Here is a 71,568-nt window from a genome sequence, read left to right as displayed (position 1 = left end):
TAAACGCATATACATCCATACACATGCATGTGGCTTTTTTCCTTTCTGGAAGGATTCCTTTTAAGAGGCGACACACAGGGGCCCTGGGTGGTTGGGCGGCGGCCTTTGGCTTGGGTCATGATTCCGGGGTCCTGGGATTGAGTCACGCATCGGGATCCTTGCTTGGCAGAGAGCCTGCTTCTCCCTTTGCCTCCTACTTTCCCTGTCGGCGCTTTTCCTCTCTCTGAAAAATAAATAACATATTAAAAAAAAAAAAAAGAGTAAACACACATCCGTGGCCTTGCAGATAAAGAAGGCTCAAGGTTTCTTGCAAGCATCCATATTGTCGAGTGGGTTTAGGGGCACACTGGAGGGCTTGGGGACAACCATTTGCCCAGTGAGTCCCTCCCCCCTTCTCTCACCTGCCTTAATGAGGGAGCCATGACCTCAGTAAATATGTGTCTTTCCCCTGCTTCTGAAGACAGAAATGGGATCATCACTAACCCTCGGCTAAACCCTCATAGTTCACAGAGGACTCTCACATTCCTTCTTTGATGCAACCCTTGACCAGCCCTGGAAGGTAGGAATCACATGCCCATTTCTCAGATGGGGAATCTAAGACTCTGAAACAGAATATGCGGCCAGAGCTTGTCCCAGAGGAGCCTCAGCTGGACCTCGTGCCTGTCTGACTCATGAGCTGTCCCCTCCCCAGGGATGGCGCCATAGGCGCTCCAGGAATGGGGCCTCAGTCCAGCCTTGGGCCTGCAGCACTGGGAAAACCTGTGTCACTGAAGCCATTACGTCAGAGGCCACTCCGTTCCTTCACCTAAGGTCATGTCCAGCAGCTTCCTGGCAACTGGAAATTCACAACCAGGCTCTGGGTGAGTCAGTCAGCTGGAGACAACTACCAGCACTGTCTGCTGAGGGGCTCACTGGCCCTGCCCTCCTGGGGGCTAATGCCTGCCCCAGCACCTCCCACAGTAAAAACAACTGGAGGTAGTGAACCTGCTCAGCCCAACTTCTAGCTCCTTCTTTAGCATGCTCCTGGGGTCTTGCCCTTTTGTGTCACAGACCCCAGAGCCTAAACCTCTCATTTGTTAAATGCATAAAATAAAAGACATCAAATTACAGAGGAAATTAATTAAAATACAGTTGCAAAAATAGCTTATTTGCAATAAATTAATATATGTGCTTTTTTTATTATTACACTAAATAATGAGATCTAAATAACAAGCTCTAATGTCGGACATAATTTGCAGGAGTGATGCGCATAAGTGATATTATATTTGCAAATGTCTCACGATAGGAAAATATCTTGGATTCTGTGGGTATCACAGTTGTCAAACCTATTGGTTTGGGGCCTACATTCATCATAGAAGGAAATACTAAATTTCAGTTAGAAGTTAGTGAAAATAAAGATTTTACTTTTTCCCCAACCAAGTTCATGAACCCCTGGGTGAGGGGATGGGGGCTCAATAGAGTCAAGGTTAAAAAGCCCTGTATGCCCATTTTACACTTGTATAGTGATTTAATCCCCTGCTGATAAGCAGGATATAGTAGTGGTTGGGAGCTCCAGTCTGACAGGGAGACAACTTGCATCCAAATCCCCACTCCGTCCCCTTCGTAGTTGCGTGACCCAGAGAAGTTACACAACATCTCTGGGGATCTCAATACTTCATCCCTAACAGAGGGTGGTGATAGTAATCACTACCTCGGGACACTAGTGCTTAGCCCAGTGCCTGAGACACAGTAAGGGCTCTATTAATTTTTATTTTGACTGATTGTTTTCATGTGACCTTCCAAGAAAGCCCTAAAGCCGGTAATTAACTCCATTTTTCCTTCCGAAGAAACTGAGACTCAGAGAGGAGAGAGTTATGTGTCCAGCATAACATAGGCTTTTTTAATCATGATACAGCCAGAGGAAAATTCCAGAAAGGTAATCTGAAAGAAACACAAGTCTGGACAGTGAGGAGACCTAAGAAGAAAGGCAAAATTATCTAACTACTTGCCAATTAGGTGATGTGTTTAAATTTAAAACACTGTTTTAGAGTTTTTTCCTGAATAGTAAAACTATGCTATTGCTGAATACATATCAGAGCCAGTCATTCTAAGCAAAGCTGGCTCTCTCTATTCTCCAAAGTAGGGTTCCACGAACTGTGAGCTGCCACACCAACACCCGTGCCTCTTGGGGAAAGCCCCCCATCTCTCTCTCTCAGGCCGTGGGGTACTGTGGGGCAGCTTTCCCGTACCTACCCCCACCCCCACTGTGATCTAGATGAGCCACCATTCAAAGGCTCGCACAAGACCCATACTAAACAAAACCAGGGTCAACCTGGTGGTTTCAGTTAGAACATTAAGAAAAGGGCCCTTTCTTTCTCTGAGGTTTACTGAGAGCCATTGTCAGCCATCTTTTTGAGCACATGAGGAGAGCCTGTGTGATGAAGAGGACAAAGCTCAGGGGAGCAGGACTGATCATTGGAGAAATAACATCCTAAGGTCAAGACCTAAGGACCTGGATCAAACCATACCTGATGGCCATTTCTACTGTATACATTTTGCTTCTGTTTAATGTGAGTTAGGTGTCTGCCATTTGCATACAAAATCATCGTACCTAACCAAATCTCCTCCTTATTTTCCTGCCTCCAGCCTCCCTAGTTCAGCTCAGTGGTTTCCACTGGGCCCCAAACCCTTATAGACCTAAATCTACTGCAGTTTCTTATCCTTCTGGTGGAAGGAGGATGTCTTCAGCCCCTCACCATCCACTGTCTGCCACCACCACTCAGGGGAGCCATTTGCAGACTTAGGGTTCCCAAGAAGTCCCTGAGGCTGCATTGTCCTGGAGTTCGGTTCTGGGCTCTCTGCTGTGGCCACGGGATGTCTGGTCTTGAGCCCGGTTCTACATGGTATCTGCAGGCGCTGATACCAGGACCTTCACTCTGTTAGTCCAGTGTCTGAGTACACAAGATGGCTGCTTCCTGAGCCAATCACTTTCCTCCCTGCTATTCACTCCAAGGCAGATTGTCAACAGACCAGCATCTTTCTGCTTAGTCCTAGGCTGACCCGTAGCAAATTTTTGACACTGTTTCTATAACTGGCAAAGAAATGGCTTGGAAAGTCAGACATGGGGTAGACTACTAAAGTGAAAATAAATGCCTTATGGAGATCATTTAAACCTAAGCCATTACAAATCCCAACTATAAGGAGGAGGGCTGAGACTTGCTAATGCCCTGACAGTTAAAATAGTCATTAAAATCTAGCCTCATTCTCTAAGCCATGATTTTAAAGTCCTATCGGGAAAACTCGAGAGGACAGAGTGGGTTTGTTTGGCGGTGGGAACAATTATGAGGGTGGCGAGAGGAAAGAAAGTGAGTTTTCTCCTCCTAGCTTCAGGGCAGCCCCTTTGTGCAGCCTGCACAGTCTCAGGACCTCTCACAGAGAACTAACTGGCTGTTTCTGAAAGCTTCCTTAAAGACGGATTTCCAGGTGAGACCAGGTGGCTCAGAATAGCTTGAGGGTGGGGAACATTTCCCCCTTTGGGCACCAGAGAAAGGGACAGAGCTCAGAGGGTGATGGCCACAGGACCATGACTATGTGTGGCCCTTCTGGGCCAGGAGTTTAGCCCTGGGCACTGCCTTGGGTGAGGCACACCTGAGGCAAAGTCATGGATCTGAAATTCGATGGCCATAGCCCTCATGGGCTGAGCACGTCCTCTGTGTGGGGCACTGTTCTGAAACTTGGTGTGCCCTACCTCGGTTTCACCTCAGAGTAGACCCACGGAGTCACAGGGCTTATACAAGGAAGCTCAGGCTTTAGAAGGTCAAATTTCCATGTCCATTATTTGTTGCTGTGTTCAGAGTTACCTCAGAACTTAGTAGCTTAAACCACTTTTATTTATCATCTCAGATTTTCTGTGCGTCAGGAATTTAGAAACATCCTGGTGAGGTGGTATTGGCCTGGGGGCTCCAAAAAGGTTGTAGCGTAGATATTGATCAGGGCTGTCGTTGGCAAAAAGCTGGTCTGCAGCTCGGGGATCCCCTGACAGGATGGCTTCTCACGCGGCTGGCGGCAGGATGCTTCAGTCCCTTGTCTTGTAGGCTTCTCCACAGCGCTGCTGGGAGGCACCAGCAACATGGTGGCTGGCCATGCCCAACGTGGGTGATCAAAGAGAGAGACAAAGGAGGAATCCACCATGCTTGTACATCCTAACCTCAAATGTTGTTCCAGAAGCTTCTGCCACACTGTGTACCCTCCAAAGTCAGTCACCTAGAACAGCTCAGCTCACACTTAAGGGTACAGGATTTGGGCTCTACTTCATGAGAGAAGAAGTATCAAAGAGTTTGTGGACATCTGATATAACTACCACAGTACATTATACAAGATCACAACATGGCTGCACCAGAGGAGAAGGCCTGGCTTCAAGGCAGGACACTATTTTGCCCCTCAGCGAACAAGAGGAAAGCCTTCCCCCTATGTGTCCATGACACAAACGTCAGTTACGCCATTGGAACAGAGAAGACCTGCACATGGTACAACATTCAAAATTATCCAAAAAGGGTGTATAGTAGAAAGAAGTCCCTCCTTCCCACCCCAAGGCCCCTAATTTCTTCTTCTCACATGCAACTGCTGCTGACAGTTTTGCCCAAATCCTTCCAGACCTCATTTAAGCCAGTGGTTCTCAGTGTGACTTCAGCCAGCAGAAACAGCGTCACCTGGAAACTTGCAGGAAATAGAAGTTCTCCGGCCCCACCTCAGACCTAATGAATCAAAAACTCTGGGGCTGGAGCCCAGCCCTCCGTTAAAAGCCTTCCAGTTAAGCCTGGTGAGCATCAAGGGTTAAGAACACTCCTCTGGGTAGGAGAAGAGTAAATGAAACAAGATGGGATTGGGAGGGAGACAAACCATAAGTGACTCTTAATCTCACAAAACAAACTGAGGGTTGATGGGGGGAAGGGGGTTGGGGGGGTGGGGTTATGGACACTGGGGAGGGTATGTGCTATGGTGAGTGCTGTGAAGTGTGTAAACGTGGCGATTCACAGACCTGTACCCCTGGGGATAAAAATATATTATATCGTTATAAAAAAGAAAAATTAAAAAAAAAAAAAAGAACACTCCTCTGGGGACGCCTGGGTGGCTCAGTTGGTTAGACGGCTGCCTTCGGCTCAGGTCATGATCCCAGCGTCCTGGGATCGAGTCCCACATCGGGCACCTTGCTCAGCGGGGAGCCTGCTTCTCCCTCTGCTTCTGCCTGCCTCTTGGCCTACTTGTGATCTCTCTCTCTGACAAATAAATAAAATCTTAAAAAAAAAAAAAAAAAGAACACGCCTCTGTGCATGTATAAGCAAGGCAGCGAGCAATCCACTCCCAGCCCCTTACACGTTCCCCCTGTCTAGAGTGTGTCTTCAGTGAACTTTCATACATCCTAAAATTATCTCATCCATAGCACGATTTCAGATACATTGTATTATCCCTGAGTAAAAACTATGAGACCTTGATATCATTTGTCCTGCTCCCTTCGAAAACAGCCAGCATGCGCCTTGATCTCTGGGAGATCCTGGGCCTTGCCTGCAGTTGAAGAAGTCCGTTCAAGAAGGTTCCACAAGTCGTCTCTTATGTCCAGATTCCATAGTATTTCTTTTTTTTTTTTAAGATTTTATTTATATATTTGACAGAGAGAGACAGCGAGAGAGGGAACCCAAGCAGGGGGAGTGGGAGAAGGAGAAGCAGGCTCCCCACTGAGCAGGAAGCCCAATGTGGGGCTTGATCCCAGGACCCTGGGATTGTGACCTGAGCCGAAGACAGACGCTTAATGACTGAGCCACCCAGGCGCCCCTCCATAGTATTTCACCTGCTGATATCCTGCACTTTTCTTCTGCGTGCAGACGAGGTATGATGGCCGGATGTCACCGGGAGATCTCGTTTCTGCCGAAGCCTTTTTGACTATTGTTAGAACTCCCTGTTCATACGAATATGATTGAGGCCTGTGATTTTGCTTCCAATAGTCATACTAATGATAATAATAATGGCAATAGGAATAAGGCGGTTGTACCCTAAAGAAAACAAAACACACCCAAGAAAACAAAATACTCTAAATTCTAATCCCGACAAATCAGGAAATGCCTCTTTATTTTACCAAATGTATTCCAACTACAAAAGAGCCCACTAGAGGCTTCCTTCAGCTAGCAGCTCTAGTTAATTTTAAGCATGATTCGGTTTACAAAAAGCCATTATTCCCTTATGCAATGGTCTGGGAACGCATCCATGGGATAAAGTGACGTCTGCTGGACAGCCAGGCTGTGATGACAGGGCTGATGTCCTCAAATTGTGTTCATAACAAGCAGCACATCTTACCTTTTTATATTCCACGTATTCAAAAAGCAGTAACTAAAGTTAAACATCACATTTCGTTCTTTTCTAGGCATTATATCAACAAGCAAGCATCTGGGACTTCTGGCCATGGGTCAGAATAGAGATACTACGAGTATTCATGTGTTTCTAGAGCATGTTATCTGTAGCAAGTTTGTTCATGTTATCTTGGGCGTATGAGTTCTCTATTATGGCATAACAAATTACCCCCAGACTTAGCACCTTAGGCAACAAATATCTATTATCTCATACAGCTTCTGAGGGTCAAGAATCAAGAGTGGCCTGGTCCAGAGTTTCTGGTCGGGTTGCAGTCAGGCTGTTGCCCAGGACTGTGGACTCTCCAGTCCTGGGTTCGTGCTACGGGGTTTCCTTCCGAGGTCACTCTCATGGCTGCAAGTAGAAGGCTTCAGTTCCTTGACACATGAACCTCTCCATAAGGCTGCTACTGATACGGGTTTCCTCAGAGCAGGGGACGTACAAGAAAGAAACAGAAAGACAATGATGTCACCCTGCATTTTATGACCTGCTCCCCTGTTCCCGCCTTATTCTGTTCATTAGAAATAACGTTAGATCCAGTATGCATTCAAAGCAAGGGACCGAATGTGTGTGTGTGTGCGTGTGTGTGTGCACGCGTGCGCACGTGTAATATATGTGAATCTGTGCATGTAAGATGTTCCAAGTATTTGAAAAAATGCTGTCTTCTCATCAAAAATGACTATTATATGTTTAAAATCATTAGTCAGCTATTCCGGTTATGTCATTAACCCAGCCTGGCATCCAGCTGGGATAAAAAAAGGAAACAGCATTGGTAACCTGACAAAAATCAAAGGATTTAATTGGGGGTGGGGGAAATTAGTCTAAACACCCACCAATAAGGGGTTATTTAAATAAAGCATGACTGCTGGGCCATTGTTAAAAATAACCATACTGTCAAAGAATTCATGGTGTTATGAGAAGATGCTCATTATATAATCTTAATCAAAAAACTACAAAAAAATGGGGCACCTGGGTAGCTCAGTCGGTTAAGGGGCTGCTTTCGGCTTAGGTCATGATCCCAGGGTCCTAGGATCAAGCCCCACGTCAGGCTCCTTGCTCAATGGGGAGCCTGCTTCTCCCTCTCCCTCTGCCTGCCACTCTGCCTACTTGTACACGGTCTCTCTCTATCTGACAAATAAATAAATAAAATTGTAAAAAAGAAAAAACCTACAAAAAAAAAAAAGACTATGAGCCCAACTTATGTAAGAATGATGCCTATGAGTTCACAAGTAACATTTCTTGACTATGTACTGTACACCAGGCATAATACTGATGTTTTAAATCAATCCTTTCATTTAACCCTCACAATTGTCCTGTGATGTTCGTATTACTGTCTTTTAGATGAGGACATTGAAGCACAGCAAAGTTAAGAACTTGCCCAAGAATGGAACAAAATATTTGCAAATCACATACCTGATATGGGTCTAGTGTCCAGAATATACAAAAAACTCTTACAAATAAACAGCAATGAAAACCACCCAAATGTAAAATGGATAAAGAACTTAGACAGAAGGGGCCTGGGTGGCTCAGTGGGTTAAAGCCTCTGCCTTTGGCTCAGGTCACGATCCCAGGGTCATGGGATCGAGCCCCACATTGGGCTTTTTTCTCAGCAGGGAGCCTGCTTCCTCCTCTCTCTGCCTGCCTCTTTGCCTACTTGTGATCTCTCTCTGTCAAATAAATAAATAAAATATTTTTTAAAAAAAAGAACTTAGACATTTCTCCAAAGAAGATGTACAAATGGTCAATAAGCATACAAAAAGATGCTCAATATTGTTAGTTACTAGAGAAATGCTGTTCAAAATGACCATGAGACAACACTTTATACTTACTAGGATGGTAATAATAATAATAACAATAATAAATTCATTCTTAAAAATAAAATTCAGAAGAACATAACAAGTGTTGGTGAAGAGGTGGAAAAATTGGAACCCCCTCCCCGTGCATTGTTGGTATGATGATAATATGATGCAGCCGCTTTGGAAAAGAGTTCAGTGGTTTCTCAGAAAGTTAAATATAGAATGCCCATAAGACTCAGCAATCCCTCTCTGAAGTATATACATCCGAGAGAATTAAAATCAGGCGTCCAAACAAAACTGTGTACAACAATGTTTATTTGTGCAAAAATCTGTGCAGTAGGGGTGCCTGGGTGGCTCAGTGGGTTAAAGCCTCTGCCTTCATCTCACGTCATGATCCCAGGGTCCTGGGATGGAGCCCTGCGTCGTGGGCCTCTCTGCTCAGCGGGGAGCCTGCTTCTCACTCTCCCTCTGCCTGCCACTCTGCCTACTTGTGATCTCTGTCAGTTGCATAAATAAATAAAATCTTAAAAAAAAAAATCTGTGCAGTGCTATTCACAATAGCCAACAGATGGAAACAACCGAATGTCCATCAGCTGGTGAATGGATAAGCAAAATATTGTATAGCCTTACAACAAAATATTATCCAGCCAGAAAAAGCAATGAAGCTCTGGGACATACTATACTACAGACGAGCCTTAAAAACATTATACTAAGTGAAAGAAGCCAGACACAAAGATCACATATTATATGTTCCATGTATAGGAAATGTCCAGAATATGAACTCTATAGAAACAGAAAACAGACTAGTGCTTGCCAGGGCCCGGGGGGTGAGGAACGGACAGTGTGCTTCATGCACACAGTGTTTCCTTTTTCAGGTGATGAAATGTTTTGGAACTATATACAGGTGAAGGTTGTACAACATTATAAATGCACTACCTGCCACTGAATTGTACACTTTAAAATGGTTCATTTTATCCTTGTATCTTTTGTTAATTTCAACTCAATTTTTAAAATAAAATAAAGGGACGCCTGGTGGGGCTCAGTCGGTTAGGCGTCTGCCTTCGGCCAGAATCATGATCCTGGGGTCCTGGGATCAAGTCCCACATCTAACTCCTTGCTCAGCAGGAAGCCTGCTTTTCCCCCTGCCTGCTGCTCCCTCTGCTTGTGCTTGCCCTCTCTCTGACAAATAAGCAAATAAAATCTTAAAAATAAAATAAGATAAAATACTCCCCAAAGTCACACAGCTAATATATGCAAGTATTTGGACCCAGGTGGTCTGGGTCCCAGATCCTACACTCTTCACTAGATCAAGAGGAAAATTAACAGAAGTTTCCTGGATGACAGGACTGAAAGTAATTTGTATTCTTTTAAAAAATATTCTTCCCCAATATTTCCTAATAATGATAATAAATATACATGTAATTTAAGGATGGGGATCTCTGGGTGTCCCGTGTGTCACCACATGACCAGAGGCTAGTCCAGGGGAATTAAGAAGGCAGATTAGCACAGGTTTGTCCGTGAGTTCCCAGAACTCACAGCTCTTCGTACTCAGCTGCCCAGACACACCACACCACTCCCATCCGGCTACAGAAGACGCCAGAGATCTGGCCAAATCTACAAGCTGCACGGAGATCTGCACAAACCTGGGCACTGGGGCAATGCGTAGCCACGTCCTCCCAGAAGGGCCTTTTTCCTAGGTTACTTACTGGGGGTTCCAAAGAGGGATCCTTGAAAGAGTCCTCCAGAAACCATAGACGTCTCACAGTTTTCTTTCGCTTCCGTGGAGAAGTGCCTCGGAAACTTGGGGATTTATTCTATGCATGGCTGGTATTTGCAACTTGGGCAAAAATGCATAAATGAGGATGTTTACTGCAGTATTGTCTCCTAACAGCACAAATCTGGGAACAGTGTAAACATCTATTAGTGGAGAACAAGAAAATCCATCAGGGCACCTCTGCACAGCCTTTATCAAAAACTAGAGTTCCCCCAAGGCCAGCTATGGAAAGACCTCAACGCCTCCTGGGCTGAAAAATGATGACAACAGTGGGCACAAAAATTTGAAATGAAGATCATTCTTGGGTTATTTAAAAAGGTTATGTCCAATATTCTTAGAGAAGTACTATACTGTTTTGATCTTCTTTTGTGAGATGTGTACATTTGACTTGTGTAATAAAAATCAAGTTTTAATAAAATAATTGTGATACCTAATTGCAATGAAGCAGGAGAATAAACCAGTACGTACAAACATGCTGCTATATACTTTAGGAGAAAAAACACAACTAGCAAGAGAACTAAATTTGCATTTGAAAAATGAGTCCTCTGTTGTTTGTTGTTACTGAGTCTGCAGAGAGAATTCCTGGCCCTTCCCAAATTTTTAGGAATGGGGCCAGGATTCCATATTAAAAAGAAGTCCCCTACTGATTCTAAGGGACCACCTCCTGTCTGCCTCCACTCTCCCTACACACACACAGCAAAGAGCACTGGCTTTGGCTCTGCCACTACTAGATGCCATGAAGCTGGGGAATTAAAATCTGGGGCCCTCAGTTTCTTTATCTGTTAAACGGTGAGAAGAAAAAGTGCATGCAAGGTCCAGCTCTACTGGTAGAGGATAAAGAGGAGGCCACGGGCATTACCAGAAGAAAGAACTTGAGAATCATTCCCACTAGGGTTCAGATGCCCCCATTTATTAACCAACCATGATTCTTACCTCCTTCAGGCCTAATATAGTATGTGCCTCCTGGGGGTTTTGTGATGATTAAGCTGAGCACATAGCTGGTCTGCAACAAAAAATAGCAGATGTATTTGATCAATCTTTGCTCCTTCCTGTTCCAAGGAGAGGGATGGATAGTGAGTAGGGGCCACTGTGAATGGGAGCACTTTGCCCCCAGACTTTCAAAAATCAAACTATAAATGGTGTGTTCCATTCTCTCCAGGTATAACGGAAAGTCATGCCCTGACCTGGCTCCAGGGTCATCCTATTCCGTGCCCTGCTTTACCAACTAAAAGGGAGGCAGGAGAGGAATGAGGGGGAAATGCATCACTCTGGAGGCAGCCAGGCGCCTGCTAAGGTCCTGTCCGTGTTGGGACTTAAGAATCGGAGTGGCTCTAGAGAATGTCTGAGCCTCTGTGCTACAGGTGCGGTCGGGAAGGTATTTGTCCCAAGATTCAATTTACCATTGAGGTACTCTCCGCAAATGAGGTTATACGATCAGTTGCAGAAATACTTGGTCCCATTTGCGAATAAATAGGTATTTTCCCCCTAAATCCTGTAATCACCTTATGATTCATATACATTGTGCTTGTATTTTAAAAAGCACATTTAAAAAAAAAAGCACATTAAAAAATAAATCAAGTCGCCAACGCCAGTGTTTTACATATAGCGTAATATATTTTACTTGGTTTTGGTATTTCTTCTTCTCTTCTTGTTTTAATTACTGCAGGGAGCCTCACAATCCGGGTGCGGCCAGGCCCCCTGGAGATGCCCAGATAGCTCCTCCCGGGGCCCCGCAGTCCCGAGAAGGGACCCAGCCCGCCGCCGGAACGGATCTCACGGCGGGCAGAAGGGACCACGGGCCTCCGCACCTGACAGGCCCGACACCCTGGCCAGGGCGAGCCCAACAAAAGGCGCCGTGAAATGCAGCAGGAGAAAGGGGCTGCAGCCCCCGTCGGATGGGAAACACTACTGCCAACCAGCCCCGGGGCCGTGCCGCCCTTGTCCCCGGAGTGAACTCTCCCTCTCTGCGCCCAGCTAATGGCGGGGCGCGCGGCCGCGGCCCCTCTTCTCCCTCCCTTTAAAGAGAAGGGCGCGATTGTGTGGATTTCACAGTCTGAGCACAGCTGAAAGGGAGAGAATTAAGTCTCCCTCACGGCTCTTTTCAAGGAGGCCGAGGCTGCGATTCGCCTTCATTCAGAATATATGAAGCTTTTGTGCGTCGGGGCCGGGCAGCCGCCGTGGCCCCGCTCCCCGGCTGACTCTCTTTACAGTGGAAACGTACAGTAATTAACACGGGTTCCGCTCCCGCCCGCGCCGCGAGTTGAAGGGGGCCGCCGCCTCCGCGCGCCTGGGAACCGGAGCCGCGGGGCCCGCGTTTGTCCACCTGAGAACGCCGCGGCGCATTTGTAACCGTGGCCTTGCTGCCCGAGAGCCATCCATTCTGGCTCGGGGCTGCCCGGCTGTCAGGGTGCGCCGCGGGCCCCGCATGTGTTGCTAATAAAAACCCAGCCCCGCCGCTCCACCTAGCAAGCTCACGACAGGGGCACTGCCTGGGCAGGGGGGAGGAAACCCTGGGGCCAGCCGGGGTGACCTCGGGGGGCTTCTCCTTCTCTGATTGCGGGGAGTCTGTGATTCCGAGGTGGGCAGGAGGGATGTAGACAAAATACTTAAGCTTTCCTCCATGGGAATTGTTACCATGAGATTAAAATTTAATTTAATTTAATAGGTTGGGGGTTTTGGGGGGGAGTTGTGGTTTTTTTTTTTTTTTTCTTTCTTTCTTTCTTTTTTTTTTTTTTTTGGTCTGAAGGAGATGAAATCTGAAATCTGGCCCGAGTGGCGGAGGCCTGCCAATATTTTGGCGGTGCTTAGTTTTCAAGCTTCTTTTTTGTCACTCTACTCAGATGATTCATGCTGGAAAGCATGTTGTATCATTTATCCAGTATCGCAACCTAATAAAACCCCCCCTCCAAATATGTTCCTTAAAGAGCCAGAAGAATTTGTTCCTGTAGACTCAAACCTATGTTCTTAATAAAGCCTGATTCAAGAAATGGAGCTCTCAAAAAAAAAAAAAAAAAGTTGGGGGCTGGAGAGAGGAGCTAATCTGATGCTTGCTGATGAAACTGGAACATTGCTCCCTTGTCCCCTTCCTGCTCTCTCTCTCTCTCTCTCTCTCTCTCTCTCGTGGTGGGGTTAAGATGCATAGCTTGACCCAAAATTTTGAAAGCAAAGTTAATATTTAAAGACCATCTTTCTCCCAGTGTGAGCAGGAGAGTGATGCCCATGATCTAATTTGAGTTCTGTAGGAAGGAAGGCAATATGTTATAAAACAAGTAATTACTGAAGTAATTCAGCACCCGCCCATGGTTCGGTGTCATGGTAAAGGAGGCTTCTACCCTGGGCTGCTGAGCTTTCTAGAATGGTGTTCAATAGGCTCTTTGAAAGGTGGGTCACATGCGTCGAACAGCAGTAGGCCTCTCAAAGCAGGTACCTCCATCTCTAGGCAAAATTCCCCTCCCTTTCAGTGAGATGGGTTCAAGTGCCAAGGTCCCAAGGCTAAAATGGCAGGCCCCTACCGGACAAGACTCCCCAGGAAGGCAGTCGAGCATGGTGCTTAATAAGGTCCAAAGGCTCTCTTTGGGTTCAAATGCTGGTGCTTCCATTTACTCTGTGCCATCTTAGACAAGGGAACTCCCCTTACTGTGTCTTAGTTTCATCCTCTATAAAATATAGAGAATATACCTACTGTTCCAGGTGTAATGGCCACCAAATGACATAACACATGTCAGCTTTTGGTTCATTATTTTTAAAAACGGTGACCATTGGGGCACCTGGGTAACTCAGTCGTTAAGCAACTGCCTTTAGCTCAGGTCATGATCCTGGGGTCCTGGGATCTAGTCCTGTATGGGGCTCCCTGCTCAGCAGGAAGCTGCTTCTCCCTCTGCCACTCCCCCTGTTTGTGTTCCTTCTCTGGCTGGGTCTCTCTGTCAGATAAATAAATAAAATCTTAAAAAAATAGAAATTAAAAATTTTAAAAATTATAAAATTAAAAATTAAAAACAAACAAACAAAAAACCAGGGACCATTTATTTAGCATTCATCCTGTTCTTTCCCTATATCATTTCATCGCATCCTCAATGGAGAGTATTACCCCCATTTCGCTGATAAGGAAAATGAAGCTCAGAGAAACAAAAGTGAAGGAACTGGATCTATGTCACACCATGACTTTAAGGGCCATCGTGCAATTTCAAGTTGTCCTGGGAGGAGGGGACAAGGGAACAACCTGGTCAAGGGTGAGATAAGATGGTAAGATTCAGGCTCTCAGCTGGTTGAGAAATAAGTGCTTTTTTAACCCTTTAATGAGGAGCCTTAAAACCCGTATATGCTCTCTCCCCTTTCTGCTGTCATGGCGTGTGCGGTCGACAGTTCCTTGCCATGTCTTCTTGCAACTTTCCAGATCCAGTGATCCCTGCTCAAGAAACAAAAATAGAACCGTTGCATTCCCATTGGATTTGGATGAAAATGATGATAAAATCAGGTACAGCGCCAGGAAGAGACACTGAAGAAGAGCCAGACTGGGTCTACAAAGAATCACAATGACATGGCAAGCATAGGCATGCCCTATCAAGGTCATGTGAGATGGCAGATCAAGCTCACAATCAGACGGTACAGGTATTCATGCTCTAGTAAGCTCACTTGCTCACAACGTATCACTCTGTAAACATCACTACTATTTGAGCAATTGGGCATGTCTTGTTGGAAAAATGACTTTCCTCTGTTTTTGTGCTTTCATGCTAATAGATTGGTTCAGTAATATATGACACATTTTTTGGAGGAAAAAAAAAGCACTTGTATGTGAATACACTTTGGGTGTTAGGGCGCAGCAGAGTGGTTAAGAGGCTTATCTGTGGCATCAGAAAGTCCTGCATTCAAATCCTGTTTCCACCAATTACTATCAGTCACCTTCAGCAAATTCTTTAATTTTACATAAACTACAGACTTGTCATCTCTTACATGGGAATAACAATAGTACTTTGCTCAAGGGGTTCCTGGGAAGCAAACCCTTCCCCATAGGCTGAGTGTTTTGAATGCCACCACTAGAGGTTCATTGCCTAGGATGTTAACATTTACATGTCAGTGTCATGACCTACTCATTTAATCCTCCCTCTGAGGATTCAACATCTAGTTACAGGCTGAGCAAGAAGTATTTCTTCTATAGTCCCACCCCTACTCCCCATCTTTGCCTCCTTTTGCTCCTGAACCCTCATCTTGGACCAGGCCTGCCATAGTACTGACATGACCCCATAGACTTACTCTTCCTAACACTTTACACCCCTCTACCATGTGCTCTACTCCTGTCTTCCAAGTCTGGTTAGAGAGCCATGACAAGAGGCACCATATCAGTCCTCTTCATGCCTTGCTAAGCTCTGAGCTAGCAACGAGCACCTCTGTTACCCAGACTGTGGCCTTGAATACTGCTCCTCAGCAAAAGGTACCAGCACTCCTTTAGAGAAATGACTGATTCCATGCATGAAACAGGAAATGTCCAAGTTGAGCTTGGATCATCTTTTACCGGAAAACAAGGAAGCTTTCAAAGATGACTAAAGTTACATCAAAAAGAAGCCAACTTTAAAAAGCTCACATTGGCCAAAGAGGGACCATTTGTTAATCAAAAAATGCTGGAATAGACTGAGATACATAAAATACTTTGAAAGCCATAAGCCTGTTGACCTTGAAGAAGGCTATAAAACTAACCCATTCTTCTGAAAAATGGCAACTAAAGAGAAAGGATCAAACATTACTCCTGTCTTTCAATACTGGCTGTGCCATGGGCAACCAAATAGTTGATGGAGAGAAGCTTCTTTTTATATAATTATTATGGCTAATAAATGAATAGAGAATGATAGGATTAGTATGTTACTTCACCACCTCTAAAGAAGTAATGAATCTAGGAACTGATCATCACTGAGAGATAACCAGCTGCTGGCCTGTGATGGAAGAATATAATGTCATCCATAAAATAGCCTTTCCAAAAATAGAACTTGAACCTGACCAAGCCTCTATATCTAACTAACAATTTATAGGAATTACAGGGGATGGAGGAACCTATTGTATGACACCACGGGGATGCAGATGGGTGGGAAAACATATAAACAGGAGCCCTGGTGTTGGACAAACAAATGCATTGGAAGAAAAACAAAGAGAAGGGGAAGGAAACCTAGGCACTAAAAGAAATTTTGAGAGACATAACAACAGATTGCAATGTATGGACCTTATATTCATATTAATTTCAATAAATTGTCATTTTTAAAATAAATGAGGCAATACATTTTAACACTGCCTGATATTTAATGATATTAAGAAATTAATGTTAATTTTTTACTTGGGATAGTGACATTGTGCTTATTTTTTAAAATAATTTTTTATCTGGGGGCGCCTGGCTGGCTCAGTTGGTTAAGTGGCTGTCATTGGCTCAGGTCATGATCCTGGAGTCTCAGGATCAAGTCCCACATCGGGCTCCCTGCTTGGCAGGGAGTCTGCTTCTCTTTCTGACTTCTCCCCTCTCATGCCCGCGTTCTCTCTCTCTCGTAAATTAAAAAAAAACAAAAAAACAAAAACAAAACTAATAATAATCTATCTTTAGAGATAGATGGTAAAATGTTTATGGGATAAATGATATTATGTCTGAGATTTGTTTCAAAATAGTCCTGGGAAAGAGGAGAAGTGGGTGGGAACAGTTTAGACAGAACAGTTTTTGGGGATGCATTGATAACTGGTAAAGCAGGGTGATGGGAAGTTCTTTATGCCATTCTTTCTCTTTTGTATATGTTTGAAAATTTCCATAATAAAAAGGGAAAAGAAAAAAAAAGGCATCGCAGGTATCAGCTTCTATCAGAAGAGACATTTGGTTGTCAGGCCCTCTGATGTCAGTGGATGACCACACTCTTTGCACCAACTGGGGCTGATTTCACATAATGAAGGAATGTGTCCATTTATTTGTTTGTGTTAATTCTATTTTCTATTTTCTCTGCTAGAATGTGAGCTCTGAAAGGCCACTCGTCAGCCTGAGGGTCCATTATTGTGACACTGAGGAAGTCCTCTGTAAATCCTTACTAATGGAGTTCTCCTCACACAAAAGGCCAGGACCAATATTTCCATTTTACAGAGGAGAACACTGAGGCAGAGGGAGCTGACCTTCTTGTCCAGGGTGGCCTAGCGGATTAGTGGCGGAACTGGGACTCGTACTGCAGTGTCTGCAAGGCTCCCATGCAATATGTTTTGGTCAGTCAGGACATCTCAACCCAGTGCAGGAGGCTGAAATGAGGTCTACAGGTCCTGGAATTTTCAAGTACATACTATCTGTCCTTCTTAGGTGTCCTGCATGAGAGAGATGGGGAGTGGGAGAAGTGGGAATAATAGTAACAGCTCATATTTCTTAGGGCTAGACACCATTTTGAGCACTCTACCACAGTGAACTCACTTAATGCTCACAACAACCTGAGAGGGGAGTTCTACTGGCTACCATAGGAGATCAAGGCCCAGAGAGCACACACAGTCTGACCCCAGAGCCTCAGACCTTAATCCTGACATTAGGACTTTAACCCCTTCAAAAGGCCATTGAAAACTGTACTGTAGGGGACTGGGGCTTCTGCTGGCCTGAAGGTTGGACTCTGAGGACAGGCAGATGGAATGCTTACCTGACAGTAACGGTCCGATAACAGGTTAAGAGGTTAACAGCAGATAACTACAGGGTCACATTGTCCTCAATTATCTAGCCCTCTTAGGATAGGGGGTCACAAATCCTCCAGTAAATTCTAACCCAGCCACTAATTCTCTCTGTGGGTCCCAGGCAGGTCCCTATCCCCTCTCTGGACCTCAGTTTCTCCTATTTCAAACCAAGAGAGTTGGACTAGACAGATGTTCCCAAAGGACACCGTGCGGTCTGACATCCTTTCATTCAACACTGAAATTCTATGATCCCACCAAGGGAACCATGGTGTGTCTGGGACATCTCCACATCAAGCAGTTGGAGGCTCATTTTTAACCTCTCATAGATGTCTCTTACAAATTATCCAGGGTCATGGATTAGTTTAAATACAAAAGCTTAATTTCCTCTGCTTGGCTACTGTTATAAGCAATGATCAAAAGGAGTCAAGGAACAAACACAGTTGGCTGGAGAGAGAATGCCCGGGATGAACTGAGGGACGTCCTCTCCCCGGACTCCTCCGGGTTTGGAAATCTCTGGGGCTTGTAATTCACTGCTGCATTAGGCAGTGCTGAGATGAATCATAACATTTGGAGCCGTCAAAGAAAGGGAGAAGAAAGGAGACAGAGGCCAGGGAGAGTGAAGGCTCAGTGTTTTCTCAGTTAAATACATGTTTTCACTGCAGTGTGATGGGCTGAGAGCAATGAATGGCCATGATTTAGTTATCTTTTGGATGGATGATTTTAAATGCATGCTGGAAAGGCTTTCATGAGACTGACTTTTAAAGCCGAGGCACAGAGTGGAAGTCTTTGGTGGGGGAGCCGCTGCTTGTCTTTCAGAGGTTGTGAAAGCCCAGGGCCTGGAGAATCCTGGTGCGGGCATTTTGTTTCTAGATTTTCCACTGGCACAGGATCACTTCCACCCCGGAATCCTTCAGACTGTGGTGAGACACCTTGACAGAAGCCAAAGGAGAGGAGTGAGATGACTTTGAGAGGAGATGGAGGAAGGACCTGAAGGCAAAAGGTGTGGCCGTAGAATTCTTTGAATCCGGGTGATGTTTGTTTAGAGCTTCTATGTGCCCATTGCTCCGGTGGGCAGCGTGACGTTTTGGAGGAGACAATGAGGGATGACCAGTGCTAGATAAATTGTTAAAATGACGGTTCTGCCCGACCATTCATGAGCAAAAGGGGTCACGACCACCTGCCTCGACACTGAGAGGTTTGGTTTTATCCCCCCTACTAACCAAAAGAACACCGGGGAAGATGGCTAAGTTAGCCTTTTGTCGGTACCCCCACTCTACTCCTGCAGTAAGACCCCACCAGGCCTTGTCATTACCTGCTTGAAAAGCTTTGGCAGCTCCTCAGTGCCCAGGGAAAGGACCAGAATCCTTACCATGAGGTATAAGCTCACCACCAAGGCCCGAGGATGATCTCCAGGTCACGCGTCGTGAGTAGCATTTTGTATCTGTTGTCTCATTCTATCCTCACGATACCATCCAGGATAAATACTAGTGTCCTCCACATGTTACACATCAAGAAATCAAGTTCCAGAGAGGTTACGTTAGGGGAGTGAGGATTTGAACCCAGGAGTCTGACCTAGAGTCTGAACACTTGTTAAGCCCCTTTGCTCCTCCTGGGCCTCTGTCCACCTGCACAATTCTGTTCCCCCCTCTTCCATCTGTCTGTGCTCTTCCTCCTTCCCTCTCTCTGCCTGCCTGGAAAGAGATGTTCATGCTTCAAGACATGGTTAGAAGTTTACCTTCTCCACAAAGCCACTGCACCAGCCCTGGCGACTTGGTTTCTCCTTTCTGCCAACTCCCAGGGCTCTGAAGCTTCCCTCGATGGCTGTACCGAGCCCCTCTGGGTAGCAATTGTAGCTCCCTGGTTCATTCCTCACCAAACTGGAAGCTTCTTAAAGACAAGACCCCAAGGGCTGACGCAGCCTAGAGGAGGAGACAGACATAAATCCTTACAGAAAGCATCTACTTTAAAAGGGCATCGGTGGGGGTGGCGGTGTGAAATAGGTGAAGGAGGCAAAAATTGGAAAACCAAAGCTCACACAGATATTCACATAGTCATGTTCATAGCAGCGTTATCCACAGTAGCCAAAGATGAAAACAACCCACATGTCCAATGACGGGTGAATGGACAAAGCGAACGTGGTATGCATACAATGGACTATCATTCAGCCTTAAAAAAGGAAGAAAATTCGGCGACATGCTACAACAGGAATGAATCTTGAAAACATGCTTAGTGAAATAAGCCAGACACAAAAGGACACATAGTGTCTGTTTGCATTTACACGAGGTATGTAGGGTAGGCAAAGGCATAGAGACAGAGAATAGAGAGGTGGTTACCAGGGGCTGGGGGGCAGGGGATGGGGAGTTAGTGTTCAACTGAGCACAGAGTTTCAGTTTGGGAGGAAGAAAAATTTCTGGAGATGGATGGTGGTGATGGTTGCCCAGCACTGAGAAGGTACTTAATGCTGTTGAATTGTACACTTAATGGTTAGAATGATAGATTTTATGTTATGGTATTTTACCACTAAAGGAAGGAAGAGGGGGAGGGATGGAGGGAGGGAGGAAGAAGTACCTGTTAGGAAAAGAACTAATTTCTACGACAAGCACTTATTGTAAATAACACTGTTTTCTATACCATTCCTCTCAGTTTTATTTTTGTTTATTTTTCAATTTTTTTTTTAGATTTTATTTATTTGACAGAGAGAGATCACAGGTAGGCAGAGAGAAAAGAAGAAGCAGGCTCCCTGCAGAGCAGAGAGCCCGATGCAGGGACTCGTTCCCACGACCCTGAGATCATGACCTGAGCCAAAGGCAGAGGCTTAACCCACTGAGCCACCCAGGCGCCCCTCCTCTCAATTTTAAAATAGTGAAACTAAAATGAAATCCTGAGAGAGCAGTTGGCAGCCCCCGAAAGTCAAGGTATGTGTTCCTACTTTGTCCGATTTCCTTGCCTGGGGAGTCTGTAAATTAACTAGGCACGTAGATGCCTGCCGTAGATGCTGATCTTACTGGAAGGGATATAATTGCTGTGAGCGGCCACCTGCCAGGATCAGCCTCTAAAGGCTGCACGAATATTCATACATTATCCCCCACACCACCCATCTCCTAAGCTATAGGACTGACTTAGCCCCTAACTCCTTTGAAAAATAAACCAGGTGTCCTTTGGCTTGGATTTTCTGTTTGCAGCAGAAGGCTCAACTCTTCTGAGAACTTGGGGACCCTCCCCCCACATATGAGCCTCTCTTTCCTCCTCCACAGAATGTTCTTTGCCTCGAAGACGGAATGTATGTGACGGAACTTTTCATCGTAAGGTGGCGCTTACTCGTTTGTTTCGTAGGGGGTCTGGACCAAGCCCTGCAGCCAGAGTCCCGCACACCTACCATCACGTCTACCATCTATTTCGAGTAGTGGGGTTATCCGGGTTACCTAGCTTCTTGAAATCCTCTAAATACCCAAATAAATGAACCGACACAATCAAACTAGAGCCCTCGACGTCACAAAGTGCTCTTTGTCCATTTATTTTATGTGAGCCATTTAGTTTTAATTTACGATCATATTTCATAACCTACCAGCAAATGGCCTGCAGTATATTTGCGAAAAGTGATGAAGTCCCAGTAATGTGAGACCTTACTCTGGCCCGGAGTTTAGAAATCTGGGCTCTGATAAGTGTAGGGCAATTGTCAAACTTGGGGGAGATTTTTACAATCTCCGAAATAACAATACGAGAAAGGTCAGGTTTTTTACAATCACCTCAAAAATCAAGATAAATTTCACGAAGTCTTACTGCACCCCCAGATCTGGGCTCTGTGAGCTGTATGATGATGTCCTCGAGAAAGTCATTGTCTCCCGATCCCTGAACAGACTTCCAGTTGAAGACAGTTCCATTGTCCAAGGGATGACCCTTTTTAACCTGAAACTAGTATTTTTTTTTTTTTAATTTTCCACCTGATTCCCAGAAGCTTTTTGCTTTAAATGTTATCATTGGTCTCGCGGTCTCTAGAAAGTTAATTATGCCTACATTAGGCCTCTGGAAAAAACACATCTGGGGGCACCTGGGTGGCTCAGCGGCTTAAAGCCTCTGCCTTCGGCTTGGGTCATGATCCCAGGACCCTGGGATTGAGCCTGGGATCGAGCCCGCATCAGGCTCTCTGCTCCGCAGGGAGTCTGATTCTTCCTCTCTCTCTACCTGCCTCTCTGCCTACTTGTGATTTTTGTCAGTCAAATAAATAAACAAAATCTTTAAAAAAAAAAAAAAAAGAAAGAAAGAAAAGAAAAAACACATCTGAAGGCTATCGAAGCAAGGACCATTAAGTCCCATATTACAGAAGAGACCACTGAGGCTCTCAAGACAATAGAAGAAAGTTTTCTGGGGATTCTCCTCTCCTTCCAAACTCTCTGCCATTCAGAGCCAGAACCCCGCCTCCTGAACTCCTATCGACGAGTGCATTCATTAACCTCTGGACCACACTGTAAAACAAACTCTAGAGAAGTGTCCTACGTCCACTTAGACAATTTTATAACTCAGGAGGGTTTCATTTAATGCAATGTCTTAAACATGTTTTCGCCCATGAAATATAAGGACAAGTAGAACCAAGTCTGTGGAGTCTGGCTAACACACCAGTCGGGGTCGTGAAAGTTTCTTTAATTTTCTTCTGTGACTAGTCATCAGGGACCTCGAACCGATCCAGAATTTTTCATAACTGCCTTGATAGCACTACCTGACCCATCTTGGCAAATGAAAATCATTTTTTATTGTCTTGTGAACCGAACCAATTATTTAAAAGTTTGAACTCGTGACATTTTCTAAAACATTCAAAGTCAGTTCAACCCAGAGCCCCCAAATGTTGCCAGAACTGTTAGGTCCTTTGGTCAGACGTTCACCTCTTAAAATCAACGTTGATTGTTATTCAGTCAACAATGGTTATTGGGTAACTACTTGGGCCATGCCCTGTTCCAAGCACCAGATAGAGGGCTGAGGGCAGACAGAGCGCAAACGTTTTCCCTCATGGGCTTCCTCTCTTCCCCCACTGCTAACTCCTGCCTCAGTTTACAGGACTTAAATCCAGATCCAGAGAGCCACTGGTGGCTCATTTGGACTTGAACTAGGTAACTCGGTTATCTCATTTGTTGGTAACTTTGGTGGAAGCGCCAAAAATCTCAGTTAAAGGAGGACAGAACCAGAGCATCAGAAGGGAGTACGATGGGGTTGGAGACATGTGTTGTTGCCCAGCAAGAGTGCTATTTTTACCAGCATGGCATGTTACAAGATGAATAAAAATAGCAAAGTCTTCTTTAAAAAAAAAAATGCTTTTACTCACACTTTCTCTAAGCTTGGGAAAATATGATTTGATCAGATCAAATAATACACACATGCTTTTAATTTGGAGTGGCTGTGAGAGATAGATATTATTGGGGACAAAAACCCATCCCCCCATCCCGGTGTCCTTGATCCAGGCTGCCTCTCATAGTGGGTTACAAACATTTAAGGTATCATAGATCTGGGTTTCAGGTTGCTAAGAAATCAAAGTTTCTAAGACACATTTGAGCTCAGATCTGCTGAGCTGAACTAGAAATGTAACTCTTCCTCTTTTTTTCTCCTTTTTTTTTTTTTTTTGTTGGTTTGTTTCAATATTGCTCTCCATACAGCTGCTGCTATGTAACATGGGGCAACTCACTTGCCCTCTGAAGTTCTTATACAATATCCTCACACCACTCCCTTCTACCTTGAGATTCGACAGCGTTCTCCTTCAGTGTTACTCGACCCCAGTTCAAGGTATTAACCTGAAATGTCCTTTGGCTTCCGTTGGCAACTTATTTTAAATCAATTCAGAACACAGTGGGCCCAAGGACAAGCTCTTTCACCCTGGTTTCTGCTCCTGGAGGCGATACCCAAAATTTTTGATGAAACCGTGAACGCTCTGCAAAGAGGACTCTTGAGAACATGTTCCTTGGAGGTCAACAATTCAAATCCAGCTCTGCCATTCACCCGTGGTGAGACCACAGGCAAGTAACATAATCTCTCAGGGTCTCAGTTTCCTTATCTACAAAATGGGGATGACACATTACTGTGTTGCTATGTGGATTAAAATGAAATTAGGTAAAGGACTTGATCTTGCCTTGGCACACAGGAAGTGCTCATTTAATCCAGGAATTATCCAAAGAGATGAACAACATCATCTTTTTCTTCTTCACTGTAGTGAATCTGAGTAATTCTGTTTGGAGAAGTTCAGGAAAGTCCTGGGGTGGGATAGGATCAATGTTCAGGTGTGTCTTGAGTCCTGCGGGAAAATATGCTTCACTTGCTGCTGATTTAGGGAGAAAGAAAGTTTAGTTTGTGTAGTAACAATGTTGCAGTTTTGAAGCCCAGAGACGCATCACATACTCGTTTTCTTTATCATGTTCTGAAAAGCACATGATTTCCACTTCCTAGCCCCAGACTTAGCCAGAGATCATGTGTGAAGGGAAATCTGGGCATTACTGCCCCTGAAAAAGACATTTGAGGCTGCTCAGCTTTCATCAGTCCCCGACTTGGGAGATCTTCTGCCTTCTCTAATTGTGTCTTTCTTTCTGAGACCTAATTTCCTTGGCACTTGCCTGTTATTCTCTTCTCATCAAAATGGCTGTGACTTAGAGATATGTACAAAGGGCAGAGATGGCCCTAACCCTAGGAATCACTTAGATCTGGAGGTCCAGTCCCAAAAGCAGGGCCCCGTCATACTGCCCTGTGCCAGCACAGGGGGCAGGCACTGACGCGGCAGGAGCATTGGCCCGTCCCCACCCCACATCCGTTAGGGATGACTTCACTGCCCAGTTGCTTTCCTGGAATGCTCAAGTCTGAGATCTTATTCCCCACACCCACCCCTGGGACTTTTTATGTTGTCTTCTTGGCTCTTCTCTGTTCCCATTGCTCAACAAAGAGAAATCCAACTGGAAAGACTAGACGGGGTGAATGGCTGATGTGGTGGGAGGGAGGAGAAATGAACATTTTGCAGCCCTCAGACTTTCCCTAAATTGGCCAATTTCACATCAATAAGTGCCTCATCCATCACCACCACCTTTCAGGTGATTTTCTGCGATGGGATTTCAGGAGGCACTTAGCGTCTTATATACAATTTCTTTACAAAGTCAGTTTTTCCATCATCAAGCATTCTCAGCATTGAAATAAAAATAGGCAGAGCTTTGCTATTTAAAAAGCTCTTTTTATATCAGGTCCTGCAACCCAGAAACCTCTTTCAGGGACCTGTACACTTTCTTGAGTTCACAAAAAAACAAGAGAGAGAGAGCATGAGACTGAGACAGAAGGGGAGGGGCAGAGAGAGAAAGAAGAAGAAAGAAAGAAAGAAAGAAAGAAAGAAAGAAAGAAAGAAAGAAAGAAAGAAAGAAAGAAAATAGACAGATCTCTAGTCCACGGAGAACTTAATCTTACTCAGATGGGAAGAAACTACATAATGAATTTTCAAGCCTGGCTCTGTTTCTTTGCTGGGTGATCTCAGGGAAGTCACCTTACCTCTCTGGGTGCCCTTCTTATCTTCTAAGACATGGGGATAATAATAATATTTCATCTATTACCTTGAGGGCCAAATGAGGATGTGAGTGTTTTGGGCACTGGAATATATTTTATAAATATAGTAATGGATCAAGGAAGGGTATAAAGGGAATAAAGAAAGTCAAAGATTGACTTTGGATGACTCTTGCCCTTTTCACGTTTTTTTTTTTTTTAATTTAGAAAAGCTCTTAATAATAAGACCTATTAAAATAAGTAAAAAATAAAATTCTGGGTAATTAAACATTACATCATAGTTTGCAATTGTTTTCATTTTAGCAAAATATAAATGCATATTTTAATTGATGGTATCTTTGATTAGATGAAATACATAGTATATATTTAAAGTGATATATATACGTGTGTATATATATGTATATGTGTGTATATACATGTATGTATGTGTATATATGCATATATGTGTATATATGTATATGTATATACGTGTATGTGTACATACACGTATATACATGTACGTGGTGTGTATATACATATATGTGTATATGTATATATACACACCATGTACATGTATATACATACATATACATATATACACACACATGTATATATGTTCCTTTTATATATTCCTGCTTTTTTTCACTGAGCATCTTACATCACCGTTATTACAAACTGACCTAAGCTAATCTGGCCATTTGGCCTCATTTGGTAAATCAGTGGCCCCGTATTCATTTTTGTTTAAATGTGCAGTTATTGCTTCCCCATGAATGATAAACTGCGTAAAATATAGACACAGGTGCTTTTTTTTTTTTTTTTTTTTTTTTAAAGTAAAGGCTCTTGATAGAAGCAGGGCAGTATCATGGAGAGAGTTAAGACTGACATGGATTTAGGGGCTCGGAGCTCACCAGCTGAGTAATCTCAGCATCATGGTGTCCCCTTTCTGGGCACTCTGCTGTCAGAGGTGTACAGTCCTGCTCTATGGAAATGGGAAATGGGTCTTGAATTTCAAGATTTCTAGAGAGAAAACAGGGAGTGAAGGATGGCATTCAGGCAGAAGGCATGTCAGGGCCTCAGTTACAGGACAAACTCCCTTCAAGCTCACATGGGGGTCAGGCCCCGGTGTCCTCACCTAGGAAATGTTGACAAGAAAATGGGGATCCTTCACAAAGTTGTAGGGAGAAATAAATAAGATTCCATAGGAAACACCTGGCTTAAGGTGCCTGCGGACACACCTTAGCTCGGGGGCCCCAGGTAAATCTCCGGCCTCTGGGAGGCACTATTGCCTCGTGCTTTCGCTCGCTCAAGGCCGACGGAATTGCTGGGTCGGTAGGTCTGGTCCCAGTGGGGCCACTGCTTACCTTTGCCACCTCGGGCACGTTGATGAAAGAACCTACGTTCCCTCAACTCAGATGGAGATGGTGACTCCATCTCGGGACGGTGCCGGGACTCCACCGAGCTGATGCGTGTAATTCGCTGGGCACCCGTGTCCCGCACTTGGGAAGCGCTCAGTAAGAGGGGACTGTTATCTGCTTAGCTTGCTCCTCCTGCGTCGAGGTGTAAGTTTAATGATGGGGGATGGGGTGCGGGGGTGGGGAGATGCGGGCGCCTGGTCGGCTGAGGTCTCCTGGGCCAGCAGAGCCGGCCGGGCCGCTGTCAGCGCGCATTTATTGATGGCAGGTATTTGGGGAGTAATTGAGCGCGGCGGCCGGCCCGGGGCGAGAGTGGGCCTCCACGAGCAATTAAATGTGATTAGGCCGAGACCTTCGGGATCCAGCTGGGTGATTGATAACCCGGCCGCATTCCTGCCGGGCCCGCGACATCAAACGGGCGGCCGGCGGCGGGCGGGGCAGAGGGGCCCGAGCGCGGGGACCCGGCCCTTCTCCTCCCGGCGCTGCCCTTCACGCCCGCGACGACCGCGGTTCCAGGGACAAAACGGGTGACGCGCCCTCCTCCCTCCCAGGGGTCTCTCCCTTGCTCGCTGGCCAGGTGCAGCAAGGGAGGGAAGGGCGCGGAAGGGACTTGGTGGCGAGGAGCCCCCTGCGCGAGGGCCCCGCGAGCTCAGAGAGGCCAGGCCAGACCCGCCCCGGCCAGACTCCGGGAATCCGGCACGAAATCGATGGAACCGGGGGGTAGAAAGAAAGGCAACAGAGAAGCAGAAGGGGAGAAATAGGTGAGAGTGGGAATGAGAATAAATCGAAAAAGTAAAGATATTGAGAAAAGCAATGGGGGAGCAAAGCGGCAGGAAAAGAAGAGGGAGGAAGGGAGGGTAAAAGAGAAAGTTGAGAATGAGAGTGCTAGAAGGAATTGTATAGACGGTGAGAAAGTAGAGAACAAGAAAAAAACTGAAGATGTAAAGTGGAACAAACATGAAAAAGAATGAAGGGTAGGGACAGGGAAATAAAGGAGACAGCCCAGAAGGACAAGAAAGAGGAGATAAAGGGGGAGGGAAGAAACTAAAGATGAGGTGGGGAAGGAGAGAAAAACAATGGGGAAACAGAGGAGGAAAGAAGTGAGAAGAAGGGAAGGGGAGGCCGTGCTGGCCTGGGTCCCTCCCCAGCTTTACCCACTCGGTCCCAGCCCTGCCTCCATCTCAGCCAGTTCTGTGCCCAGAGCCAAGCCCTGGCATTTGCCCCCATCAGCCTAACTCCCGCCCAATCCAAGCCCCAGGCCAGCTCCTTCTCCCTCCAGGCTGAATGAGGGGGTCCCTACCCCAAGCCCAGAGTGACTGGTGGGCTCCCTGCACCCCAAGCCTGGGCCCCACAAGCCATAAATCACAAGTGGAGGTTCTGGGGTTCCGGCCTGTTGTTTCGGGATCCCTGGAGTCTCCCGGGCCAGGGAGCAGTTTCTGTCTGTGCTGACTCCACAGACAGGATCAAAACAGCATGAAAGAAATCAGAGCGAGAACGTCGTCGGCAGGAGCTGGACTTCTAAAACCCCCTTCCGCCCCCATAGGCTTCAATATTAAAAAACCCCCTAGGAGCCTCAGACACTGTATTAATTAGTGCAACCACCCATGAAAAGTTGGGTTTGGAGCGGCATTCTTTGCCCTGTGTGAAAAACCAAGTCTAATAAACAATTGTTAAGTTGGCCTGTTGCCGCTGGTAAATTACATAGCATTAAAAAAATAATGCTTTTCATATTAGGCACTAATTAAAGGTTGGGACAGCTTTAAAACAAGAGAGGGAGGGGGGAAATCAAAGAAAATATAAAAATGTTCTTTCAAGAGTTATGGGAGGTTAATAAAGTATGTCTGTTAGAGTGAGCCTACTTTGCCCCTAGCTACAGCCATGCTGGAGCCACCACAATTGGGTCTCAATAAGATAATGATATTCCTTTCTCTGCTATTAAAAGCCTCCCAGTGCAAACTTAAAATGATTTATTTAATTTAGGAAATTATGAGGTGTAACTTCAAAGCTTGAGCCGTTAGTAATGGAAAATACCAGGTTGTTTAAAATTATAATAATAATTGTTTGGAGGACTCAGGACATCAAAGTGTTTTCATCAACAAATGCAGAGGGGTCCGGAGGAGGTTGGAAAGAGTCAGGGGAGGTGGATGGAGTTTGGATTTGATTATTACGAACCTTATCAAGGCAGGACTCAGGATTCCCGAAGCCTGGTCCTCTGTTCCGCTTTGAAGCGGGCTATTTTGAAAGTAATTTTAACTGCTTTTTATTTGGTTTCTAGCAAGGAGGAGGGGAGGAGGGGGCAGCTGGGAGGTTGGGGGTGGGAGAGGGGTAGAAGGGTCCAGGAGTTGACAGCAGACTTTTCTTCACCGCTCTCTGACCAATTTCATTAAAGAGGCCTACAGCATCACCAATCTGGAAATGTTTTGTTTTGTTTTGTTTTGTTTTTCTTACAGTGAAGGAGGACACAGGCGCAATCAACTTCACCAACTGGGCCCTGTGCTTTCGGGGAGGGTGTGTGTGTGTGTGTGTGTGACGTGGGTTCTTTTATAAATGAGGTTTATGTTTATTCCAAACGCAGCAGCGGAGAGGGAGTGGGGGTGGGGGAATGGCTCTCCAACCCGTGGCAAATGAGCGGCTTTTATAGGGAAGAATGGCCGTGGGAGTTTTCATTCGGTCAGACAAGGTTCTGCTCAAAGGCAAGGATCCTCTTTTCAGTCAGGTCAGGCAGACGTTTTGCCAGTGCCTGCTCTCAGCCAGCCGGTCCTTCGCTGCCTACCTCCTGCGGGCCCTGCCCAGGCGCTGTCTCCGCAGGGCTGCCGTGGGGGAGCAGGGTGAGGCTGAGACCCAGGTCCCCAGTGATGGAGAAGCAGGCACTCAGTGGCAAGGCTCCCCCCCTCCACTTCGTCCAAGTGAGGTGGGGAAGGGGATGAGAGATGCTGCAGAGATGGGCTCTCAGGGTTTGGAAATCTGGGGAGCTCTAGAGACCCCTACATCACGTCTAAGACAGCTCCCCCAGGGCTTGCCAGCCCTCATGCCCCCCACCAGGCTCCCGCTTAGGCCTGAATTTTGCTGCTGCCCCTTACTGGCTCTGTGACCCTCCTGAGCAACCCCTCTGAGACTCAGTTTCCGGGACTATAAGATGGCATCAACGACATCTCCCCCAGGGGTGTGCAAGGATTAAATGAGATGTTCGAGAAAATGCCTACTTCTGGCCACACTGAGCAGGAGCTCAAAGAAATGTGATTTCTTCTCCTTTCTTCCCCTCTTTCCCTAAAGTAGTGCTGTCTTTCTAGAAAAGTTTGGTGGAAAGCCTTGAACTTATGGGAGGACGCGCGGATGGGTGTGCCAGGCTACTGGCCACCTGGGCGAGGATGTCCAAGGTCAGCAGCCTACTGGCATCTTGGGCTTTCATTCTGCAGGCATGACTGCGCGGTTCCTGGGTGAGTCTGGTCTTCCCACTGCCCCAGCTTGTTTGGTTCGGTCTCTGGAACTTCTGTAACACCCGGCACACCAAGCCTGACTAAGGTGGGGACTCTGGCAATGGCCGACTCAAAAGCCGGGCAGAAGTCTTGGAGGGAGCACCAGAGCCAGGCCCGCCGCAGCGGAGCCCGGGGACCTGTGGCTATGGCCTAAGTCCCGGCAATCTGGCCTCATTCTCAGTTGGGTCACCCCATCCACCTAGTAGTGCCCAGGGTGTGCATGCTTGAGCCCGAGGCACTTCTCTCTCTCTCTCTCTCTGTCTCCAGGCTTCATTTTTCCTTTGGGATTTGAGGCGATTGGGGTAATGCACAGTCGTCCAGACCGTTTCCAATCCACCCCACTGGCCACGCAGGTCGCAGCCCCTATTCTCCTAGTCGCACCCTGGTTTGCGAAGCCCTCCTCACGGGGCAAGCTGTCTTAACCCGGAGCTGGAGTCTCCCGATCCCCCATCCTGGCTGAGATCGCCCGAGGCTGTGGGGTCGAGCGGCGCCGGGAAGGAAGCTCGGTGGACGGAAGCTCGGTGGACGGGCTAATTAGGCACCCAACTTGGTGGCTGATGAAACCAGGAAGGGCTTTGGCCTTTGGAAAACGCATCCCATAAATGAGAATGGCTGGATTCCGGACTGGAATTAGGAGTTCGGGGCTAGGGAGGCCCAGCAGGATGGCAAAGGCGAAAACTGGGGAGGTTCTGGACACTCCTGGGGCTCAGCTCGCGAGTACATTGGTGGAGCAGCAAAAAATGGCCCCAGCTTCGGAGCAAGTCCCTGGGCTTGGATCTCGCTCGCGCTCGAGCTGGGAGATCTGAGACTCCTTGCCTGACGTCTGGGAGCTTCCACCCGACCGGGAAATGGAGTTTCTGGCACCCACCTCCAAAGTGGGTGTCAGTGCAGTGAGAACGTGAGACGAAAGTGCCAGTCCTCGGTAGATGTCTGGTGCCAATCTCCCCACCGCTCAGCCTCCTCAGCAAGTTCTCCTCCATTCCCTTCTGCCCGAGTTCCCAGGGTCACCGGGGCTTCTCATCGGAAAACAGACCTCCCAAAGGTATCATCATCAGTAGCCATTTAGGATTTATTTGTGCAATAAAAAGCGGAATTTAAGATCCATCTCAGCCTCCCCCACCCATTGCCGATTTTTTTTCTAATGGTTATGCCTCAAAACCCAAGTCTGACCCTGTTCTGTACCCAGTGGAAAGGAAAGCTGCAAAGCAAACGGGACTTGAATGAACCACCTTCCCCCTTCAAACCGAAAAGAGCATTTGTTTGGGGTCCATCTCCTTGGAAGGAGTTAGGAATGGTAAACGGAATGCGATTTGACACACTCCTGAAAAGGCAGCAGGCAGCCACCCCCATCCCCCCCAACCCAGGGAATGCATTTAGTTACAATCTCCATTTGCAAAGAGCTATAGGTCCCTTTCCTCCAGTTTTAAATCTGTTGCTGTTTTGGTTAACCGGGAGATTTCAAGTTCAAGATTTTCCTTTGATCATCTATAAACCTGCGGGATCCCTCAGCCCCTCCACTACTTCTAAGCTCATCTTTCACCAGAGTTTGAAAAAGGAATAGCAATTCCACTTCTTTTCCATGAGTAACACAAACTGCCAGAGGAAATGTTTCAAAGTATTTCGTTCGCTATTTTCAATCCACTCCCCAGGCTGAATCTGGGCACAAATCTTAATTGATTCACACTAATATCATAATAAAAACCACCGGCCCCCTCTTCCAGTCTTGATGGCTTTTTTTTTTTTTTTTTTTTTTTAGCTGAATCCAGCTACGAACAGAGAGCCCCCTTTAAAATAACTGTCTTTGGACAAACTTTACTGCAATAAAACAAATGTTTAATTTAATTCAGAATAAGAGATAAGAAATAACTCTTCAATAAAATATATAAAATTATACAAGGCACCCTTTCAAAGGGATAAAAGTATACTGGGTGGTGGGGGGTGGGGGGAGATGGAAAGAAAGATGAAATACCAGGGAGCTAAATGGGCTGTTTGACAACACCATTTTTAGCAAGTCAAAACATGGCTTTACCCTCTGCCCCCAACATGTTAAAAAGTATATAAATTTTTCTAATAAGTTTAGCACATACAATAGGTACACACACAGAGAAAGCATGATTTTTTTTTCTTTCTGGATCTATTCATTGTTTAAGAATATTTAGCATATAGGTAATGGTTACAATGTATTTATTTTTTTAAGCAGAGAATTAACTACACTCCCCGCCCCCCCATCACATTTGCAGTGTGTGAGGACTGACTTGTACCTAGTATTTCACAGAAACCATCAATTCCCCAGGCTTGCTTTAAACTTTTCACTCTCCAATTATCTGAAATGGAGTTAAGCAACAGCCTTGAGAGGAATTAGGAAGTACTTCCAGGTCCCACCTTACCCCCAAGGCATTCTCAGGATTCTTCTCATCACCCCTTTTATTGATCTTACCAAAAAAAAAAAAAAAAAAAGTTAAAACTTTAACAATCTGTAACAATGTGGACAGAAGGAAAAATATAGGGCCACATAGGGTAGTACCTAATGAGTTTTTTAATGCATGTAAAAATGCAAAAAACATGATGTGTCCTGGTCATTTTGAAGAATCTCTCCATCTCTACTTCCTATGCATCCTGTCTAATTCTAACCTTTGTTTTCCATAAGCAAAAGGCAATCATCCCATCAAAATCACCAAATGTCAGCAATTTTTGCAAATCATTGGTCTCTCCTATAAGAAAAAAAACAACTGGACTTAAGGCAGTCTCTTTTAGGAAGGTGATAGGTAGAAAAAAGTATACATATGTGCATATAAATTTTGCCTTTCAAAATAATCTGCATTTTTATGGCTGCTGTATAAAAATGTCATTATATTTTATTATATATATATTTATATATAAAAACCACCAAAGCCAATCTTTGTGGAAGGAGAAGGGGGCATGTAGAAGATCACACCAAGAAAATGGGGCTTGGTGCCTCCAGCCTAAACAACAAATTTGAACTAAGGCTGTGGCCATAGTTCTTAGGCCGCTTAGGGTGGCGCATGCATGCAGGTTTGCAGAGCAGGCCTACGGGCTTGGTACTGCCATTTGAAGGGGGGGGGCCACTTAAACAAACATCCATCATGGAGTCTATGGAGCCGGTGTTCCTTAGGATAGATGGTACATGCCATATCCGACTGGAGTCGCATAGAGTCCGACGGGCGGGATGGGGAGCACGGGTCTATGGAAAGGGTAGGAGGCTCCGTATATGGATGCTGCTTGCAGGGGTGAGTTGATGGGGAAAGGGAGGCTGAAGCCAGAGGGCAGCATAGGTTTTGCAGCCATTTTCAGCTTTTCTAGTTCGGCCTCCTGCAGTCTTTTCGCCTTGGCCCTTCGGTTCTGGAACCAGATTTTGACCTGGGTCTCTGTGAGGTTCAGAGAGCTGGAGAACTCTGCCCGCTCTGCAATGGAGAGGTACTGTTTCTGGCGGAACTTGCGCTCCAGAGCGAGGAGCTGGGACGTGGTAAAGGGCGTCCGAGGCTTCCGGTTGGTCTTGTGCTTGCGCAGGGTGCAGGTGGTGGGGCTCATGTGTCCTGGAGAACAGAGAGGGAGGGAATTAGCAAAAGAAGTGGCTTTCTCCCAGGTGTGCTGGCAAGGGCCTCCCTCTTCAGCTTTCAAAAAGAGACTTCCAGTCAAGTCCATATGGGAGGTGGGGTGGGGGGTGGGACAGGAGGAGCATATTTAAATGGCTAAATGGCTTTATTTAAGAAATTGAGTCTTTTTACAAAATGTTTGGGAGTTTCGCAGTGTATGGAACTTTCCATATGGGAAACAACAGCATTATGGATAATGGAACTAGAACAGCTATGAACCGACTTGAAGGGCGCTGGGAGCATTCGCTGAGAAATAAAACCCCATTTAAGTTCTCTGGTCTTTCAAATGGGGAACTGGGTTCCTGACAATCCTCGCTTCTCTAAGATGCTGAGATAAGCCCGTAAGAAGACAAGTAAAAAAGGGTCCTATTAAACTGGGTCAGTCCCCTCTCCACGTCAGGAAAAGTTGGAGTGCGCCAGCATATTTATGAAGGACAATCGTGCAGATAAAGGTCTGTGGTACATTAATAGCCATCTCCTGATCGGGAGCAGCCCCATGCAATAAACAACCGCACAGCTGTCATCCCATCCAGTCTACAGATTCTAAAACCTGAACATCATTTTACAGATCTGGATGTGGGAGAAGTTTCTTGGCCGGGTGCTTCTGTAAAAGTTTACTAAGAAGGAGGACAAAATCAGCTTGCTCAGAAATGTAAATGTCAGGGGAAATCAAGCTGCCTTGGAGCTGAGAGCATGTGATGACATTTTAGTCATCTCTAACCATTCTCTGGTTTAGAGCAAATGTGTAAATGATTAGTTTGTCACCAGAATTTAGAAAGAGGGAATAACAAGCAAAATAGAGGTATGCCAACCGCTTGCAGACCCCATATTTGAAATGGATTCGGTGAGAGGAAGTCATAGGACTGGGCATCCTTCTGATTCCACAACATCAACTAACTCGGGGGCTTCTTTTCCTCAAAGGGAAGCAGGGGCAGGAATGCAGAGCTGTGGGATAGAAGGCTCAACAATTAATTTTCTGCATTTGGCTTTTATGAGCTACGCTAATTTTCCAAAAGCAGCCACAATAGTAACTCCGCAGTACTCATGGGGAGAATGTCGCATTTCTTGTTTAGTTACTTCGACGGCCCAAGAAAGAGTTTACACTTCATACTTGAGGGTGACACAGTAAGTCCCACCCAGTCTCCATTTCCAACAAGAAAAGAGATTCCTCCTAGTGTGACATTATTAACCATCACTGTAGTGACTAAAAAGTTAAGAGGGAGTACCTTCTAGGAGTCGATCAAAAACAGAAACCTGAGAGAGGGATGGGGTGCACAGAAGTCTAGACTTTTGCATATGCTAATCCCTAAATAAGCCAGAGAGCTTGGGCACCTACTTCTTGATTTACACATAAAGTAACAACCCTGTCTGTTGACGACTCCCGGAGACCTGCTTCCACCCTTCACTAACCAGGCCTAGCGCGCTGTTTCAAGGCACAGATCAAGCTCCTAGTGTCTACACTGGATCCTGCTCGATGTTTGCAGGAACTCTGTGCCCTGAACGGTCACCCCGGCTGCTCCTAGAGGGTGCATTTGAACTAGGAAACCCAGGCTACAGAGATTACCCAAAATATCAAAGCCATAAAGCTAAGAGGCTTCCTCTCAACACTCCTCACCGTCCCCCCACCCCCACAACCATTTTAAATCAGTCAAAGAATGGATGCGATTGATTATACAAAGCAAAACAGCTTTCTCCAAATAACAAACCCGGCCAGACCAGTGGCTCCCTCCTGCCCCAGGCTCTGGTGCTAGGCGCTCCTTGGACCCACCATTCTAACCACAGGGCTTCTGCTGCCCTTTCGAGGCCCAAAGAGCTAATGAACCACTTTTTGTTTTAAAACTAAATCCCTTCTCCAGAATCTTGGATTTTTATCATGGGAAGGTCAAACCCAGGGTCCCCCAAGCACCTCCCCAAGTTCATCCTCCCTGTGGGAGGGAGGGGAGTGGTTTACAGAGCAAGAGGGGAATTGCCATCCCACAACCCGAAAGCCTAGGGAAGTGGGGATTTCTGACCTCTGGACACCGCTCCCTGAAAGACCCGAATCCTTGATGTGCTGATGGGCACATCATGGACAAATACTGACCCAGGCCTAGAAACACAGGTGCACTCAGTATTTGTCCAACAAATTAAGTTCCTTAAAGTTTCTGAGCCTCTATTTCACCATCAATAAAATGGGTAATACTGTGCTGTGTGGTCCAGAGTACTATATTTTAGAATACCCAGAGCCCTGTCTACCATCAGACAGGTGATCATTAAATATTGCCAAGGTGTTTTTGTTTTTGTTCTGGGAGTGGGGGTGGGAGGACTGTTCATCAAGCCCAAACTCAGTGTGTGCTGATTCCTCTGAACTCTTGGGAAACGTCCTAGTCTGTTACCAGGAGGCCAGCTGCTGCCACACGAGATCAGATAAGATAATATGGTGAAAAGTGCTATAAAGCACTGTGCAAACTTGAGTTTAAATTCTTTGAGTCCTTAATCTCCACACCCTTTGAATCTTTTGGAGTTTCTAACAGGGTGGAGAGCTATGCCTGAGGGGACAGCGACTGCCCCTGGGGTATATGGCCTTGTTTTGTTCACCAAATACTATGCAGCTCAGTCTTGAGGGCTGACCCAAGAAAATGAAGGAAGGTGTGTGGGTCTCCCAGCTTTGGTAAAGTCCCTGGGCAGACTCTTCTTTCACATGTTTTCTATAGGTGCAGTGGGGGTAGAGAAATCTTAAAGGCCAGGAGATAGAAATAGAAATAAAAGGGGCCATAGGTAATAATTTCTCCAAATTGCACACCCAGGCCCCAAAGTAAGTGCTAAAGCTGGAAGAGAATCAATTCTCCTGGGCCTGCATGCCATCCTGCTTCATTGGCAGGAAGCGGGGTGCTGGTGTGGGGACCTCTGCTTGGTTTCTCTGGGGATAGGGATCAAAGATGGTCAGGACAGCCTAGAGAGGAGCAGAGCTTGGACACCACGGCCCCTTGCCCAATTCAGCCATTATGGTGACCTGGGTCAAGCAACCTCTTCAAGTCCAGGTGTCTGCATAGGGAATAACCACTTCTCCTGTGCTTCTGCCTACACTTGAGGGTTCCAGTGATACTAGGATCTGGTGAACTAACGAGCATCATTTTGTAAACTCTCAAGCGCTTTTGGAATGCTGTTAATTATTACTATGAGCTGAGGGAACCGGCGCTCTCTTCTGACCCTAGCCCGCTCTGGGCGAAGATGCTGGCTGCCAGGACGACAGGGAGACAGTTCCTCCTGGCCTCAGTCTCTGCCGCCATCCCTTCATGGGATCCTACTGGAAACCCGCGGGACCCGGGGAAGATGATGATTTCTACCCAATACCGGGGGTTAGAATTCAGCTAGTCTTATCTGTAAGAGGGCCCATCTCGCTGGGCTGTGAACTCTGAAAGGAGGTAAGGCACCTCCGACTCTGCATGGCGTATATTCGAGTGCTCATTAAAAGTGGATCCCTCTTCACTCTCCAGACAGAAACCCGCCGGACGGCAAGACAAAAATAAGCAAAGTGGGTGGAGCGCGGGGCTGAGGGCTAGAGAAGCCGGTAACCGAGCGACCCGGCAAACCCAGCTGGGCTTCGCCCTTCGGAGACCCGCGAGTCCTCCACTGTGTCGGACACTTTGCACGGCTAGGGGATCCCGAACGCGCGCTGCGCGGACCTGACCCAGAGGGTGTCTTGGCTCCCGCCGGCTCGCGGAACGCTGGGGACATCAAGCCACGAATCGCCGGCTTGCTCTCCTGGGAGCAGAGTGCAGAGGGGTGTCCGTACCCCCCGGCCTGGAATACCGGCCCCCTAGTTCCCTCCAGAAATCCGCGGACCCGCCTGCCCCTTGTCCGGCCCAGACGCTCACTCACTTGGCGGCGGCGAGTATCTGCCGGGTTCCTGCATCCACGAGGCTCCGTCTTCTGAGTTTTCCGACTTGACCGAAGCGGTCTCGAAGGGCTTGACCAGCGGCCCGGGGCTGTGAGCTTCCCGGGCGCCGTGTCCGGGCAGCAGCAGTGGCCGCAGGGTGGCCCCGGCGGAGGCGCTTTCGGCTGGCAGTGGGGACGCCTCCTTGGGCGGCTTCTTGTCCGACATGAGCGCCTCCACGCTGAAGGGCAGGCTGGAGACCTTGACGCGGTGCTCCTCGGCGGCCCCCTCGGCTCCCCCGGTCCCAGGGCCCGGCCCAGCCACCACCGCCGGGCCCTCCTCATCAGACGAAAACAGGTCATTGCCTTTGGACGGAGAAGCCATGACTTCTCTGCCCTACGTAGCTCCGCGCGCACGACTCCGCTGGCAACCCGGCAGCAGCGACTCAAACTTTTTGGGGGGGAGACGGGAGGGGCGCGCCGGGAGCCGTGCCTTTCCTCCAAGGGGAAGTGGGAGACTCGGCTTAGCCAATCGGCGCCGGCTCTGGAGCTGACGCCACAGACGCTCGTCTCTGATTGGCTCTCCTGGAAGAGGCTGGGGCCTTTTTTTTTTTTTTCCTGTTTGAAATAAATTAGGAGTTAATTACAGGAGCAGTCAGCAGAGTTGTTATTAGGCGATCCCTCAAGGGTTATAATCACGCCAAAACTGAAAAGTCCATGGCGTAATTAAGGCCGATTATTTAAAGAGGAAGTTCGCCGAGTCCCATTTCTTCTCTCTTTTGACCCCTTTTTAAAAAGGCACCTCGCGCCCATCCCACTTCCCCCAGCCCCAATCGCCAGAACACGTTTAAAATCTGCAACTGACGTTGCAAAAAACATTTGTGAAGCTTCTGCTATACGTGGAAACTGGGCTGACTTTACAACTTAGGAGTCAGCACTGAAAACGCGGGCCAGCATCCCTGCTAAAAGCAGTAACACATCCATGAAGCTTATAAGAGTATTTGGCCGCTGGCAAAAGTTCTACAAGGAAAGCTATTACCCCTAGAAGAAGAAGGGACGGAGAGTGCCCAAGAGGTGGTCAGGAGGGGCTGGTCTTTCAGAGTTCCGACTGGAAGATTTAAAGCAGTGGCCCCTATCCCTTCCACTCGAAACAAAACCAGCGTACTCTTAGAAAAGCCAATCCGCATGTTTTCTTTCCCTTAAATCTCCTCTCTGGGCGACACCCGGATCCGACCTTTTTCTCAGGACTACGTGTATTGTGTGTTCCTGCGTTTGTTTGAGCCTATGTTTGTCATGTGTTTGGGTGCCAGTGTTTGCCTTCAAGGGGGAGGAGGAAGGAAAAGGCGCCGGTAATACCTAGTGCTTCCCTTCCTCTTGCAAATCTCAGAAATACCGGGTTCTGAGTTTGCACACCCAAGGCCTGTATACACTTTTGAGAAGCACATTTTTATTCATTGCACCTGGTTTAAAAAGAAAAAAAAAAGGCATAGATATCCCCACCCCGCCCCAAATTATACCCTGGGTAATTACATCTCAAAGCCTTAGTGATGACTGTACCAGCCCAGGGACAGGGGAGAGGGAGCTACGGGTGCGCAGAGGCCTTGGATCTCTCCGCAGGCCGCCAGGCCAAGACCAAAGTGCTTCAAATGACCCTGTCCAGGCTGCATCTGCTCTCCCGTATATCTCAACGATTAACCCTGAACGATGAGATAAATAGAAGTCTCCGAGTTCGGCCTCGCACACATCAGATGCTTACTAAACAGTTCCCAGAGCCTTGGAAGGAAGGGACATTGTTTTTAATTACTGAAATGATAAAGGCTTGGAGGCTACCTCCCAGTTCAAAAGTCTTAGAAACTTGACCCCCGGACCGATCACCATGATGCACTTTCCTTCACCCTAAACTCCTGTGTGGAGTGAAACTCTGCGGGTTGAGGATACCCTGAATAGGCATGATCTGAATCTTAGGGGGTAAAAACGATCTGCACTGCCCAATTAATTCAGTTTGATTAGAAATGGTTCTGAAAAAGTTAAAAAGTGAAGAAGTTCTAAACACAGTCTTCTAAAACCTCTGGGTCTCTCTCCCACCAAGCACATCCCCCCCCACAACCCCCAACAACTTGGAAGCTCAGAGAAAGTTAAAAAAAAAAAAATTAAACTATCTGGAGATGCATGCATTTTCCCCTTGAGTCATACTTGATGATAGTTGGCTTGATATGCATCTCAAATACAGTACAGGTAAATCCAGATTAAGCCCTGTGCCTTCTGAGGTACCCAGCAAGGTGCAGGCTATATATTTTGGAAGCAAACCTAAAATTCGTTTAGCCTTAAGCTGCCAAAGTGTACAAAAGGGTTCAACTTTCAGTTGGGCTGTACCCAGCTGCTGTTTTATAATTGTTCCTGAAAACTCACTGTTAATATTTGCTAGTTTAGGGGCACACAGGCTCATTCCTGGGAAATTTTTAAAAATACATACTACTAGAGCTTTTTTTGTTTTGTTTTAATGAACTGTTCTGGGACAGGAGAAGCCAGGTTCCCCCTCACTACTTTCAGGTCCCGACGTCCAGATAGAGAAAGAAAATTCAGAAGCTAGAAGGAGGAAAATAGTAGAGACAAAACAAACAAACTGGTGTTCAAAACAGGGATGCCAAGCTCTGGCTATAAAATGAGCAGGAGAGATGCCCAGAGGGCAATCAGCCTGCCCACCTTTTCCTCTACCTTCTCCATTCCCAGCTCCCTGCTCTGGTAGGAAAATTCAGGAAAGGGTATCAGTTCTGCTGGAAAAAAGGTCGACCCTCAACAGAACCCTAGCCCTTTATGGAAAGCCTCATCTGTGCATTTGCTTTTGCGCTGGCTGTGTTTTCTGGACATTTTATTCCCCTCTTCCTGGCCGCGGGACCTTAGTCGCGTTACTTTGCCTCTCTCAAACTGCTTTTTTATTTCTAAAATGAGAGATAATAATCCTTACCTGGCATGGCTCTTGTAGTAATTAAATTCAATAGGCTACGGAAAGTAACTAGGTGTAGAGGATCAATTAAAAAAATACTATATATCAAAAGCAGGAGCAGTGTATCGCAAGCTTTCTCTCTGCTGGATATCCAAAATCAGGCTCTTCGCCAGCCTTCACGGAGTTCACGATAGGTTCTTCCTAAAATCTCCGGGGCTGAGAATTTTGCGCAGTCTTAAAAGTGCGCGGTGGAGGTGTCGTCCCTTGGCGGAGGACTGACTTTGGCGCTTAGGGGAAGACTTACTAAGGTTTGTTTCCAGTGACGTTGACGTAGCTGCAGTGCTTGTAGGAAGAACAGTGGGGTTTCAGATGGAACCCCAGCGCGAAACGTCAACTCTTAAAGATACTTTATAGTACCTGTCCCCCCAGGATCTCATTTGTTTCTTCCAACACACTGCTCCGGACGGATATTATTTTCCCCATTTTACAGGGAAAAGCACTGAGTATGCTACCCAAAGTGACGCAGGTTGGAAGTGGAGGGCCCGGGATCCCACGCGCAGCACGTGGCCGCACCTCACAGACCCTCATCCTTCCACAGTCATGCGTTCCCGCGGGGATTTCGCTTGTACCAGGGCCCTGCACCGAACAGCCGCGCACGCGCACCGCAGGTCCCAATGCAAAAACACTACTTGCAGACTGTGGCGGGCCGGGCGCGGACCCTAGCGTTTGCAAGCCCCAGGACCGATCGCAGGATCCCCGCGGCAGGGCGGGGGCGGGGGAGGGGGCGGAGGAGGGGGGCTGTAGACAGGCCAGGGCTGCGGGCAGGCGCCAGGCGCGGGGAGATGAAAGGCGGGCTCCAGGGGAAGGGGCTGCGCCGGGTGACCGGCTCCAGCCGCGCCGGGCGCCCCGCCCCCGCCCCGCCCCGCCCCCGCTGCCCCGGGCAGAGGCGGCTGCCCGCGCCGGAGCCGCGTTAATTGCTCTCGGCCCCGGCACTCAGCCTGCGCGGAGCCGGGACAACCTCGCTCCAGGAGGAATGACAATTCGCCCTAATGGGACAACCTCGCTCCCAGAGGAGTGACAATTCCTCCTAATGGGCCTCTCGTTAGCTGCCTATTCTTCCGAACCCGGTATCAGAAGCCGGCAGACAAGCGGGCGCCAATGTCCGCCTGGAATTCCACAGTGCGTCTCCCCCATCGCCCCCACTCTCCCAGGCAATTGCTGTGTGACCTCGGGAAAAGGCTGATCCTCTCTGAGCTCGTGTCTTACCTGTGCGGTGGGAAGTGTGTTTCCAGGCATTTAAGAGATCACTTTCAGTTACAGAGCGGGAAGAGGGGTAACTGGCATTCAGGGTTGCTGCTTGAAGTTGTTGGTGAGGGAGAGAGGGGTACAAATCCCATGCTTTAGAAGTTCTGGACGCTCAAACCGGTTTTCCGGGGCCCCCGCCCCCTGAGATCCCGACCTGGGCTCCAGCCGGGGCTGGAGAAAAGGGTCCTTTGCCAAAGTGCTCTGCAGATTGCGCAAGGCTGCCTGAAGCCCAAACTTTCATTGGTTTCCCATTTTACAGATGAAGAAGTCGAAGCGCAGACAGAAGGAGGCTGGCCTGAGATCTGGTGTGGGAGGAGGAGCCTAATTCGACCCGGGACCCTGGAAGAAGCCCATAATGAGGATGTCTCTGGCCTGTGGCCAGGTTGGGGGGGAGAGGGCGAGAAAAAATCGCAGTAGCCACCTAAGGTGCCACTTTTCGGCCCCACAAGCCTGGAGAGGGATGGGCCAGGCCATGGAGACTTCCAGCGGTTTGTCCGCGTCTCAGGTGTGAGGGTTGTTCCATTCCTTCTCTAGCTCTAGATTCAAATCCACGCCCTGCTTCTTGCCATTTGCCATCCAGCTGGGCCTCGGTAACCTCTTTCAGAAGAGGCATCCTAGCGGGCAGCTCACAGGGTTGCTGCTGGTGAGGACTAGGTGAGAAGACTTAGCAGAAAAACAAGTAGTACGGAGTGTGGCTGCAGCAGGCACCACACTCACAAGGGTCTGTAGTAATTCTGCCTCGAATCCTGGAGCTGCCCTGGCTTTAAACAGTGTTGAACCCTGTATTTCTTGTGCAATTTGGGATAAATCCCTTCATCTCCTTGGTTTTCTCATCTGTACTATGGAAATGCCTAGCATTCAGTGAGTGTTGGATATTACCATTTCTTAAGTCATTAGCGGTATTTTTGACTCCTATTCAATAGATTGAATAGATCCAATGACCCAGTGCGGGAGGATAAGAGGCCATGAATCTGCAACTTTTTCCAGCTTTGTCCCTGCACCCCCATCCCAACTGGTAAAATGGGAATAGCTACCCACCTCTTCCAAAGGAAGCAGATTGGCAACTCTGGAGTGAGGGGTAGGAATTGAGGGAAGAAGAAACCCTTTAAACCTCTGAGTCACTTCTGTTTCCCAGTCCTATGGTACTGGGTACTGGTGCTTGCTGGCACCTTCCCAACCCATGCTCCAACCAGAGGAAGATTCCCAGGAGCCGGGCCCAGGTTCTGATGGTTCTGCACGAAAGAGATGGTTTCAGGAAGCTGGGTACCTGCCATCCTACGGAACCAGTCTAGCCATCCAGGATGGTATCCAGGGGATCCTGTCCTGCCATTCACAAACCTCCACCCACCCACCCCTTCTCAGTTGGTCCATCTGTAAAGCCAGAAAAACCACCCATCCTGGGCTGGGCTGAGGTGAGGTTTGAACCAAGGTTTACTAACTGTCAGCTCTATGTTATTCCTCAAGCAACCCTAAAATGTAGGGGCCCTGATGGTTCCCTAAGGAGGGGAAAATTGAAACTTAAGGCTGGATAAGACTTTCTCATAACCAGTGAATACCAGGGTTTTGCTGGTTTTTAAAATTTATGTATTTTGCCTGAGGCAGAAGTTGCTCTAAAGGTGGGACAGGAGGCATCTGGAATTGCTCATGGCCATGAAGTATCTCCTATTTTCACCTCCTTCCACCTTCTTCCACCTTGACAGATGGCACCGCTGAGTTTGGGATGGGCTAAATAACTAGCAAGGGGACACAGAGAAAGGGCACCCTGGATTGTGGGTTCCTGAATCCTTGGGTAAGAATCTCTGATCTTTCCTATTTGGTGGCTTCCAGAATCCTTTCAGCTTCAAACCTCAGTCAGCTGGGCATGGGAGGGGGTGGGGGAAGGTAGGGGAAAAGGAAATGTGGGGAGTTGTTTAATGGACATAATTATATTTTTTTAATTAAGGAAGACGGAATCTCTTTAAGCTACCCCACCCCTAGTCGCCTGGTGGGAAGTAAGCAAGATTTGCTTTACCTGCAGGTTGAAGACAACAGTAGCAATCATTATGAATTTTGTTAGTCATTTGGCCGGGGTGGGGGGTGGGGCACTGGACACTGGAGCTGGGCCCGGGGCTTGTGTCAGTCTGGGGAGGAGGCTGCAAGTTGCCACAGGCAGGCGGACCTTTGAGGGGTAACAGAAACTGCTCTGGAGGAGCTGGAGGCAGGGCAAAGCGCTTTCAAGTCCAAGACTTGGCTCACTCCTTAGGATCGCACTGGGCACAGAGATTCCCGCTCTGCCCCAGTCCCTCTTGGCCTTTGCCCCCTGTACTTCGTCATCCCGTTTCATAGAAGGCGGGACTGCAGCTCAGAGAGGCACATCCACTTGCCCAGTGTAAAAAAAAAAAAAAAAAAAAAAGTTGGACTGGAAAGTGCATGGGGCCCCAGAACTGAGCGCTGCGCCTTCGGAACCCTCGGAGGCAGACATCCCGCCTCCTGGATCTGGATCCAGGAAGGTCTGGTTTCAGAGTCCCTGCGATAGGAGCTGCATCCAGCACCCAGAAGAGCCCCTTGGCGCAGCGAAGGTCTCAATAAATAACCAGTTGACTAAATGAGTAAATCCGGGAGTCAAAGTCCTGACAGAGAACATGGGGGCCCCCAACAGGGTTCAGAAGGTCCCCTGCGGCAGTGACGAGGAGTGGTCTCTGCGTCTTGACAGTTGGAACGAAACTTGGGCTTATGTGAGAGGGGACAGAGTTTTTGATTGTCCACAAAGAAAAATAGGGCTCATTCTACCCCAGACTCTGAACTCACCAGACTTTGAACCGACCTTCACACTCCCCCATAAGTAGCTCCCCATTTCACAGCCTGAGAAAGAGTTGGGGAGGTTTTCTCCTGCACAAAGTCAGGTATCAACTAAGTGAACCGGTCAGCACTGGACCCCAGGTGAATCTGACCCCAAACCCCAAACCGGTTTCCCTTTATTTTTCTCCCATTGCGTTTCTCTTGTTCCTGGCTTGACACAGGGAGACACCCAGCATCCCACCATTGACTTCACCTGCTCCCTTTAGCGATAGCATGATTTCGTTGCATTTCCCAGATTTTATAAAACAAGCCTGTGTTTACACAGTAGGAAAAAGAAAAGGACCTAAATATATTTAGAAAATTACAAACGGAGTTTCAGGTTCTCTTCCCTCTAGTAATAGCAGTTATTGGACACTTGCTATTTACCAGACCATGTACTCAGTGTGAGACCCACACTAACTCACTGAATCCTCACTAGAACTCTCTCTAGTCACTGGTATTATTATCCTCATGTTTCCGACGGGGGAATCTGATTTTCAGACACAGAAAACTCAAGATAAATAGAATTTCTCTTTTTAATTATGTTATTTATAAAGAAGTCATTCTCTCCCTATCCTCTTCCTCCCTCCAAACCTAGCATATAATAGTCACCACCATTTAAAAATAGGAAAAAATAATTTTATTAGATCCACAAACTTTAAATATAGTTAAGCCTTCCTCTGCTCATAACTTTAATAGGCTGTGTGTCCTGCAGCTTGGCACTTTTCCCCCTTTTCACCTTTCCCTGGCTCAGGGCTTTTTGCAAATGGGCTTTCAGTTTCTGTGAGGAGGGCAGGAGAGTGAAGGGACAGACCCCTGTCCACAGCCAAGAAGCAAGGGTCCTGATCCCCTTGCGTCCCTCACTTGTTGGGTGACGGAGCAGGTCCTCCCCTCTCAGGGTTCCCGGTTTTCCTCACAGGCAAAATGGGGGGTGGGGGGCAGTTGCATTTCCTGTCCCTCCCGGTTCCTTGGCTTTATGATGAGGGAGCGGGAGAGTGAAAAGTTCAGTCTGCTCCTAGTTCTGTCTAACCCCAGGCTGAATGAAGTCTCCAGGAGAGTGGAGACATAGCATAGAAAGATCATGGAGGGGAGGGGGGAAGCACTGGGTGGAACCCCATTTTTATCCTCTACCAGCTGTGTGTCCTGGGACAAGTTCTCCCACATCTCTGAGCCTAGCCTCCTTCTCCCAGTCTGAAAACTGGGGCTAATGAGCCTTATCTCAGGGAGTCAGGAGGATGAAACGGGCTCCTGGATATAAAATGTGAAGAGACGTCAGGCCAGCAAGTCCTTCCAGTGCTGGTCATCTTCGTGAGAAAGGAGAGGGCCTGACTCAGCAGAAGAGAGGCCTAAGAGGTAACCTGTAGGGTAATTGTTAATGATACAGTTAGCACTAAGGCTGCTGTTTTGGACCACTGCAAAGAGGCTTGTGAAAATTGTGCTTGCTAAGAATCCTCGGGACTCTGGGGGCAGCACAGGGAAGCTTGGCCCAACGGGGGACACAGCCCTTCCAGAGAAAAGAGCTCAGAGTTCCTGGACCCAGCAGGACGGCAGGACAGAACATCTAAGCACATGCCAAGAAAGTCATCCATTTTCAGGGATCTGTTAATTCTCCCATTATACTCAGGAGGCTGCCTTGGTACAACTTTAACACCTTGACAATGATTGCTGACGTCCTGTGGACAAAGGCCAGGCTGTGATCTTCAGGAGGCAATCTAGGATCTAGTTGGAAAACACCAACAGCTGCTCCCTCCGATCTCCTTATTCTCAGAGGGAAGCCCTCTATGGTTGATGGCGGATACTGTGACATAAATTTCCCTTTATAAATCTTTTCTTGGTTTGTTTTTTAAAACAAGTTTATTTCAAGTTAAACATTAATTAAAGAATACCACTGTTGGTGCTGGGATAAGGCCAACAATTGTAACAATTGTTCTTAGACAAGGGAACAATCATGTAGGTGGTTGCCTGAAATTTGAGTTGACACTGATTTACAGGGGGGAGCCCTGCATTTCCAACAGCATAAAGTCTGGTTGGAATGCTGCTCCACCTCCTCAGAGCTGGATGGCCTTGGGCGAGTTACTTACCCTCTCTGGACCTTGGATTCCTTATCTGCAAAGCTCTGGGGATAGCGATCATTCCGATCTTCTAGGTTTGCAGAGAAAAATCTCCTAGAGAGATAGTAGATGGAGGACCAAGCACATTGGATGTATGGGGCTGTTTGTAGCATTAGTAAACAACAGATAGGAGAATTTGTTCAAAACACTAGCTTGTTTCCCCCTGGACCAGGCTCTCTGCTAGCTTAATAGTAATTGTAAAGGAGGGGAGGAATTCTTTGAAAGGGGGAGTTCTGTTTAGAAATCACTTACCCTGTTTAACTTGCTCAGTGTTAGTGCCTGCTATGAGACTGTCATTTCCCTAGGGGACACTTTTTCAGAATCTTCACAGAACATCACTATACTCTGTAGGCAAAATTAAGACACCTGTAAATTGCAAATAGGGCAGAAAATGTTTTTACTTATCCTTTTCAAACATGACTAAACTCTTTGCGTGGTCCTTTTTTCTTCATCGTACCTTCCTATTCCACTCCCTTCCTCCCTTCATTTCTCTCCTTTTTCCCCAGGCAGCTTTTCTTTGGTGTTACTCCCAGAAAACAGGTGCTACTCACCCATCTGTCCTGCCCTCTAGAGTCCCCCATTCCGTGGGCAGACCGCTTATCAAGTACCCGAGTACCCCGTGACCCATGTCAAAGGACAGTCCCAGTGCCAACCTCGGCAGCAGAACTCTTTCCCTTCATGTTCATGGTGTCGCCTGAACACAGTTGATTACATATCTGAATAAGGGGCCAACATTTACAAACCAGGAAACGTTCCATAGACATCTGGGATCCTGGCTTCTCTGCATCAGTCTGCAGGTGAGAGGGCCTAGGTGTGTTCTCTTTAGATGGAGCATGGGTCCCACAGGCAGGATATACTAGAATGCAGTGCCCAAAGGGACAAGGGATGGGTGGGATGGTGGGATGCCCAAAAGGGGACGGACTCTGCAACCTTTGGGGGGCAGGAGAGGGCTGTTGGAGGAGGTGGCATTTGGACTGAGCTGAGAAGGATTTGCCAGGTTGTGAAGGGGAGCTACTTTCTGGCCAAGGAGGCAGTATGTGAAAGGGGGTAAGAACTGAAATGACTTGGTCTGTGTGTTTGAGTGTCAGGAGAGTTGGGAGGGAGTAGGGGTGCATATAGGCGGAGTAGAAGAGTGATGGGGTGGAGAACCAGAACCCTGAGGGTTTCAGTGAGACAGTGAAGGGTCTTTCTTCTTTTCTTTCCTTTCCTTCTGTCACCTTTCATTAAATTCTCCTTTTAGAATTTCAAAAGCAATAGATAGTCACTGCAACCAATAAAACGTATCTGATATGTAAGCAATTAATAATCTCCTTCATTCTCTTTCCATCAGTATAACTAGGATTAACAATTTCATCTGAATCCTTAGATACTCCTCATTACATATAAATACAAAATAGCCTAGATAAGTAAAGGTAGAAATTGACCGTGTCTTTGTGTGTGTGTGACTCTATCAATCTACGCATACATCTGTCACTTGTTTTTTTTGTCTAATTCATGTCATAGACACTTAAGCATTTCAAATAGATGTAAATCTAACCCATTCTTGTGGCTCAGTTGGTTAAGCGGCTGCCTTCAGTTCAGGTCATGATTCTAGGACCCTGGGATCAAGCCCCGCGTCGGTCTCCCTCTCCCTGCTCAGCAGAGAGCCTTATTCTGCCTGCCGCTCTGCCTACTTGGGCTCTGTATCTCTCCGTCAAATAAATAAATTCCAACCCATTCCTTTTATACTTCATAGTGGGGATGTACTGCAGCTCATTTAACCATTTTCTTATTGACAGACAATTTTCTCCAAAGCGTTACTACTACCAACAATTCCTTTTTTTTCTTTTTTTTTTTTTTACTTATTTTATTTGTTAGTAATCTCTACACCCAACATGGGGCTCAAACTCACAACCCTGAGGTCAACTCTTGACCTCAGGGTCATATGCTCTTCTGGCTCAGTCAGCCAGGCACCCCATTACTAACAACTCTCAGAAAAAGAAAGAAAGAAAGAAAGAAAGAAAGAAAGAAAGAAAGAAAGAAAGAAATAAATCCTTGCAAACCTTCAGAGTCAAACTCTTATCATAAAGGTTTAATTTCTAAAACTGAGATTGCTAGAGCCAACTAAATGTACTTCGAATTTGAACAGATATGGCCAGATTATTTTTTAAACTTTTTTTTTTAAGATTTTATTTATTTATTTGACAGGCAGAGATCATAGGTAGGCAGAGAGGCAGGCAGAGAGAAAGGAAGGGAAGCAGGCTCCCTGCTGAGCAGAGAGCCCTACTTGGGGTTGGGGCTCGATCCCAGGACCCTGGGATCATGACCCGAGGTGAAGGCAGAGGCTTAACCCACTGAGCCACCCAGGCGCCCCGCCAGATTATTTTTTAAAACCCCTGTTCCAGGGTGCATTTCCACGAGCAGAAGCCATCTCTCCCTCAGCTCTGCCGGCCCTCTAGAGCACTGCTCTGTACTCATTTCTGCCATGGACAGTTTTGAACAGGGGCTAATAGGATTCCGTACCCCTTTGGGAAACTCTCTGGGAGCATACTGTGGAAAATGGGGAGCAGGGGTAAGGAGAGGTATGCTGGGGAGTGCAGGCATAGCACTGGGAATGGAGAGGTGGGGAGGGAAGAGAGAAGTGAAATGCTGAAAGGTACCCTTGCTATTTACTCCCTCCCAGGGCTGGAGGGGTGCCCTGCTGACCTCGCGGGTGTGACGGCACAGGAAGGAGGTGGAGTATCATCATGCTAACCTCCTGCCGTTTCTCATGCTTCTTCCCTAGAAGCTACCCATCTCCAGCCTCCTGACCTCCAAGATCAATTTCAGCAGCTTCTCACGTCTGGGGTGCTGGGCCAGGGCAGTGGGCGACTGAGAACAGAAGTGTGGCCTTGCTCCCTCCATCAGGGTCTGGGCAAGTGGGAAAGGCCTGGTGGATGGACAGACATGCTTCCTTGCAGGGCAGGCCTTAGGACCAGGGTTGCCAATGACGTCACCAGTGATGTCACAACGTAGCTTAATAATTAGCAGTGTTGTTTCATCTAATCCTCACTGATTTGCTTTTTTGCCTACGTAGCACCTGGCCACAGATGTGTTAGAAGTAACAATAGCCTTCCGAGGCTTGCATCTGTAGAAGAGGGCGGGCGGGGAAGGCCCGGCGTGCTGAGACTGGGGCGGGGAGTCCTGCTTGTGCTCCCTGGATGCCCTTGAAGTCTTTGCCCAGCTCCATCTGCCCCTCATTCTTTCCCTTTCTCTATCTCCATCTTTCTCCTCAGCCTTGGATTGAACGGCAGACTTCTTTTCTCACGGGCCACCACAGGGAAGCCCGGAAGCCCAGGGCTGGCGCCATCTTGTTCTAAAGTGTTTCCCCAACCCTGCGGGAAGCTGAGGCAGTGCTTCAGGGCCTCAGGAGAATCTGAGATTGTCATCAGTACAGAACAGCCCGTCCAGCCAGCATGTTTGCTCAGCTCCTAAATAGTCCAAGACAGTGTGGTAAGCTTTCCTGGACAATGGATCCATCTGACTTCATAATTAGCCCCATTCTCCATGGAGCAGAATGTGGGCCAGCTAGAGACTAATTGCTGAGATTTCTCTCCTTGCATGACCTCCTAACTGATTCTTGAGCGGTCACAAGGATGTCCAACCTTATGGGCATCGGATAGAAGTATTTAGCAATCCAGGGTGTGGCTTAAAGTGTGAGGGGTGGGATGGAAATTAATTCCCCATTCTGGCTTTGACAGCGGGTCCTCAAACCAACAGCCAGGTCTTCTCTTGGAATAAGCAGAGCCCATCTTTCACTTCCTCGGCACTGGCCCAGGACATGGTCGCACAGGGTCAGAGGAAGAGGATCAGCTTTGGAGTCACTTGGATCAAAATGTGGGACTGTGTGACCTCGGGCAAGTCACTTATTCTCTCTGAACCTCAGTCTCCTTATCTGTGGAATGGGGTGGTTGTTGTTGGCTCATAATGGCACTGAGTTATAATGATGTCGGATTTTTATGATGAGGTGAGCAAGCATCTGTCTCAGCTCTTGGCACGGAGAAGGCACTTCATAAGTGGAAGTGAGTTTGGTTTTCGAAAACCATTGAATGAAAGACTGACAGAGACCAGCTGACTCTGGGAGGCGGAGGGGTGATGGGAACTGTTTCCTCACTCCCACCCAGGTCCATTTCTGTGTCTGACTACTGATTACCTAGGCGATGCCAGGACACGGACGCCAAGCACGGCGAGAACGTGTACAGCTGCAGAGACTCCGGGGTGGCATGTGTGGCTCGAGAAGAAGCCAGCCTGGCCATTTCCAGACACCACCAGTGTCAGCCTGGGTGACTGGCAGAGGTGGTTAGGACAAGGAGCTTAAATCCCGTGGCGAAAGGCAGCTCGAAAACCAGTTGGTGTCACATTAAAAAGGAAATAAATAAATAGATTTTAAGTTAAAAATTAAATTCCATTTGACAACCAAAAAAGGTCTGTGTCAAGGGGAGGGGAGGTCCTCAGATTTGTTTATAAACACAGTAAAATAAATATATAAAGGGAAGCAGCTCAGAGTGTTTTGGGGGCTGATCTTGTCTGTTTTTCATGGAGCATGTTTCCCATTACGAGGGGAAAATGCAGGCCACACATGGGTAGAGAGGAAATATGCAGACGGGAGAATAATTGGGGGTGCTGGGGTCGTGGGATAATCCATGAATTTGTTTTCAAAATCTTCTTGAATGTTCCCCTACTTTTACAATTAAAAAAAAAAAGTGTAACAAAATCAACTCTAAGTTGAATTCAGCTGGAACTAACTTAATCTGTTGGTGTGATTTCCTGTAAGATGCACCCTTCCGAGGACTCCAGGAAAGGACCGTGGTGGTTCCTACCTTTATCCCTCTACTCATCCATCCCAGGTAGTCAGGTCAAGTTCTGGTCTGGGTACCTATTTCAGAGAGGGTTCCTTTGTTGGTGGCTCACAGCACACGTGGTGGTAAGGCTTGGGGGCAGCGTGCCCACCATCTCACAGCCTTGACTTTATCATCCCTATTTACAGGAGGGGAAACTGAGGCTCATGGGCGAGCCAGCCATCAGGGTGGAGTAGGTTTCAAACTTCAGTCTCTTGGGTTTGCCCAGTTCTCCCGTAACCCAAAACAATTCCCTTCCTTGGAAAATATCTCCTTCTAGAGTGTTCCTGGTAAAATGGGAATTAAGACAGCAGTAGGTACACCCCTATCACTGGCATGAATTTGGAGTCCCTCTAGAAGCTGACAAAGGGGGCAAACATATAAAAATCCCTCTTCTTTCGATCTCTTTCCCACTCTTGGACAACTGAGCATGTTTCTTGTTGAGAAAACCCAAGTGTCATAAAAGTGATTTGGATAGAAAACAAATAAAGATCTGGTTTGGGAAGGAAAGCCAAAATTCCTCATTATCAACAACACTGCTCCTTTAGATAAATGTTTACCTAATCCAATTCTTCTTCCTTTTTTCCTCTCTTCCCTTGACAAGAATGTTCCTCCATCTCAGCGGCTGCAGTGGCCCCTGTTCGAACAGACCACGTTCAATGTTTCCATCATAAGGCATGTTTTTCTGGGGTTTATTACTCAGCTGTAAAAATGTGCTCTAGGCAAGAACTTGGCATATTAAGTCTCATCTCAGAGGTAATTGGTGGGGATTTTTTTAAAAACCTTTTTTCTTTTTACAGACAAACTTGGAAAGAAAAACAAAAAGGTCAAGAATTTACTGTTGGAAACTATGGGTTTTGCCCCCATGAGTTTTCCCCTTTGGTTTGGTTTGTTCTGTATTATTTTTGATCTCCTCCAACCAGATATTTGGGGCAAAGTTATAGAGTCTGTAATCCCAGACATTCACTTAGTCTTCCTTCAACAAATATTTACTGAGTGCCTACTATGTGCCAGACACTGTTACAGGCTTTGGAAATTCTTGGGCAAAAATACCCCCATGTGGTCTAGGTTCTCACGGGGCTGATGCGCGCACCCATTCACACACAAACCCCATGTGCCACCAGTTGGGGAAAAAAACCAAAAATCTTCAATGTGGAGGAGAAACAGGGAAGAGGGTACAGGCAGTGGGACTCTTGCTCTGGACAAGCTGGCCTGGGAGGACTCTCTAAAGGAGGCAACGTTCGCTCCAAGACACTGAGGCTAAGAGGAGTGCCATGTCAAGTCTGGGAAGAGGGAAAGTCAGGAAGAAAGGAAAGCAGATCTGAAGGCTGCAAAGAGGTTGGCGTGTTGGGGGTGCACAATGAAGACCTCCATTTCTGGACTGCATGGAACTGGAACGTGGTAGAAGGCAGTATCCGGCACCCACCCATGGGGGCCCAGGCAGATCATGAAGAGGCATTTTAGTTTTTCTCTTAAGTGCAAGAGGAAGCCGGGGAAAGAGGCTCAGAAGAGCAGGAAATGAGAGAACTCTGTCTCTGGAAGATCTTTCCAGCCTCTGTGTGGAGGATGGATTGAGAGGGGCACCGTGGAAGTGGGAGGAGTGTTCTGGTAGCTGCTATAGTGGCCCGGATGGGGGCAGGGCTGAGAGAGGGGCAGAGGAGACTCAGGGAAGGGTGTGGATTCCAGCACGTGGAAGGGATGACTGGACCTTACCTGCCTGTGGGAGGGGTGCTGGAAGGAGGGCTGGGGAGGAGCCGGGATGGAGGTGACCCAGTCAGGGCTCAACGTGGTGCCCTGACCCGAGGTGGGGAAGGAGCTGGAAGGTGAAGAGAGGGAAGGGGTTGCAAAGGACTCTCGGTTTCTGGCCCTGGCCCACGGGATGGCTCTGATGTTGAATGAACAGTGGGAAGAAGAAGAGTTCCAGGAGCTGAGCAGACGCCACAATTGCCCAGCCTGGGTGGGCTCCCCGCTCCACCACCGACCACTCGTCAGCTGGGCAACCCTGGAGAAGTGACTTTCCCTCACTGGGCCTCAGTTTCCTTCTCTCAAAAACGGCAATAGTAGGGCGCCTGGGTGGCTCAGTGGGTTAAGCCTCTGCCTTTGCCTCGGGTCATGATCCCAGGGTCCTGGGATCGAGCCCCAAGTCGGGCTCTCTGCTCAGCAGGGAGCCTGCTTCCCTTCCTCTCTCTCTGCCTGCCTCTCTGCCTGCTTGTGATCTCTGTCTGTCAAATAAATAAATAAAATCTTAAAAAAAAAAGGCAATAGTAATAGAATCTGCCTCATGGGGTTGTTGTAAGGGTCAGTCGGGCTCATCAGTGTGCTTAGGACAGACCCCATACGTGTTATGCACAGATTGATGCCAGGAGAAGAGCACGTTACAGGCTGTCCATGAACAGAGCTCCATTTTGGACACACGTTGATTGAAGGATTCCTTCAGTAAGCACTTCTGGCCTCCTTGCCCTCATGGGGCTTGCTCTCTGCTGGAGAACCTAGCCATTAAGTAAAGAGTTAGAGTACACTGTGCCCAGCACTCCTGAAGAAGGCAACAGGGACCTGTAAGAGAGAATAACAGAGAGAACAGAAATTGTGCTGGGTGGTTGGAGCACACCTCTGGGGGAGTAACACAATAGCTGAATAGGGGTTTTAGCAAGAAAAACAGCGGGATCATTCTCGATCTAGGGAACAGTAGAAAGCAGGGGGATAGGATAGGACAAGGTGTGCTGACAAACTGAGTGTGAGACAGTGTTTGGAGCAGACAAAGCAGGGGGAAAGATGGTGGGAGAGGCAGCAGGCCCGGATGGCCCAGGGCCTGCTGGTCATGGTCAGGGGTTGAGGTTTTATTCTAAATGGGATGGATATATGATAGAAATGTCTCAGGCAGGAAGTGAGAAGGTCTGACTTGCATTTTTAAACAAACACTCTGGCTGCCCTGTGAACTGGGTATGTGTTGGGAGGCAGGGCAGGTAACCCCAGTAGATTTAGAGAAAGCACAGGCACATGGTTGAGGCTGTGGGTCTCTAAGAGATGATGGTGGTCCACTTGAATGGGGTGGTGATGGACCCTACAAATGGAGAAGCAGGTGTGCCAGAGAAAATCTTCAAAAGTAAAACCAACTTCTTCTCTACAAGACCATAGAGATTCACTAAAATCACAGATTTGATCTACCTGCTCTCCTGCTCAAATCTGGTCAATGGCTCTCCGGAACTCTTGGCATCCCCAAGTCCCCCCAAATCTCCCCAAATCTCTTGCCATGGTCCATCCCCTCTCTCTCTCCATAATGCACTGTCCTCTGCTCCTGGACACTTGTCATCCATCCCTCTCCGAGCCCCAGCTCCAGTCTCCCTACCTCCCTCTCTCTGATGTCAATCTCAGTGCCCTCCCGACCTCAGTCCAGACTCCAGAACCAGGGTCTAGGTGTGCCCGCTGCAGTTACTGAAATGAAAAGTTGGGTTAGGTCTCATGGATCAAACTAAGTGGATCAAGAAACTATCGTTTATCCAACAGGTACAATCATCTAAAAGGCCTCTATAGTGAATTTCCATTCTCTCAACTCACAAGTGGTGCTCCTCGCTCGTTGGGCTGGGGGAGGTGGCACTAACATTTGATTGAGAATGTACGCAGGGACTGTGCTTCACCCACCTCATCTTGTCTCAGTGTTGCAAGAAGCCTGTGAAGGAGACATGGCCTATGAGGACACAGAGGCTCCAAGAGGTGATATGAGTGGCCCAAGGTCATTCAGGTAAGCAGAGGTGGTGGGCTGGATTCAATACCATGTCTGATGGAAAGTCAAACCACAGTCTTCTAAAGGCCTGAATGTCCCCCTCACTGCACACCCAGGCCCAACACCCTTATCTCCCTCGGCTGGGTCTACTGAAGGAGGGACACTTAGATTCAAGAGGAAAAGTCTGAGTATATGTCTGTTAGGGACTGACCTGTGTTTGTCCCAGACTCCATGTTGAAATCCTAGCCCCCCATATGATGGCATCTGGAGATGAGGCCTTTGGGAGGTGACTAGGGCTAGATGAGGCCATGCGGGTGGGCCCCTGTGATGGAGCTAGAGGTTTTATAAGAAGAGGAAGCTCTTTCTCTGCAGCTGTGGGAGGGCCCAGCAAGAAGGCAGCCATCTGCAAATCAGGAAGAGGGCTCTTGCCAAGGACAGAAGCTACAGCACCTTGATCTTGGACTTCCCAGACCTTAAAACTAAAAAATAAATCTGTTATTTCAACCACGTAGTCCGTGGTATTTTGTTATAACAACCCAAGCAGACTAACACACTGTTCTTCTTGGTGACAGTCCATTGTCCCTTGGGAGGACTCAGGTCCTTTCTTCCTCTAGCCCTTCAATCTTGCCTTCTCTTGAGCTGGTAAGGAGGCAATGCCTCCATCAGATGGATGTTTGGCTCCCCTCAAAACCCAACCTATAATCCCACAAATTCGTGGGTGAGACAAGAAGAACCAGAATTGTTTTTGTCCTCATGCTTCCCACTTCCCAGGTGGCAATGTTAAAGCAGAGTGAGGTCAAGGTCAGTTCTAACCTAACTCAGCCTCTCTCAGTCATGGTCCTGGCAGCCTTTAAATGCAGTCCAGGCAGACCCTGTTGGAGCCCATCCTTAGTGGGCATTTGTCAGAGTCGGCTGGGCCGTCAACAGGACCAAACACAGTGGTATGCATGTATGTCTAGAATGAGTCATGGAGCCTTGGCCCTGGGAACTCAATGCCCATGAACCTCGGCCCAGTGCGGCTGTCACCTCCCCCTCTCCGTCAGGCCCTCCTGATCTCCAGATTGGATGCAAGCCCTTGCTGAGCTCCCCTGACTTCTTTGTAGCTCTTGCCTCTGAGAGGCTTGGCCCTCCAGCCCCACCACGCTCTGCAGGGACCTGGGAGCCGCCGCAGCTCTGCCTGGGAGCGCGGCTTATGGGCTGTTAAGTGTGACCGGTTCCACACTTCTGCAGGGACTGTCCTGCTCCCAACCCCACTCTGAGACTATTAAATCAGAGTTCTTTGGGTAGACATCATGACTCCACATTTAGGAGCTTCCTGAGAGGTGCTTTTTAAAAACAAGATACAAAGTCAGAGATCACAACAAAAGGATTGAGATCCTAGTCATATATAAATGAAAAATTCCTTAAGAAAAAAAAAATAGTCAAAACACCAACTACAAAACTGCAAAGGCAATTTGCAACATAAAGGCAAAAGGGACACTTTTGCTGTTGTTGTTTTATAAGATACTGAAACAAATAAAAAACAATCCAAAAGCAAAATAGGGAAAATATGTAATCTGGCAATTTTACAGAAGTGGAAATACAGGGGTACAAAATATAAATGAATAATTTCATTCTCTTTTGTGATTAGAGAGATGTGAAGTGAAACTAAGCTCCAACACTATTTTTTCCCCCTAACCCGTCTTTAGCAACAGTAAAGCTTCAGGAAGGATATGGAGGAATAGTTACTTTCTTGTTCTCCTGACCAGTTAGCTACTATCTATCAAAATGTAAACTACACATGTCCTTTGATCCAGCAGTTCTCCTGTGAGGTCTTTATTGGCCTTGAAGGATCTACTCACAAAAGAATGTGAACATATGTGCCCAAGGATATTCGTAACAGCAGGTTTGTAATAACAGAGAGTATAAACAATTTAACTGGCCATTAGTCGGGATGTGTTAAATGAGCGATGAGCCATCATTCAATAGAACCATGAGCCATCTATATAATGGAAATACTGGGATTACAGGAAAAAACAAATAAAGAGCTAGAAGTAATGATCCCTGTTATAAATAAAAGAAATATTTGTTTGGGCGCCTGGGTGGCTCAGTGGGTTAAGCCTCTGCTTTCGGCTCAGGTCATGATCTCAGGGTCCCGGGATAGAGTCCCGCATCAGGCTCTCTGCTCATCGGGGAGCTTGCCTCCCACTGGCTCTTCCGAATTCTTTGCCAAATCTCTTTGTGTGGTGATCTCTCTCTGTCGAATAAACAAATAAAATCTTTTTTTTAAAGTAGTTTCTTTTTTCTTTTTAAAGATTTATTTATTTATTTATTTGAGAGAGAGAATGAGAGGGAGAGAGAGCATGAGAAAGGAGAGGTCAGAGGGAGAAGCAGACTCCCTGCGGACCTGGGAGCCTGATGTGGGACTCAATTCCCAGACTCCAGGATCATGACCTGAGCCAAAGGCAGTTGCTTAACCAACGGAGCCACCCAGGCGCCCCCTAAATAAATAAAATCTTAAAAATAAAATAAAATTAAAAAAACTTTAAAAGAGAGAGAGAGAATGAGAGAGAGATTTGTTTAACAGATATTTGCTGAGTGCCTCTTAGGTACTTGGTACCCTTCTAGGTACTAAGAATCAAGAAGACAATCACATAGACCAAGTCCTTGGAACTGATGGACTAATGGAGGAAGTCAGATAATAGGGAAACAATGCACTTATAATATTATGTTAAGGAGTGGTAAGTGCTGTGAAGACAACGAGAGCAGAGCAAGGGAATAGGAGTGGGAGAAACAGGAAGGGACAGGAAGAGTGCAAGGAGTAGGAGGAATGTGAAGAGAGAGGAGGGGGTGACTGTAAGTAGGGTGGCTCAAGGAGGCCTCTCGGATGAGATGTCACGTAAGCAGGAACCTGAAAGAAGTGAGGGAGTGAGCCATATGCTGCCTCTGTCGGAAGAGCATGCCAGGTAGATGGGGACCGCATGTGCAGAGGTCCTGAGGCAGAACTGGCTAGGTTTATTAAAGAAAGCACCAGAGGATCAGAGAGCTGGAAAGCTGTGACAGACAGGGTGAAGGAGGTAAGAGGAGACAGCTGGGGCCAGATCTTGGGCAAAGAGACACTGGAGAGTGAGTCAAGCTTATTTTCTGGAAAAATATATTTTAACACTTTACATTTAGTTAGATTCCAGTGTAGGAAGAAAAGCGGCATAATTTTTGCTTTATATTTGCTACATCATCTGCATGTTCCTGTTACATGAATATAATTATCATTACTTAACTTATACTACTGTCAAAGTTGTAATCTGGCTGGAAGGATTGTGGGCTAATTTTGTTTGCTTATGAAAAAAATCCTAATGTTTTAAACAAACAAACAAACAAACAAACAAACAAACTGCCTCCTGTGTATTTCCCACACAGAGCTGGTGCTGGGAACCACTGCCCTGAGATACCCTTACCAGGTACTACTCCCAAGTTCACAGCAAAGATGAGCTCAGCCGTGTCCTGTGGTGAGGAACTTCACCTTCTCAGTCCAAAAACCTATTGGTAATGTAAGTGAGTGGAAACATACTGCTTCCAGGAATGATCCGAGGTCATTCCGTGACTTTGGTAATCTAGCACCAATCTCAGCCACTCATCACTTATTGGAGACCTCTTGTGCCTGCTCCGGTTTCACGGCAATGGCTTTCCCACTCACCCATCAGGTCTAACAGGTGGGCTCGGTCTTGAAGCCCCATGGGATGGTCTTCTCCCAGCCCCGCTCCCTGTGGCCTGGACCACCAGCCGGTCTTGGAGACCCCATCCAGCCTCACGGGTGCGGCCCTGACTTGAGACAGGAGGGCAAATCTGGACCTGCATTTCTCGCTATCTTTCCTACACAACTTCCATAGCAGAACCAGAGGGACCTAGGTCCAGGCCTCTTGTGTGTTCGAGCAGGTCAGAGCTGAGTGACTGGATTTAAACACTGGGAAAGTGGAGCTCGGCTTTTCCAGAAAAATGGCAACCTTCTCAGCACCAGAAGGGAGGCCCGGATTTAGAGCCTGGGACCTTTTGGACTACTTCGCCCAGAGAAGTCAGCAGGAGTCTTGGAATCAGTGCTCATTACCTAACCCTTCAAGTAGGATCTCCAAGTGCCTTATAAATATTAATTAAAAGACATAGCATCCCAGAGGGGCTAGTATAATTATTGCCATTCAACTGAAGAGGAAACGGAAGCCTGTCGGCCTGGTGAGGAGAAGGTCCTCAGAGAGCTGCCCACTTGCTTGTGAGCAGTGAGCTCTGCTCCAGGCTGGACAGGTTCCAAGCTGGAAACAGGTGTCATGAGGCCTGGGCAATATCCACATTTTGCAGATGGCAAGACCAACCTCCCGAGATCCTTTCTGGGCTAGAAAGTGGCAGAGGAGGGACTCAAACCTACGTATTTGGGATTTCAAGCCTGTGGCACTTCCACAGCTCCCATGCTGCCTCTAAATAATTCTCTTTATTTCTACGTAGTCCTTTGTACTTTCCAAAGCATTTAAACATCTTATCCACTCCTCATGGTAACTCAGCTAGGCAGGAAGTGCAGAGGTCGCTGGTGCCATTTTATAGATGAGGAAACGGAGACTCGGAGAGGAGGAAGGGACTTGCCTGTGTCCTTAGAAAGCAATAGTAGCTCACATCCATGCGGTTTACAGCTTCCAAAACACTGTCTAGTTCTGGTCATCCCAAGAGCTCCATGAAGCAAGCGGGCCTGGTGCTGTTATTATTATTATTATTAGTAGTAGTAGTAGTAGTAGTAATAATAATGGTAGCAATATTCTGAGTATTCCTGTATTACAGATGGGTAAACCAAGATGGAGAGAAATTAAGAGAAAAGATGAGGGAATGAACATTTATGTGTCAGACATTGAGCCATGTTATCTCACTGCAACTTTCTGAGAAAAAATATTTGCAAAGGCGTTCCATTCATTCATTCATTCATTCACTTGGCAAATGTTTACAGAGCCTGCTATAGCTCTGGTGCTGTTCCTAGACACAGGGAATACAGCGGGAACAAAAGAAAATCTTTGCTGTCACTGAGAATATATTCTTTTGAGTGTGGCGGATCAGACCATAAAAAAACAAGGAAATGTATACTACGCCAGTGAGCACTCAACGCCAAGAAGAAAAATAAAGCAGGGGAAGGCAAGGGAGTGGCGGGTGGCGTGAATTTAGATACTGGCTAACGGAGCAGGATGATAGGGTGGTCTGATATCGTGACAATGAGGAGAGATCTGAAAAAAGTGAGCTGAGAGGGGTGGCAGTTGGGTCCTGAAGCATGAGTAAGAGTTGACGCGCTTTGGAGGGAAGCAGAGGCGGAACCCAGCTATTGTAACAGCCCCAGTGAGGGCAGCTTCTAGACCCCGAGGGTTTAAAATGTGCCCCCAATTTTGAATGTTGCTTCATGGAATCCTTATAACCATGGGAAGTGGGTGTTGGGGGAAATTGAGGCTGGAAAGTTAAGTGGCCGGGCCACTGTCTCATCGCTAATAAGTTGCAGATTTGGGACCGGTAAGCTGGCTGGCACTAAGTTGGCGCTTCCTCCCAGCCCACATCCTCACATAGAGGACAGAGCAGGACTCACAGGGAGGCCTGCTCTGCGGCAGGCCTGGAGGGAGCAGGGCACAGAGTGATGGTAAGAGCACCAGCCCAATAGGGAGGACCAGATCCTTCAGGGACTTGAAGGCCACGCTTAGAACTAGGGCTTCAACCTGAATGTGGTGGGAGGCCACAGAGACTTTTAAGCAGAGGCAAGACAACAACAGGTTTAAGCATTCTGCCTGCAGGGAGGGGAAGGATCCAGAAGGCTCCAGGGGCAGCTGGAGGGGAACTGCCATTTCGTTGGCTGGGGAGGTGAGTGGGGAAGCTTTCTCTCTGCCAATCTACCTGTTAAGGAAATCCCATCAAGTGTAGAAGTTCTTAAACTGGGGTCCATGGACCACACTGGTGGTGAGGAGGGGAGAATGTCTTTGAAACTGGGTGGAAAACACTGGGTGTCCTCTCACTGAGATGTATCCCTTCCTTTCATTATAAATGTAGGCAACAACCCAGAGCAACGTTACCAGTAGCTGTGATTTTGTCACTGGTAGACACCACATGTTTTCTTTTCTTTTCCTTTTTTTTAAAGATTTTATTTATTTCTTTGAGAAAGAGAGAGAGCATGAGAGAGAACACACACACACACACACACACACACACACGAGTGGGGGGGGGAGCAGAGGGAGAAGCAGGCTCTCTGCTGTTGTGGGGCTCATCCCAGGACCCTGAGATCATGACCTGAGCCAAAGGCAGGTGCTTAACCAACTGAGCCACCCACACACCCTGACACACTGAGTTTTCAAGTCGCATTACAACTATTAGAGATATCTTGAATCTTCGTTTCTATTCATCATGGCTTTAAAATTACAAAAGTCATTAGCTCAGTTCCATATTTCCTTACTGCTGTATTAACAAAGAAGCATCTCAATTAACACACTTGCAACATTTTGACAACTGTATTTAAATATAATTGGGTGCCTTGATTATTTGATTTCACACATTAAAAAATTTTTTTTTTATTTTTCAATTTTTTTGATTTCACACATTTCAAAACATTATTCCTAGAAGGCGTCCATAGACTTCGGCAGTGGCCAGAGGGGCCCAGCACTCAGAATAGGTTTAGAAATCTGGAGTGTAGAGTCCCAGCTGTTTCTTGGGCATCTTTTACCTTTACTTCTCTGCTTTGGAGCTCCAAGAGGTGGCAGTGGTCCTGGTCTGGAGGCTCCCGGAGGCTGAGATCTGGTTTTGTGCAATTCTTTGGCCTCAGGGTTCATGGAGAAAGCTCAGAAAATGTTATTTTAATTTGGATTTGATGTTGACATTTCAAAACCAAAGGTTTTCGCACACATCTGGATTTCTGGCTGCTCTTACGAAATCAGAAAGTCTGGCTGCTCTGGGCCTCTCCAGCTCCCTTGGTACAATGACTGGAGTTAAGTAGCAGCTGCCCTGACGGACAGAGCACCACTCTCCAGCTTGCCCCAGCAATGAGGCACCTGCGGCAGGTGCACGTTCCCCAGTGACTTCCCAGTCATTGGAGGTTTTGACCCCCAGGTGGGGAAATGGTTGGGGGAAGGGCTGTGGGTGGACAAATTTAAGAGCAAGTGACGATTCCCTGAGCAGGCCCCTGCTGTACTAGTTAAGGAGAGAATATGTGAGCATTGAGAACTTGGCCCAGCCCAAGAGGGCAGAACCCAGGTAAATCAGGAGCCAGACAGTTCCCGCTCTCCCCAATCCCAGTCTTGCTTCTTGCTTCACTGCACTCACTTACTGAAAACTTTCTGATGGCTTCACATAGCACCAAAAATAAAATCAGTGTGCCCAGCGCCTGGTCTCTCCTTTCCCTGGGTATGTTTTCCCCCATATTCCCCTCCTTCTCAGTGTTCAGGACAAACATTATCTCCTAGGAAGGGAGGGTTCCCTGACTTCTCTCTAAAGGTGTGCCTTTCTTCCACCCAGTTTCTCTCCTGCTACTCTGCTTCTTTTCCTCAAAGCTCTTACCATCACTCCCAAATTACATTCCTTGCTTACATCTTTACTGTCTCCGTCCCAGCATGTGATATTCACAATGGCGGGCCTTCATGCCTAGACACTGCGGGTCCATCTTGAGGTTTTAAGACTCACTTGTTGAAAACACCTCTCACACAGGAGTCAGAGTCAGGCTCAGGCACTGGGCAAAGCTGGCCGGTAACTTGAAAATTTAAAAAAGCTGCCTTTGAAGGCTTTGTGGAAAAATCCCTGTAGCCAAAGGTTGTGCCTGCCACTGTCTTCCTGTGGGTCTTGGGGAAAATCACTTAACTTCTCTGACCTGTTTCCTCCTACGCGTCACCCCAGGGGATTAACAGAACAGTATTTGCCTCGCGGGGCTGTTCGGGGAGAATGAAATGCAACCCACAGAAGTTCCCAGCAGCACTTTCGCGCATAGTAGATGCTTGATGAAATCCACCAAACCCTTCATCATCCCCCGCACTGGCCCCCCCCACCCCGCTCCCTACCCCCACTTTCCCCTTTCAGCTGGAGCTGGAAGAAAGCGTGTCAATCACGGGGTAATTTATGCAGCATGATATGCCTTTATTATTCCACGCTGAGACGGGGCTTCTACTGTCCAATGAAGGTCAAAAGGAGGTATGGCTTTTATCTCTCCAGCAACTCTGGAAACACCAGGGGGAGGGGGCAAACTCACAGAGGTTTCCTCCTGAAAACAAACAGATCCTCTCCCCTGCCCTGAATAGCTTTCTACAATCAAAGCTGTTAAAGTCTGCGAGCAGCAGGACTTCGCCCTGAGACTGGAGGGAGCTAATAAAGCATTGAATGGAGAGAGTGACCCCTAACTGGCAGAGGGGTCCCCGCTGGGCCTGGGGCCCGCGCCTGCTGCCTCGTGGAGAATCCAAAGGTCACGTGTCATTAGTCAGTGTCTTACAGCGACCCTTTCAAAATTATCGATAAAGGGGAAGGAGACCCTTTCTGTTTTGACTCCCCAAACGATCTTCTTCGTCTCTCTTTTCTTTCTTTTTTTGCACTGTAGGAAGAACTACCCAGCAACATCTTTTTCTTTTTTCTTTCAGAGGCAAAAAGAACTGGATGGAAATCATGAGTTTCATGCTTATGGAATATGTAAAGATTGAGACCAGCTTCTTTTTCTTTCCGACGCAGTTTCCCGGTGCTGAGAAGTCACTCTAGTTGGGTTCCCATGGACGCTTGTCTTGTTTCGCCTTGTCCTAATACCCTCGGTGGATCTAAAGGCTTCTGAAGCATCTCTCTACTTTCTCACCTCACTTTGGTGCAAGGCATGGGACCTCTGCAGAGATGCGAGCTGTGAACGTCTCGCTATAGCCTTCTTTCTCTGTGACTCAGTTTCCTCATCCATATACTACAGGGTGGCATCCTGGGCCCAGAGGGGAGTGACCTGGATGACCTCATTAGGGTTGGAGGAATACTTTAAAGAGATCATCAGCCCTTCCTCTAATGGGAAGCATGACGATGATCTTATTTCTTTTTTGATTTACTTAAGCCCCGGCAACCTGTGGTTGGGGTAAGCCTTAATCTCTAATTCATTAGCTACAGATTGATTTGATGGCATTCCTGGGTTTATGGGGGGTTGTTCCATTGCTTCTTATTTGTCATACAGTTTGTGAAGTAATTAAGACCACATCATACCTGATCTGCAAATGCCCGTTGCCAAGGCCAATCTCGATGTGTGTGCGTGGACAGTACACATGTTACATCCTGCACTGAGCAGAGGAAGAGGATCCCCTGTGGTCCGAATTACTCTGGGCAATCCCTTAAATCATTCATAAAGCCCTGTGTATGTGGTCACGTGTGTATCCCACTGTATGATAATGAACACAAGTAAACATCATGAAAACAGTCATGAGCATCATCGGATGGGTTCTATAGCTTTGGGTATGAGAGGAAGCACTTGCTTGGTATTTAGAAGACAGGTTATGTGAATATTTTATATCTTCAAACACTAGAATCCTGCTCCTTGGGGCAAGATGCTTCGAGGCACCCTACCCGATTTCAATCCCTCATGTTACAATCGGATTTGAGGGGCGCCTGGGTGGCTCAGTGGGTTAAAGCCTCTGCCTTCAGCTCAGGTCATGATCTCGGGGTCCTGGGATCGAGCCCCACATCGGGCTCTCTGCTCAGCAGGAAGCCTGCTTCCCGCCTTCTCTCTCTGCCTGCCTCTCTGCCTACTTGTGATCTCTCTCTCTGTCAAATAAATAAATAAAATCTAAAAAAAAAAATCGGATTTGAATAAGTTAAGTGCCCTTAAGCTGTGTCCTCCACAGTACCTGTATTTTTCCACGTCTTCTGTAAGTATTGGGATAGTTTAACTCCCAGTAAATTAATATTCCTGCACCCCATTGGAGGGCAACAGTCAGCGTGCAGGGCAGCACAAGCCATGGGGTTTTGCAGTCATGAAGATGACATTGAACCAGAAACAGTGCCCATGAGCAGGGGGATGAGATTCCGCCTGCCACCACCAAGCAGCTGTCTGGTAGAGACTCAGGTGGGACCTTCAGGACCAGTGCTTCCCACTCCTGCAGAATTCCTGCAGCGGGGGTCCCGGCCATCATAGGGTCAGGATATGGAACAGAGCAGGTGCCCAAAAACCTTTACTGAGTGAGGAAATGTGGACAAGGGACCCGGCCAGAAGTCTGTAAGCAGAGGAGGGGGGCAGAGGCCGGTATGTGGGATGGGCAGGTGGAAGATGAGGGAAGCAGGTGGAAGGGGGATCAGCAGGGAAACAAGGGGAGGGGGAAGTGGGAGTACAAAGGGACGGGTGGTTATGTTAAGGAAACAAGCAGCTCTTGAAGCTGAGCTTATTGTTAAAATGAATGGTCTGAGGTCAGAACCTGGGTGCTCCCAAGGTTTCCCAGCCAGGATGTGGTCCTCTGTTTCCTTTCCTGCCCTGCTTGGATCTCTATCTTTCCATCCCTACTGCTTGCCACAGCCTCCTTGTCTCTGCCCTGTCTGTCATAAGAGGCTGCAAGCTCCTCCAGGATATTTGCCTCCAATACCCCCAGGCTTGTCCAACGCCCAGCAGGAGCAACCAGTCAGTCCCTCAATGTCTAAGTCCCACGGGACTGTGCCTGGACTTTCTGCTACCCCACCATAGGCATCTGCAGGCTCCTCATCTGTTTTCTGGTCTTTTCCAGAGGATCCACAGACTAAGGTCGCTAGCCTAGCTGCAGGGATGCAATCTCCATCCTGCCTTTCCCGGATTTCGCCTGGCTTGAGAAATGGGTCGTTACTGGGTTTGGCCTGCTGAGAAACAAGCCCTGGATTTCTTGATGCCTCAGTTTTCCCACCTATAAAATGGGGCTCTGTAATAACTTCCGACCTAACAGAACCATTTAAAGAATTAAATGAACAAATGCATGTAAAGTGCTTAGGAGAGTGGCTGGCACAGAATTAGCTGCTCTTATTTGTCTTATTGCTGATTTAGTTTGTTTTAAATTATAGTTTTATTTTTCATCATTACCATTTGTTAGTTTTATTTTGTTTATTACTGCTTATTATTTCATTTCTAATAGAAATTGTTGCTATCAGTTTGATTCCTGGTACTCTTTTTATTATCGCTAATTTGCTATAATGATGATGATTCCCAATGATCACATTTTTACCAGCTTGGATTACCTGCTGTCATAGGAGAGTATGACATCCAGGAGTACGATGACTGACTGTCCCTTGCTGATGTAAGCGTCCGTCTCAAATGGCCATGATGATCACAGATGTTGCTTAAGTATCTTACCTTCCTATTCACCTGTGGTGGAGAATTTATACATTGATTCATCCCTTTATCTAATTTTTTTCTTTTTAAATTTTTTATTTAAATTCAATTTAAGTAATGTATGTTGTATTACCAGTTCCAGGGGTAGACTTTAGTGGCTCATTACACCAGGAACCCTCCTTGATGCACATCCCCCTGTTATCTCATCCCCTACCCACCTCCCCGCTATTTTTTTTTTTTCTTTGCTTAAATCACAAAACAAGTGGTGGTAAATGTGACATGTCTCAGTGGGCTCCGCCCAGACTTTCGAAGAGGACACAGTCACCAAGAGTAAGTTAACAGCATCACCTACTCCAAGACTTGCCTCCCCGCCCCCCCTTCCCTTGTGGGAAATGTGGACAGTAACACTACTTACTTCATGGGCCTGTGATGAGGTGTGAATGGGATACTTTAAGGCTCGAAGCACAGAATGGTTCACAAATGTCAGCCATTGCTGGATAAGAGCTCATTCCTCTTTTTTTTTTTTAAATTTTTAAAGATTTTATTTATTTATTTGACAGATAGAGATCACAAGTAGGCAGAGAGGCAGGCGGAGAGGGGGAGGAAGCAGGCTCCCTGTTGAGCAGAGAGCCCCAGTGATGCGATGATGTGATGATGCGGGGCTCCATCCCAGGACGCTGAGATCATGACCTGAGCTGAAGGCAGAGGCTTTAACCCACTGAGCCACCCAGGCGCCCCTAATTCCTCTTTTAAAAAGAGATTATCTTGGGACCTCAGTTTCTTCATCAGTAAAATGGCCATGCTCACTCTGGGCCCCGACGCTAGGAGGGTTTGGGGCTTTAAGCACCAGGTAGTTACTGACTCTTGTCTCCTTCCCACTTGCTCCCCGGTGAAACCCAGAGAACCTCCGTGGAAGAGGGAATAAAAAGCATGGCCTTGCCCACTGCAGAGGCTCATTCCCACAGGGAACCCTGAAATACAAGCCAGGCCAACAGGGCAGTAAACACTGTGCCCAGCCCCTCTGGAGCAGAGAAGAGAGAAGATGGCGGGGTACTTCTTAAGTTTTCCCCTGGGGATTGACATTTTATTAGCATAGAGATAAATAACTCCAGATAAGAGGCCTTTTACATCTGGGGCTGCAGGAACGTCCTCTGGGAGAGAAAACATGACGTTTCTTGCCAGGGCGGATCCCAGCCCTGGAGCAAGGAGGCGGAGGCCCCACCAGGATGTGCCCCCCCCCCCCCCCCCGCCCCAGGCTTCCCAGCTCACTCGGTGGGAAACAAGTTTTGACAACAGCAATGCTAATTGATTAAATGTTCTCATCAGAGATTACAGTGCAGAGAGTGATCACATTTTTATTTCTTTCAGGAGGGGAGGGCCCGCCTTTCTTTTAATAGCTCAATTTCTCTGCATAGAATGTATCCTGAAGTATAGGAGGCCCTGGTTGGGCTCCTTATTCCTGGCCCTGAGGCCCAGTCACTCTTTGTTCGTGTTAAATATGTTTACTACAAACTATGTTGTGCAACTGCCTTTGATTTTCTAGGTTTGACTGGAATTTGAACCCGCAGCAGGACAGAGCATTGGGCTTCAGGTTGTGGAATTGAATTCTGGTCCTGCCATATAAACACTTGTGGGTTTGGGAAGGCATTCCCACTCTCCACGTGGGCCTCACTTTTCTTATCTGTAAAATGGGAATTCCATACACCTATTTCTTAAAACAAATACGGTACAGTAGCTGGTTAATAACAAACAAAACAAACCACAACCTTCCTTAAAAAACAAACAAACCAATAAAAACAAAAACATTTGACAAAAGACACTGTTAAGAAAATGAAGAGGTGAAGAGGCAATCAGAGTCAGAGACTGGAAGAAAATATTCATGATACAATATACTCGACATCAGATTTGTAATCACAATATATAAAGAGCTCTTTCAACTCAATAACAATAACAGAGCTGGCCCAATTAAACAATCTGCAAAAGAGCTGGACCTTGCGCCGAAGTTCTACAAAGGATCAGCAAGCCAACAAAAAGATGCTCAACGTGACTAATAATCAGAGAACTGCAAATTCAAACCACAATGACATACCACTGCACACACTTGAAAACGGCTTAAATCAAAAAGGCTAACGACACCCCTGTTGTCTGGGGCAGGAAGCAATGGAAACTCAGTGCGTGGCAATAGGCAAGGTATAATGATACAACCACTTAGAAAAACAACGAGACAGTTTCTTTTCATAAAATTAAACAGATACCTCTTATAGGACCTAGTGATTCTATTTCTAACTTTTTACTCAAGGAAAAAAAAATGAGAGCTGTATATGAGCCTTTACAGCAGTTTTCTTTATAATAGCCAAACCCTGGAAACAACCCAAATGTCCATCAGAAGGTGAGTGGGTAAACTGCTATCACCAGACCATGGCTACAGCTCGACAATAAAAAGGAATGACCTGGTGAGGTAGGCAACAACCCAGTCAAATCTTGGGAGCATTATGGTGAGCAAAAGAAGCCATATTCAGAAGAGTATACACCGCAGGTTTCTATTTCTAGAAAACTCAAAAAATAACCAGAATGGACCTTCCATGAAAGAAGAAGAGCAATCATTTTGGTATGGGTGGTGGCTGGAAGTGACTGAGAGGGGCTGCAAAGGACTATGCTGGGCGTAGTGGAAACCTTCTATATCTTGATTGTGCTGGTGGGTTTCAACGATGCACGCAATTGTCAATCTCCTCCAACAGTAGGCTTAAAATGGGTGCTTTTTTATTGTGTAATTTCCGGTCCAAATAAAGTTGATTTTTAAAAAAAATGACTCATTTCGCAGGTTGACTGGGAGCTAGCCAGCACATCGTACGTAGCCTCTTAATAAATGTTATTTCTATCATGGGAGGGAAACATGTCAAAGGTAACTGAAAGGTTGTTGATGAGCTGATCAAGATCCTTCTCCCCCAGGCTGGGAGCAGAGAGATGAATTTGGTGCTGGTTCTGAGAATGTGGGGGGGAGAAACTGTGCCACTTGGGAAGGTGCCACGGGATGGAGAGCAGTGGCCTCCTCCCAGCAAATCAGGCTTCCCTTTCCCCCTGGAGGCCCACACTGCTGCATGTAAAGGGCAGGGTTCGAATAACCATCATTATTATCAAATCAGCAAAACTGATTTTTCTTTCCATCCTTTAACAATATATATGTCCTTGTACGTTTGCTTGTAAGATGTGCTCTTTAGCAAGTGTTTGGAAAATAAACTAGGAAATAGAAAATCACCTCAATCCCCACTGCCTCCAAGTAAGCACAGCTAAAGTTGAGTGGATTTCTTTCTGACCCTACCCGAGGGTAAATTCTTTCTGCTTTGCTTGGGCTCATATTATAATATATGCATTTTCATGCCTTTATAAACTCTCTACCCATACCCCTCGTCTTATTAACCTTTCCTTCCTGTTGTCCACTTTTCATCCTTGTAACTTACTTTGTAACGGCTATGATCATTCAGAAAGGTTTTTTTTTTTCTTCCCTCCATGATTAACCCAATTTTCTCAAAATAGAGTCCTAAAAAGGGTATAGGGACACCATAGGAATGTTTTTAAGGCCCTTGATCCGTAATGCTAACTCGTTCTTCAAAAAGTCGACGCCCCCTTCGGTCAGCAGCGAGGCTGGTGTACTCTGATTACATCACACCACCTGTACCTGGTTTCATTTTTAAAAAAATCTTGGATTTGGGTAGGCAACAATAACCTTTTCTTTCTGGTTATATTTTACATGTCCTCAAAACACTGATCACTTTCCCATGGAACGGACAATCTGTTGGGTTTCCCCTTGTAATGGTCAGTTGTTGCCCTTCCCCACTTACCAGCTGGGATCTCAGCTTTTCCTTTTGTAGGAAGATCACTGAGCCTAAAGGTGGGTGAACGACTGCGCTGAACTCTTGACCTCTCTGTGCTCACTGACGTGAATCCGGAGTTCCGCTGCCGGTTCCCGAGTGCGGATTCTCACACTCCGTTGTGTACGCCATTCACTCGGGAGCTTGTTTAACTGGAAGAGGCTTGGACCCGCTCTCTTAGATCTTGAGTTAGCAGGACAGTGGTGGGCTCTCAGGGATGTGCAATTTTTTTTCATTTTATTATATATATATATATATATATATATATATATATATAAAATTTATTTATTTATTTGACACAGGCAGAGAGAGGGAACACAAGCAGGGGAGAGTGGGAGGGGGAGAAGTAGACTTCCTGCTAGCTGGAGCCTGATGTGGGGCTCCATCCCAGGGGCCTGGGATCATGACCTGAGCCGAAGGCAGACACCCAATGACTGAGACACCCAGGTGCCCGGGATCTACAGTTTTAATAACCATCCCAGGAGATTCTGATGCTGGTGGTCCACAGAACCAGTTCCAAAAGGAAGAACAGGGCCTGGAAGAGGGAGCGGGTGGCCATTATCCGTATTTCCAGTCAGTGTGGCGAGCACCTCGGAGATCGCCAGAGATTGCCGGGCAGCAGGCACTCAATTCAGGCTTCTTTCATTGATTGGTGTTTCTTAATTCTAAGCATCCAGTGGGTGCTCATGATTATTTCTGCTTTGCCCTTAGGGGGCTAGGCAGGCAGCAGCCACACTAGGGGCATGCAAATGCTAGGCATACAATAGGATGTCCATGGAGGAGTGTGACAAGGAGCTGCATGGCCAGGAATTAGTAGTGACAGGTCTTAATGCAGCCCAAATGTTTTATCAGGGAGAACAGGCTTGCAGGAAGGTTTCTCGGGTGCCTGGTCTGGGAGACTGAAGGAAGAGGGTTAAAGGAAGGACATATTTATATTCCAAACTCAACTGGAAGAACCTGCAGATGAGCAAGGCTGTCTCTCCAGACCCTCAGGCTTGTGTCTCTTGTCGAGTGACTTGGCGCTTTCCCCCTGGGTTTGACGTCAGGACTTGGGCCCTTCTATTTTTATTTTTTTAAAGATTTTATTTAGTTATTTGACAGACAGAGATCACAAGTAGGCGGAACAGTCAGAGAGAGGGGGAAGCAGGCTTCCTGCTGAGCAGAGAGCCCGATGCCATGCGGGCTCAATCCCAGGACCCTGGGATCATGACC

General features: G+C 47.1%; 1 protein-coding gene across 1 annotated transcript; it reads right to left on the bottom strand.

Annotated features, from left to right (window-relative positions):
- Nucleotides 1-32,439: 32,439 nt before the first annotated feature.
- MSX2 (msh homeobox 2) lies at nucleotides 32,440-37,924 on the bottom strand. Its single transcript, XM_032851842.1, has 2 exons — nucleotides 37,471-37,924; nucleotides 32,440-33,549 (listed from the first exon to the last, which is right to left on the bottom strand). The coding sequence occupies exons 1-2, from the start codon at nucleotides 37,847-37,849 to the stop codon at nucleotides 33,125-33,127; spliced, it is 804 nt and encodes a 267-aa protein (XP_032707733.1). The 5' UTR covers nucleotides 37,850-37,924; the 3' UTR covers nucleotides 32,440-33,124.
- Nucleotides 37,925-71,568: the final 33,644 nt, after the last annotated feature.

The sequence above is a fragment of the Lontra canadensis genome, unplaced genomic scaffold (assembly GCF_010015895.1).
Source record: "Lontra canadensis isolate GAN:19392208 unplaced genomic scaffold, GSC_riverotter_1.0 scaffold5, whole genome shotgun sequence".
In the NCBI taxonomy this organism is placed as follows: domain Eukaryota; kingdom Metazoa; phylum Chordata; class Mammalia; order Carnivora; family Mustelidae; genus Lontra; species Lontra canadensis.
Note: the sequence above shows the minus strand (reverse complement) of the source record. Positions and strands in the feature narration are given on the sequence as shown.

Coding starts and splice junctions, on each gene's coding strand:
- MSX2 (XM_032851842.1), bottom strand. CDS start 37,849: ATGGCTTCTCCGTCCAAAGGCAATGACCTGTTTTCGTCTGATGAGGAG. Junction 33,550..37,470: donor CAGATACTCGCCGCCGCCAA/GTGAGTGAGCGT, acceptor TCTGTTCTCCAG/GACACATGAGCCCCACCACC.